This window comes from Triticum aestivum, chromosome 7D, assembly GCF_018294505.1.
Source record: "Triticum aestivum cultivar Chinese Spring chromosome 7D, IWGSC CS RefSeq v2.1, whole genome shotgun sequence".
Taxonomy (NCBI): Eukaryota; Viridiplantae; Streptophyta; class Magnoliopsida; order Poales; family Poaceae; genus Triticum; species Triticum aestivum.
The window spans coordinates 173,270,493-173,331,628 of NC_057814.1; the positions used below are offsets into that span (position 1 = coordinate 173,270,493).

A 61,136-nucleotide genomic window follows, 5' to 3' on the forward strand; every position below is an offset into this window, starting at 1 on the left:
CGCAAGGGATATGCAATGTAGTATCATGTAGAGATGTCTGAAATTAGCCGTGTCAACTTGCAGATAGGGTTACACAACGAAAAAGTACAAGATGTATGTGGCAATTTCATGGAACATCGCAAAAAAAGGAGAGGCAGCGGTGAGCCTATACAGTGTGCTATGGTACGTCACTCCTCCATTGCAATCATCGTGACATGTTATTTGTATGCAGTTCTATTAGCCAATTTTCTTAGGGACAGTTTATACGAGTTATCTAAGAAAATAAAACACATGTGAATATAAGCTCATTGTAATTAAAGCCAACCAGTTCTGTTTCATTGCGTTTTTCAGCTTATCTTTTGGTATGATCCTCTGGGAAAGTCTAGATTGCATTATATATTTTCATTTTTGCTGCCCATAGGGAAATTAGGTTTGACTTGGGCAAACACCACAAATTGAAAACCCAGTGCAGTAATTAATATGATAGGAAGACAGGACCATCACTATTTGCTCGAAAAATGCAAATACAAAGATACCATTTACTTGGCACATACTTTGGTCAATGTTTTTTCCATAGAATAATTGCCATTGCCTAATTTTTAAACGAAGAACGCATGGACCCACATTTTAATGAAGAACAATTATTTATTGAAATTCGAGGGTCTAAGTCGCTGGTTATTATCGGTATGAGCAGCACACCTGAAAGCATTCATATAGCAGCAGCAGCCAGCATCATTAGCAGAGCGTCATCATACAGCAGCAGCAGTCTGCAATTCATCATATACCAGCTGAAGCTCATAGCAATTCATCATATAGCAGCAGCATGAGCAGCTCATAGCAATTCATCATATAGCAGCAGCAGCTCATAGCAATTCATCATATAGCAGCAGCAGGAGCAGCTTGTAGCAACTCATCATATAGCAGCAGCAGCAGCTCATAGCAATTCATCATATAGCAGCAGCAGCAGCTCATAGCAACTCATCATACAGCAGCAGTAGCTCATAGCAATTCATCATATAGCAGCAGCAGGAGCAGCTCATAGCAATGCATCATATAGCAGCAGCAGAAGCAGCTCATAGAAATTCATCGTATAGTGGATCAGAATGAAAATTTGGCAAAAAATCAGAGGAGATCCTCACCTTGTTGGTGAGCTCATCCTTCAACAACACCTCAAGGCCATGGCCTGGGAGGAGGGGAGGGGGAATAAGGTGCCTTCTGCCGCAGTGTGGCATCAGCCGTAGTTGTGGAGCGCCCGCCGGAGTAGTGCGTTGGACGAACCACAGTGGAGCAGTTGCTGGAGACCATGAGAATGAGGGGCGGGGCCAGAGGGAGGAGCGGCCAGGGAGATTTGCCCCTACCCGTCGGCCATGTAGCCTAGCTGGACATAGCATAATCGATGACCAGGCCAGATGGGACCAGTGGCGACGACTCGCTGGAGGAACCCTAGTGCTGCAGGCAGGGGATCGAGGTAGAGGGAAAGGGGAGAGGATATCCAAGCGGGCAGGGCAATGAATGCTTGCGTGTTTGTTTTTACTTGAGGGTCAGGTGTGACACGGGCGTCAGCAGTTGCATTTTGAGTGTAATATAGGCAGACAACAGAGTCATTTCACTATTCCCCTTCCCTTCAATTTTTAGTGAGGTTCTACCCGAAACACCCCCCTCCAAAGCAAAATTAGTTAAGCCCAAGCCCATAACTCAAAAATGACTTCTTTACATCTTTTATGGCTTATTTTGACAATATGCCCTGAAAAGGCGGAATCGAACTGGCCCTTAACCTGCAATTCAATTGTGCGTGCAATGATGAATCACTCCTGCCTGCTATCTGTACATTTAGGCATCATCATACATGGCATAACCTAATACATGTGCATTCCATTGTAGAATTTGGAATATGCAATGTTTATGTTAGTTCATACATTGCACATGATGTTTAAATGCCCCTTAAATCTGGTCAGTCAAGTGATGGTCTTTAAGCCTCCTTCTTTGCTTCTTTTCTTGATATGTAAGATTTGCTCACACATCTGTTCAATTGCTTGTTTGCATCAGCCAGCCATACTAGGACTGTTTGCTTTGATTACTTGTTGTTCTTGACCTAACACTCTAATAGAGCTTGTCAACGATTTAAACACTAAGGGTTGCTGTAGTGGGGCCTTGTCTAACTCATAGGTGACATAAAGGTTTGGCTGTACACTACAGCAGGCTCTCCAAGAGTACCTGGAGATCCAGTTCGAAGGTATGCCTAGTTTTTACATAGTGCAGACAGCCAGACATAGTAAATGCTCATTTCATTGTGTGCAAGTGCAAGAGATGCGGCATGTTTCATTATGTGGTGTTGTTTTGTTATAATCTCATCCTTTTGTGTTCACAGACTGGAAAGTATGCATATTTATCTTCCAAGGAGACGAGTAACTAGTTTGTGTCACCTTGCAGAGGGGGTGCAATGAAGATAAGATTGAGGATTTCCAAGTACAAGATGTTAGGAAGGAGCCTTGCAAGAGAAGTAGGAGCTGCACTGAGCCTCTTCAATCTGCTAAGGTAAGTCACTGTATGCAACTCAACAGTTCAATTCCTTGTTTGTTTCAGGCATAGTTAATTTTCTCTTTTCAATTGCTTTATTTGTCCTCGGTTAATGAGATCCCCAAATAATCATGTGTGATGTTCGGTACTTGTATCACTATTAGTTGACATAATTAAAGGCCTACCATTTAATTACTCTGCCGAAGTGTGCCTGAAGCTTTGAACTCTATTAACCAACTATTATTGCATGAGGCTCACAATCTAGTTTATACTACGCTAATGATTGCATAGTTTTGCCTGTTGTAGTATGTTTGTATGAAACCATCTGTTGTTCATTATGCTCCCTAAGACTTTAATTGAGGCACAGAATGGACAACTGCTTGCTTACTTATACGCAACGTGCTGTCTAAATTTGCAACTTGTCTGTGTTTTCGATTGGGCCCCAACATCATGCTCCTCTCGTGAGCTAAGAGGGATTTCTGTATGCAGGCTGCATAGACTATCTTTTTTATAATTTTTAAAATATCACCTGCTTATGCTTCATGACGTGTAACATTTTTTTTGAAAGTGACGTGTAACATTATTGTTAGTCCTGTTTTGCCATGTAGTACAAAATAGTGTCTTGTTCGCTTCACTGTTGTAACTATATATTTGCCCTAGTCATGTGTACTTACAGAAACATTTCAGGATGAAGTGACATCAACACAAAGATCTGCGAGCAGTGCGGCATGGCCGTTACCGAATGATTATGGATTGGAATTGGAATGTGCTGATGTTCTCGAGCATCAACTAGAGGTGGCAAGACAGCGTGCACATGATTGTCAATGTATAATCAACAAGTTGAGACTGGACATGCAGGTATTAGATGCAGGAGTCAAAAAAATGAAACAAGACATTAAGGTAACCATGAAGGAATTGGAGATTTTGCACACTGAAATTTGTGCTATCTGAATCCGGCCAATCCTATTTTCTGAAGAGATTATAGTTCAAATGGAGTTAAGTTGACGCGCGTCCATGATGTATGAGCTGTATTTGCCCAGTGTATGTAATTTGCTGTTTGTGTATGCTTTATTATCACCTGTGCCGAACCATAATGCCCAGTGGGTATAATCGGCTGTAATTTCTTTATTGTATAGTGTAGGATTATTCTACCTTTCTATGCCTTGATCTCTTTGTTGTATAGAGTATGCTTTTTAGAGGTGATAGTATTGAGTAGGATAATTCTTTGAATATGCTATATCATTCAAACGGGGGCCAACTCGCCCGACCATGGCCCTTCACGGGCCGTCGGATCCATGGGCCTTCTACGTCTCGTAGGATCCATGGGCCTTCTACGTCTCGTAGGATCCATGGGCCTTGTACGTCTCATAGGATCCATGGGCCTTGTACGTCTCGTAGGATCCATGGGCCTTCTACGTCTCGTAGGATCCATGGGCCGCCGACTCATTTATGGGTCTTGTACGGGCCTTTAATGGAAATCATACATTTTATGGGCTAACCATAACGGGCCGTTAATAGGCCGTATTTGGTGATGCTATGAGAATGGCCCAACAGACTAACGGTCCACAAACGGGCCGACTGTAACGACAGGCTGAATTTGGCCCACAAGCAGAAAATGACAGTAACGGGCCGTAAGTAACCGAATGCTGCAAATGAGCCCAAGAATAAATGGGCCCTCAGAAGGCCGAAAGTTAACTTGCGCTGGAAACGGCCCAACGGAATAACGGGTCGTTAATGGGTATAAAGTGATACACTGTTCATTACGGGCCAGTTTCACCATGGGCCGTTAATGGGTGTAAAGTAATACACTGTTCATTACGACCAGTTTCAGCACGGGCCGCTAATGGGCCAAGAGTTACAAAGGGCCTCATATGGGCCGAAAGACGTCATGGGCTATACATGGGCCAGAAGTGAAAACGGGCTGGAATCATATTGGATGGCCCAGATGACGCTACTGGGCCTAATTCGAATAGGGCGTAACGGGCCTTGGGTTAGCGGGCTGTAAATGGGCTATATGCGAACAGGCCGTTAACAGGCTTTCCATGGGCCGGCCCGCCAGCTTTTGACCAAGTCAAACGGGCCGGCCTTTTCACAGGAATGGGCCACTGTTGGGCCGTGCCACGTGTCGACGTATCATAGGCGCCTTCGGTCCAGTGAGTGGATGACATCTGTCCCAACGATGAGCCGACACGTGTTTCCTCTAGCCAATGATGATTTTACACGTGGAAAATCCCCATTGGTTGGGGCTGTTAACGGGTTATCGGATCCAAAACCCGACCCGATAGCTTAACGGCGTTCCGTTACGTGGATGCCTCATGTCGGTCACCCTTGACGAAAGCACTTCTGTGACGCGCGATTTATCGTCATGGAAGTGGACACTTCCGTGATGATAATTTTGGTAATGTCATGGAACACTTCTACGACAGCACAGGTATGACTATCTTGATTTTGTCATAAATTTGTCATGGATGTACATGCATGACAAAAAACGCGACCTGCTCTGACAAACACGTATCATCACGGAAGTGTATTTTTTTTTTGTAGTGACACTGAGGATTGAGAAGGGCTTGGCCACCCTGACTCAAAACCAGGAGAGCTTGGAGAGGATCATAGAAACCAAATTTTATGATCTTGATCTGAAGGTAACTGAGATTCAAATAGCAGTTGAGCAGCTTCAGGAGGAAGCAGAAGAGAAGAGAGGGAAGGCAACTACAGATGCATTTCAGCGAGTGCCAAGGAGTCAGAGGTCTGCTGTAGTGCCAGTGACAGATTCTAGAGCTACATCATCAGCACCAGCAGCTACAGCTCAGTGCCACCTCCAGCAGCCACTCCACCAGCTCCAACTACATCAACTAATGCCTTCGCCCTTGGAGTTATCTCTACACCACCTCTTGAAGACCAAGCCTGAGAGACGCATAGCACTATGCATATTTGAACTTTTTGGTAACTTGTTGCCAAAGGGGAGAAATATGTATAGATCATAGGCTTCGAGAGAGTGTTTTGCTTCTTTGCCTTTGGTTGAACTTTTTATTGTGTGAGATACTCTATGTCCTTGTGTGAGATACTTATTTGATCATGTGTTTTATCATTTGCTACCTTAATGCTTGTTTGGATGATATTATCTTTTATAGCTCATATATTATCATTCACTTGCTTGTTGATGAGTGCATGCTTTTAATTTCTATCATTTTGAGCGCTCCACCAAGATGTATGTGACATGGAAGAGTAACCCATGACCCTAATCGATTGTGCATTTGCATTCAAAAGCAAATTCTAAATAATGCACAAATTTAGGGGGGGAGCTCTTGCTTATCACATACTTCTCAAAGCGACGATGTTTTTCAATCTTATTATCATTTGTTGAAGCTTTGATCTATATGTTGTCATCAATTACCAAAAAGGGGGAGATTGAAAGTGCAACTATCCCTGGGTGGTTTTGGTAATTACTAACAACATATAGCTCATTGAGCTAATGCTATTTCAAGATAAATATTTCAGGAAAGCTCAATGATTGGCATGGCATGAATTAGAAAGTGGACCCCTCAAAATGCTAAGGACACATGTTGGCTCAAGCTCAAGACTCTACATTTTACTTTTAGTGATCCAAGATCACATTGAGTCCATAGGAAAAGCCAATACTATTAAAAGGGGGTGAGGTGTTGCTTAATGAGTTACTTGCTCAAAATTCTTAGTGATATGCTCCAAAACCCTCAACTACTTTCTCATATCCACATATGTCCCAAACCAAAAGTCAAACTCGGCCCCACCGAAATTTCCTATCCGGCACCACCGAGTTCACTTGACATAGCCACTGCCACAAACCCTAGTCACTTCGGTCTCACCGATAGGGATCTCGGTCTCACCGAGATGGGATTGCAACCTCTCTGTTTCCCTTCGTAACATTTCGATCTAACCGAGATGAGCGATCGGTCCCACCGAGATTGCAATGCAGACTCTCTGTTTCCCCTTCGTAACGTTTCGGTCTAACCGAGATGAGCAAATCGGTCCCATCGAGTTTGCCTGACCAACTCTCTGTTTGCTTATTACCAAAATCGGTCCCGCCGAGTTTGTGTAATCGGTCTCACCGAGATTACGTTATGCCCTAACCCTAATGGAATCGGTCCCACCGAGTTGACATGTCGGTCCCACAGAGTTGACATGTCGGTCCCACTGAAAATCCTAACGTTCACATTTTGAACTAAATCGGTCTGACTGAGTTTTCTGATTTGGTCCCACCGAGTTTGGTGATTTGTGTGTAACGGTTAGATTTTGTGTGGAGGCTATATATACCCCTCCACCCACTCTTCATTCGTGGGGTGAGCCATCAGAACATGCCTACACTTCCAACATACATTTTCTGAGAGAGAACCACCTACACTTGTGTTGAGGTCAAGATATTCCATTCCAACCACATAAATCTTGATCTCTAGCCTTCCCCAAGTTGCTTTCCACTCAAACCCTCTTTCCACCAAATCCAATCCTATGAGAGAGAGCTGAGTGTTGGGATACTATCATTTGAAGCACAAGAGCAAGGAGTTCATCATCAACACACCATCTATTACCTTTTGGAGAGTGGTGTCTCCTAGATTTGCTAGGTGTCACTTGGGAGCCTCTGTCAAGATTGTGAAGTTGAACCAAGGATTTTGTACGGGCAAGGAGACCGCCTACTTCGTGAAGATCTACCCTAGTGAGGCAAGTCCTTCGTGGGCGATGGCCATGGTGGGATAGACAAGGTTGCTTCTTCATGGACCCTTCGTGGGTGGAGCCCTCCGTGGACTCGCGCAACCATTACCCTTCGTGGGTTGAAGTCTCCATCAACGTGGATGTACGATAGCACCACCTATCGGAACCACGGATAAAAAATATCCGCGTCTACACTGCGTTTGCTCCCTCCAAACTCCTCCCTTTACCTTCATATGCAATTGTTTTACATTCCGCTGCTATACTCTTAGAATTGCATGTGTAGGTTGATTACTTGACTTGTGCTAAGTTGCTAAAATCTGCCAAGACTTCAAATTGGGAAAAGGCTAGATTTTTATATGGTCAAGTAGTCTAATCACCCCCCCCTTCTAGACATACTTTCGATCCTACAACTACACGCATTTTTTTGTGCATTGCCACTTCACTCTGCAGGTTTGGATGCGTTATAAATCATGGACATGGGCTGATTTCCAAGTGTCATATGATTGTTTCAGCACTATGGAGGATTGATGGCTATAGGCTCGGGCGGCGATCCCAAAGCTGATGAGGCGGTACTTTGACACGATCATTATCTTGTTCCACTGGAGAGTCTGGAAGGAGAGAAACATGATGATATTTGACAATGTGGCCAGCTCTGCCGACAGGGTGTTGGACCCGATCAAAGAAGACATCGGCATGTGGAGGGCCGAGGGGTGTATTTGCGAGCTGCCTGTTTCAGGACTAGTTTCTGCCTTGGGGTTTTAGTTGTAGTTCCCTAGACTATTTCCTTGTTGTACTCTTTCTCCCAATCAAATAAGGTTCGGCCAACGGCCCTCCAAGTATAGTTTGGATGTCGCTGATAAACCTGGAGGGAGGTAAACATGAGACCGTGGCTTTGTTTTACCAGTTTTCAGAAATAAAAATGAGACCGATGCTCCTTAAGTAAAAAACCATTATGTATTTTCTGGCATACTTTGGGCCTTGGGTTGGGCCCAGGCTAGACTTTGCGATGACCAATATGAAAGTGCCAAGCCCGGACCCAAACCTGAGGCCCGGAAAACATTCCATGCGTTCATGTCTGTAACAAAATTTTGTCTAGGAGTGTGCAGTATCTAGGAGTACATAGGCTTTGTCCTCGGAAGCAATACTGGACCAATTGAGTGCCAACAGGGAAGATTGCCCGAAGAAGTGGATTTTTGCAATGAAAAAAGCTCTAGCTACAGATGAGTTTGCGAGATTCGTAGTGTCGCTATGGGCGATATGGGGTGCACGCTGGAAAGCAATCTATGAGGATATCCACAAGAGCCCTTATACTATTCACAGCTTTATCAACATGTTCCTCATAGAGATTGATATGATGGCAAAACCCACCAGCGGCGAGGATCCTACAGGAAGGTTTCCCACTACAACTCAGCCAGCGAGATGGGTAGCACCGCCGGCAAGCTATGCAAAACTTAATGTAGATGCAGCAACATGGCGCGGAGGCCGTTATGGCGCGGTTGGAGCAGTATGCAGGGATCATTCAGGTCTCTTCTTGGGCGCTTCTGCTGTCGTGTTCAGAACAGGAGACCCAACTACTTTGGAGGCTTTGGCAATCAGGGAAGGGCTAGCTCTATGCATGGATTTGAATCTGAATCGAATCCAGGGGGCTTCTGACTACAAGGGAGTTGTGCAAGAAGTTAACTCGGGGAGCGGATCATCGTATGGCGCAATTATCCAAGAAATCAACCAACAAACTACAGCTTTTATTTCATGTAATTTAGTCTATGAGTCTAGGAGATCTAATGTAGATGCTCACAACTTAGCGAGACGCGCACTTTCTTTGCCTGCTGGGCGCCATGTTTGGTTAGGCCAACCGGATGGGATTCCTTTCGTCCATGTAAACGGTGCGACGGTTTAATAAAAAAACTCGCGAGGTTGCCTAAAAAAAAACTTTGTCTAAAAAAAATGTCTGGAACTAATCTGGATCCAAGCTCCCAGTCATTCCATGCCTAGTTCGTTCAAGTCTGAGAGCACGCTTGTAGTTTCTTCCTTGTGTGGGGTCAATCATTTTTCTGTGGTGGGTTTAGCTTTCAGAAGACAATCAATCAAGAAAAGAAACGACGAGCCAGCGAGCAATGGGCAGCAAAGGGAGCTCGCAAAAATCCCGGACGCTGTCTGTCACGCGAGCTTTTTACCCCACCCGTAAAAGTAAAAACGAACCAGGGTGAGGGGCCACCCTCGTCTCATTCTCTCCCCATTGTTTATCATTCCGGTTCCCTATAGCGCACAGAGGCAGGGGGCCTCAGGTCAGGTTGCAGTCACGTCTGCTCCCCCAGTCCCACACCTCCACCCCTTTTGTGCTTTCCGCCCGCTCGCTGCCACAGCGCAAGCATCTTCTTTTGTGTCATCTGTCTCTCTCTCTCTCACACCACATGGGCCCTCACCCAGGCGGTGGCCCCTCCCCCTGCCACTTTGGCTTTGGCGGTGTGGGGTGGCCAAGGCAAGGCCGCAGCCTCCGTGCTTTTCTCGGCCTCTCACGCCTGCTCCGTGTTTGAGCATACGTTACACTCCACGCAGCCAGCCCAGCACCCCGGCAGCAGCCGCACACAGCCTATTCCCCCCTGAACCACCACCCCGCCTTCCCTTGTCACGCCCCTGGCAAGCTTGCCCTGCCCCTGCCTCCCTCCCTTCCTCGGCAATGGAGGCGCCTCCTTCCCCGCGGCGGCTGGTGGCGGTGGTGCTGGCGGCGGTGGCGCTGCTCGTCTCCTCCCCTTGCAGCGCGCTCCTCTCCGCCAAGGGCGTCAACATTGAAGGTTCGTGTCTCCCTCTTCTGTCCAGGAATCGTTCTAGGGGGTGTACTGCTTCTTCTTCTCCGCCCGCCCCTTTCTCTACTCTGTTATTCCCACCGAATCCATGGCTCCGCCTGCCTCTGATGTTGTTTCTTCAGTCGAACCGAGAGCACTCTCTGCGACGATGGCCGTCCGTCTCTGCTCTGTCTGTTTCTTGGATTATTATTATTATCGGTTTTGCGCAAATTTCTGAAACATCTGCCTGCCTGCCTGCCTGCCTGCAGTGCAAGCGCTGATTGGGATCAAGAACCAGCTCAAGGACCCCCACGGCGTGCTCAAGAACTGGGACCAGTACTCCGTCGACCCCTGCAGCTTCACCATGATCACCTGCTCGTCCGACAACTTCGTCACCGGCCTGTAAGCGAATCACCCAATCATATTCCTTGCATGTTTTTACTTTTCGATGACACGCCCTTCTTCTTTCAATCATCCACAGGGAGGCTCCAAGCCAGAATCTCTCCGGCCTGCTCGCCCCAAGCATAGGAAACCTGACCAGCCTTGAGACTATGTGAGTGTGCTCTTCTCACTGACACTTATCTGTTCAGAGTTCCATTTTCCATTTGTGATGGAGATATCTTACCGTTCTCTTGGCTGCAGTCTTCTGCAGAACAACATCATAACCGGGCCAATCCCAGCCGAGATTGGCAACCTGGCAAGTCTCAAGACACTTGACCTCTCTGGCAACAATTTCTATGGTGAAATCCCACCGTCCGTGGGCCACCTTGAAAGCCTCCAGTACCTGTGAGCTCTACTGTACAAACCTCTTAATGCACTTCTTGTGCATATGTGTGCGCGTTGCATAATTGTTGTTCCTTGGGATGTTAACCCGAGGTCTGTTGTAATCTGACCAGGAGGCTCAACAACAATACACTGTCTGGTCCATTCCCTACAGCATCGACTAATCTGTCGCACCTTGTTTTCCTGTGAGTAATTTCCCTGCTGTCACGTGGTCTTTCTTACCCATGAATTATTAGTTTGGGATGTTCTCACTGTGCACTTGTGTCCTGCAGAGATTTGTCATACAATAACCTAAGTGGCCCGATACCGGGATCTTTGGCAAGAACATACAAGTAAGGCTGCAACTCAGATTGTGTTCATCCTTGTTTGAATAAGCTTAATTTTTGTCATGGAAATATGAACCTGTATCAAGTTTAAGCTGTAAGCTTTGTTCTGTTATTGGTTCTCTTGCAGCATAGTTGGAAATCCTCTCATATGCGCTGCAAATACGGAGAAAGATTGTTACGGGACTGCGCCGATGCCAATGACCTACAACCTTTCACAAGGCACTCCGCCGATGAAAGCTAAAAGCCACAAATTCGCAGTTGCATTTGGTGCTGTAACTGGTTGCATGAGCTTCCTCTTTCTTGCTGCCGGATTCTTGTTCTGGTGGAGACAGCGTCGGAACCGGCAGATACTTTTCGATGACGAAGGTAAGTGAAACTTCAAGAATTCCATGCAGTACTTTGTGCATCGATTTGGAACCTGATAATTGATGAAGCACTGCTACTGATGCAGATCAACACATGGATAACGTTAGCCTTGGAAATGTGAGGAGGTTCCAGTTCAGGGAGCTGCAGGTTGCAACAGAAAAATTCAGCAGCAAGAACATACTCGGAAAAGGCGGCTTCGGACACGTTTACAGGGGCCAGCTTCCCGATGGGACTCTTGTGGCTGTCAAACGACTCAAGGACGGTAATGCTGCGGGTGGTGAGTCACAGTTCAAGACTGAAGTTGAAATGATCAGCTTGGCAGTGCACCGGAACCTCCTTAGGATTCTGGGGTTCTGTATGACTGCCACAGAGAGGTTACTAGTTTATCCATACATGTCAAATGGAAGCGTCGCTTCGCGCCTGAAAGGTCAGCACCTCAAAATCCCAGCAAGATTATCTGCCTTTCCTTGACATCCCTTGCTTAACTAGGCTAGATAGAACTAGCTCATTTTGGCGTAGCCAAGAAAAGCAAATTGCTTTGTTGGGTGTGTGGCAGTTGGAGGCTGCAGCAATGTTGTCTTACCTTGCCTGAGTGGGAGTTTTTACTTTGGCTAGCCTCCTCCCCGTTTTGGTTGTGGTTATTAGTGATCTAGCCAAGCAAAGTAAACCTTTGTCATGTTACCAAGTGACCCGCCTTGCCTAACAAGGCTAGGAGAATCTTAGCCTGAGAACCAAACGTAAGTAGGAGAACTGTTTGCCCAATTATAGACCCACTTGTTGTGCAGCATATGTTCGTTCTAGAATTTTCAGATGTCATGCCTGAAAAGAACGATGCAGAATTGAAAGTTGCAATCCGACAAGCCGAACGTGAAAAAGACATAGAATGGGATTCTTCCCTTCATTTATTTTTGTTTCTTTGCACAAAGATTTATCACAGAGCATATGATTCCTATCAAAGGAAATCTCCCCTTTATACCGGTCTAATTATTCCAGGAAAGCCACCTTTGGACTGGATCACTAGGAAGAGGATAGCCCTTGGAGCAGCAAGAGGTCTACTTTACCTTCATGAGCAGTGTGACCCAAAGATCATCCACAGAGACGTCAAGGCAGCCAACGTGTTGCTGGATGATTGCTGTGAGGCCATCGTCGGTGATTTCGGACTTGCAAAGCTCCTTGATCACCAGGATTCACACGTCACCACTGCAGTGCGGGGCACCGTTGGGCATATCGCGCCTGAGTACCTCTCCACTGGGCAGTCATCCGAGAAAACAGACGTCTTCGGGTTTGGCATCCTGCTGCTGGAGCTGATCACCGGCCAGACAGCGCTGGAGTTCGGAAAGGCATCAAATCAGAAGGGAGCCATGCTGGACTGGGTAATGAAGCCTCTGCAATTTACTTGACTAAACTGCTGCAAAAAATACTTGAGAAAAACTAATAAAGTTCATGAAACAACCTGAAATGAAAAGCACTTTTGTCGAAACTGTTCATAACTGCAAACGCCCTGACATCGATGATGCTTAAGTTAGCTCATGACAGCAGTGCTTGATGATCAGGTGAAGAAGATGCACCAGGAGAAGAAACTTGATGTGCTGGTTGACAAGGGCCTGCGGAGCAGCTACGACCGGATCGAGCTCGAGGAGATGGTGCAGGTGGCGCTCCTTTGCACACAGTACCTCCCAGGCCACCGGCCGAGGATGTCGGAGGTGGTTCGCATGCTGGAAGGCGACGGGCTCGCCGAACGGTGGCAAGCGTCGCAGCGAGCCGACTCACACAAGTTCACAGTGCCTGAGTTCACCTTCAGCCGCTGCTACTCTGACCTGACCGATGACTCATCGTTGCTGGTGCAGGCCGTCGAGCTCTCTGGGCCAAGATGACATGATCACCAAGCGCCCACAGACTGAGAACACCAAGCAGCAGTCCTTGTACAGCATGATAATCCTATGTAGATTTGGAAATAATCCAATACTGAGGTAAAGTATAAATAGTGATGTATGTATCTTAGATGAAGTGTACACAGGAGAGTGCCCCAACTCCCTGGAATGGTATTGAACTATTAATATTACAGATTTCTAGCTGAAACAATAAGACTAGTTGTAACTTGTAACAAGGGGCTTCTCTTGAAGTTGTAAAGTTTTGATTTGCCCAGTTTGTATTTTCTCTTTGGCAGTCTTTTTTTTGTGTGTGCTTTTCTTGCTGCATTTTCAGATTGAAACAGGTGCTAAAATCTGATCAGAATCCATTGCTGATGTGTACATAATAATATCAGGTTGCGCAAAACCCTCAAAATACATGATGTGTACATTCTCCATTACTCCATACAGCCAAAATATTTCAATGTAGCCCGACGACGATAATACCTATACCAGTAGAGTATATGCTATGAAAAACGTTCTTATTTGCAGACAATCATCAACCATCAAAGGAGAAGACGCAAACAAAGGTTCCTTCAGCTTATGTGTTCACGAATCTGCAGGTCTTCCTGACCTCGCCACCTGCAGGGTTGGTGATATTGCCCATCTTAACCATGGAGTCCGAGAACTGCTTGAAGAACAGCTCCGGGTCAGCCCAGTACTTGTTGACCGTGTCGGCCGTCGAGTACCCGGCGATGCTGGACCACATCTCCTGGTCGGAGTTGAGGAGGCCCTCACCCTTGATGAGCGTCTCGAAATAGGCGTTGTCGAAGGTCGCGGAAGTGTGGCTGTCCATGGCGCTGATGTTGTCGTCGCCACCATCCAAGGGGCAGATCTCCTTAAGCTTGCTGAGGTAGGTCGCAGACGCAGGGTTGTACTTGGATGTCATCTCGAAGTCGCCGTATATCCTGTCCCGGAAGTTCGCGCACCGCGCGAATCCAATCGTGTGGGATCCTTCAGTGCAAATGTCGTATGTTTAGTAAGGCACTGTTCAGCTTAAGAAGATAACAAGGGTGCGCCCCCTCACACATATCAGAATTCAGAAGGTTCAGGTTACAAAGTTGCATCTCCATATTGGTATTTTTGGAAGATGTAAACGAGTATCTCCTACTTTAAAATTACCAAATTGTTCTTGGATTTTACATGCTTACAGCGCCTGATTGTTTGGTTCTGTTAATATGAGCTGAACTGGTGATTTTTTGAAATATAAACTGCAGCTGTCAAAAGAGAAGATCATACCAACAAGGGCCACCATGTCAGTGGCATCAAGGCCCTTCTCCCAGAACTTGGAAATGAGGGTGACGAGGCCCTGCTCGGCGGTGGGGATGTCCTTGTTTGCTAGGTCAAGACTTGCCTCCTTGGAGTCCAATCTTCCTACCGGAACATCCCAGTAAGGCCCACCAACCTGAAATATATTTTCCCCTTGTTGTCAGATAGATATGGAGTTCGTAGTGTTTCGTTTTCAAGAAATGCATCTGTCATGTTCTTTGTTTGCATACTACTCCCTCCGTTCCTAAATATAAGTCTTTGTAGAGATTCCACTAGGTGGACTACATACGGAGCAAAATGAATGAATCTACACTTAAAATGCATCTATATACATCCGTATGTGTTCATAGTGGAAGCTCTACAAAGACTTATATTTAGGAACGGAGGGAGTAGTAGCTAAACAGCATCCTAATGGCACAGCAGGTTATATCAGGTAGCAGCAGGTTATAATGAAATAGATGTTTGGATTTCTAATGGTATATGACTTATTCCTCAGAAGGCAAGCCTGACATGAAAGTGATGCAAGCAAAAGTAACTAAGACACTGCACGAGAATCAATACTCTGAACATAGGTTTGGTTTTATTTACCAAGACAACTGCGTCCCTGGCTGCGATGGCAAGTAAGTCAGCACAGGAAACTGTTCCAGGACACTCAGCCTCCAGCTTTGCCTTGATTTTGTCAACCACCTCAAATCCCTTCAAGGAGTTCACATTCTGGTCTGCCTGCTTTTCTCCGATCATGGTTGCCGTGTCGTCAAGCAGCACCGATCCATCACAGCCCTGCAGCAAACAAATTTTCAGATGTTCAGAGCAAACTCAATACTACTGCTCCACAGTATAAGCATGCAGGTTAGTGTGTGCAGCCAAAAGAGTGTGCGGGTAGACAACCTGCACGAAACAGTCGTGGAAATGGAGGCGAAGCATCAAAGCGGCATTGCGTGGTTCGTCGCGCACCGCGCACTCCATCTCGGCCCGGACCACATGCTCCGCATTCGGGCATGTCTTGGAGTAGTGCTCCAGGCTCAGGTTCGAAGGGTCCTGTGCCATCAGCAATGGCAAGGCCAGGAGAAAACAGGCCACGGAGAGAGCAGACGCCCTGAAGCACAACGCAGCTGTAGCCATCCTGAAACTAGTTTTAGCTGTTCCTGTGCTTGGATGGTTCGGGTTCAGATGTTTTTGTGGCAAGTTCCTCGTTTTGCATGGGTTTTATAGCAAAGTAAGACAGGCCTACGTGGCGTATGAAGAGAAACTGGTCAAGAGGGAGATGAGCTAACTCTCTTGTGGTTGGTGGAGTAAGCAAGCAGAAAGTATCTCTAGTTCTGTGCTGTAGCACACTAATGGGTCAAAGGCTCTCTCTCTCTCTCTCTCTCTCTCTGTAGCGGTGTTTGGTGGCTTTGGGTTCACCAATATTGGAAAATCACAAGAGCTGCTCAGGTGCATATATAAAACTATAATATGACATGCCTGCTGTTCCCTTGTTTTAATCATTTGGATGCTTCCACTGCTATGTTAGATAAAAGGAACTCAGATCAACAGGTGTTGAATGCCAACTAACAAAATATGCTAGTATTTAATTATTCATATTTGACTTAAGTTGCTGAAAAACCTCAAGTTCCATTGTTAGATCACCTTCCCATGAACACAAGCAGTTGATTTGGAACGTGTTAACTCAGATGTATCCATCACACAGCTGGAAGCAACAGGGACATTTCGTCCTTTCGAACAGATAGAAACCAATTATTCTGGGAAGATATCTATCTATACCAGTGAGGAAAACAAAAACGGGGGCAGCAGCACGCGAAAAGCGATGCGCGGGGACCAGAGGAGAGACTTAAAATAGTACGGTCCTGTGCACTACAATTTGGAATATCTGAGGGACATGAGGATCTTACAAATCCAGACAGCTACAGTACAACAAGTGTCTTGCCAAAGCCAATGAAAGGAAAATACCTGTGTAGCTTTTGCCTCTGAATGCTTCTTAACCCCCTGTCTGCTTAATGCCTAAACCAGCCTTTAACAGTCTGTTCTGCAGGTAAACCGTAACTCCTACCTTTAACTGATCGGCAGAGTTCCTGCTTTTTTTCTTCACAAAACTTGGAAGGAAGCCAAAAAATTGGTGTGTCTGACCGAGTCCTAAACCAATGAGATTTTCTTTATACTTTAGCATTTTTCTCTCGAACATGCCTGGGAGCAGGTCATTTTCATAAGAAGAAAGCACGAGGGACCAAATTTTGGCGAGGCCAGGAAAAGAAAAGAAAGCACGAAGGCATAAGACGGTATACAACCAGGTGTGGAGACAACCCATTCTTCGGAACGTGAAGGCATGGGACTCGCCTTGCCCAGCCTCTAGCCAAGAATGACGAAGAAGCGACGCACAGGGCCTCGAAGGCTTCTTCACGACAGCTGCTGGACACCTCTCTAACACGACCATGACACAAGAGCTGCCCCAGTCAAAGTACCCCCAACATTGCTTTAGTTGTCACCATCTTCTAAATATCTTGTGTCATGGAGCCCATTCTTCAGTTGTTTTGGCAACTCATGAGTCACCACCTACATGAAACTTCTGTATATATACGCACTCATGAAACAGAATAAATATGGATATGAGCAGAAAAATATCTATCTTTATGCTTTTAGCTGCACATACCTGATCGAACTACTGGTGGGAATGAGATTCTTTTCCCCAACATTATCGTCTTATTGTTTTGAATCATACATACCAAGGGGTAATTTGTTTAACGTGGTGCAAGGTTATCTAACCAAGTAACATAAGCTCCTTCAAACCAGTAGCCATGTTGCAGACTTACATGCAAATTTATCTTTTGTTCCAAAATCTTGTGTGAAGACTTGTTCAATCATTGAAAGTATCTAATTCACAGAAGAATTTATCTGATGCAACTTCATGCGCAGTTCGTCGACTATATGTGATACACCTCTATCCATAAAAATAAAGGAAAATACACAAATGAAGTATGTACATAAAGAATATATCTTGTTTAATCTCTAAATTTTGACACACTACTTAACTCAACCAACAAACAAGCAAACTTATTCGCAAAAAAAAAAAAACTCAATACATCAATCCAGAAAGTATCTCCTTTTTTACACTATAAAGAAGGTATCTATGGCTGTCTTGCGCTGAGCACTAGCAGTACTCAAATAACCAAGCTACTCTTTCAAATACTATATAAGAACTCGTGAAAATAAGAACATTAATGTGTGTTCTTTTCTACAAAGCATAGTAACAAATGCATAGTAATTCATGGTCTGACAGGGCTAGTACCAAAGGCATAACTCAGAAAGGTTAGAGACTAGACCACAGATGGATTTGCCTTGAAAAGAAAAACAACAGATTCTAAATAGAACGCGTGAGAAGCAATGGGAATTTCTTGCTGGTTAGCAAATCCTCATAGCTGATAAGCAAGACGCACCGTCAAATTGACTTCTCCACTACACATCATATTAGATATTTTCAGATGAATAGGACGGCAAAGAAACTATCTAGTGACATGGCGGGTGCTTTTGAGCTTTTCTCAATATCTCAACTTGCTACCTCACACTTGAGGTTCCAAAAGGCGGAACGGCTAAGGGAGAGCGCCAATGAATGGCAGGAAACCTCATGCTTTGGAATCTAACAGAAGACAGCTCCCCTTTCTCTTTTGCTAAAGGGTGCAACTGCTCATAAAGAGAGATGCAGCATCTTCCCTCTGTCTCCTTTATACCATAATGGCTTCTAGTTCCCTCTAGTTTCTACCTTTAGGTTTAGTCCAATCCAGGCAAAGACAATTTCATCATCCAGGGCCAATCAATCGTGTGATATATATGAGAGTTCTCTTGATCGATGGAATGCACCTCCGGGTTTGCATCAGCGGCTATTCAAATTAGCTGGCATCTGAGTACAAATGTAAAAAGTGAACACACGGATCATCCTGACAAAAAATGGGAAAGTAATTGTAAAAGATTTAAGTCTTCTACTTGCAAACATGCAAATTTCTTTCACCAGATAGATTTGATATCAAGCTCAAGCAGATTTAGCTGAGCAACACTAGAGCTAACTCGCAGGCATGCCGAGGTGCATTAAATGTTTATCTGAAAACGACTCTGCATCGGAAGACCGGCATTGGCACAGGATAGTGAAGCAGCAACATCCAAAGCTAACCACAAACCAGGCACACTATAATCCTCGCCCCCAAGAATGACGCCAAGTGTCACCCCACTGACACCCTACTATTAGTATACTCTGGACTGGACGTCCTACATTCCTGACATTCCTCCATACTCACATAGGCAGTGCATGAACACATACGAAAGAGCCATGAGAGGTAGAGGAGCAGAAGAAGACATATACACAGAATATGTAGGGAAACAGTAGCTACTACCTTCGCTAATACCCCTTGCATGGTCTTTGTGGTGCAAGTCACAAGGCCACCTTGTTCATGAATTGTGTTTCCAACGGCACCGTTTATGAGGAGGCGGTTGGACGAGAAGGGAGCTGGGCCAGGCTGTGCGACGGATGTTGCACGGTGCCAAGCGTGGTGTACTGCCGCGCCGACTCCGCGTACCTCTGTGCATCTTGTGATGCGCAGATCCACGCTGCAAACCGTGTGGCCTCGCGCCATGAGCGTGTGCTCCTCTCCGAGGCCTACAAGCATGCACCAGTGGTGCTGGAATGTCATGCAGATGCTGCAGCGTTGTGCGCCGCCTATGAAGCACAGGTACACTACGCAAACCTGCTTGCCACGATGCACCAGCGCGTGCCCGTGGTGTCACACCCGGTCGCAGCCATTCCAGCTGCTTCTTTATTTGCCGAGGCAGCAGCCACCGCTCCTGTCCTCGGCAGCAAGGAAGAGGACGCCTCTTGGCTGCTGCTCAGCAAAGATTCTGATAACCATAATCACAGTGGCAACCACAGCAGCAGCAGCAGCAGTAGCAGATACTTTGGTGAAGTGGATCAGTACTTTGACCTTGTCGGGTACAATTCTTACTATGATAGCCACATGAACAACCAAGAGCAGTATGTGATGCAAGAACAACAACATCTGCAGCAGATGCAAAAGGAGTACGCGGAGCAGCAGATGCAAAAGGAGTACGTGGAGAAGGAAGGGAGTGAGTGCATAGTACCTTCGCAGTCTGCAATTGTGAGCAGGCCACATCAGAGTGGTTATGCACCACTTGTAAGGGCAGAGCAGGCTGCCTCCGTGACTGCTGGGGTTAGTGCTTACACAGATTCCGTCAACAACAGCGTGAGTTCTTCTATTACTTATTTATTATGGCATTACAACTTACATATCATGCTATAATTTCCTCAAACTAGAGTTCATGCATACTTCAGGTGGAAGACCATATGAAATAAAATGATAAGATCAGCCAGAGTACTTTTTTTTGGTGCAAGTGAAAGTGTGAAACGTCAGTATTTAGTGTTTCCTCACTTTTTTGGTTCTTTCTTCAACTTTTTCTACTTCTAGGTAGAGAACTTCAGCTGATTATTTCCAAAATGGAACTGCTGACATAGCCACTTCAAAGAAAAGTACACAGCCCATGCCTACGCAGATTAATGGATTAGTTTGTCTCCTTTTACACATAGAACACCCAACTCAGCTCAGTAATTAAAAAGTCAATCCATATGTAAACTCTGAAATTCTCTGCCAACTAGAGAAGTACACAATTCATCTCTAGGAAAGTACACTAATTAAAATGGAACTGCTGTCATAGACACTCCAAAGAAAGTCTAGGCATATAATTGATTATTAGTCCGTGTACTTTCTAAACATAGAATATTCAAGTTTTCTCAGTAACTAAAAGGTCACTCGACTCACTCCATACACACACTCTCAAATTCTCTGTCAACTAGAAACTACGCTCTCTGTTTACCAACTTTTCTATACACACCAATGACTACATGAAAGAATATGATATATCATTAGATATTTCATAACATGTCTAGTGTAGGTTTTATCCCTAAGCAGCGTTTACATAGTTTTATTGTGTAAACAGGGAAAAAGTAATACAAGGTTATGTACGTTGGACTAAATTAAACTCATCTACATATCAATGAAGGATCTCAACTGCAATATCAATATGATTGCACATTTTAAGTGACCATTTTTTGATTCCATCTCAGATATCTTTCTCAATGGAGGCGGGTATAGTACCGGACAATACGGTCCAGTCCAGCATCCTGAGACCAGCTGGAGCCATCGGTCACTTCTCAAGTCCTTCACTTCAGACACCACTTCACTTCAGCTCCAAGGAGAGAGAGGCCAGGGTCCTCAGGTACAAGGAGAAGAAGAAGAGCAGAAAGTTTGAGAAGACCACACGTTATGCAACAAGGAAGGCGTATGCCGAAGCACGGCCAAGGATCAAGGGGCGCTTCGCCAAAAGATCAGATGCAGACATGGAAGTGGACCAGACGTTCTCAACTGCAGCCCTATCTGACAGTAGCTACAGTACAGTCCCATGGTTCTGATGAGGCATCGTATTAGCATATGGACTTACCAGAGTGATAAGGTACAGTACGAGTATTTCAAGCAGATCGATGCTCTGAATAATGGTTGGATATGTGCAACTTAATCATAAGGTACCTTAAAATCTACATTTTGGTTTATAGTTTCAGATAGCACGTATGTGATGTTAGATACTTGCTCAGTCACTTCAGTTACAAGTGAACAAAGAGCGGTATTTAACTATTTAAAGATGTAATGTAACGGCACATAGATAACTATGGGGCGTGTTGGATTTTTTTTTTCCTTTTGACAAGAAGCAGCTACCAGCTGATTTCATTGATGAAGGGGCGGTAATGTTACAAAGCAAATTTAGAGCAAGAAAAAAGGACAATGCTGAAAAGGGTGCGGGGATCCGAAGACACGGCCGGACACCAAAGAACAAGAAGCCTAGCTAATCACGGTGGCTTGAATAGGTCTTCCAGCTAAGAATGAATGGAACCGTAACTCACTCAACTCAAGGCTTGTTTTTGCTAACCCCAATCAGCCGAACGAGGTCCTCACCTTGTTTCTGCTAACTAGCTTAGATTAAATGGAATCAAAGCTTGTTTCCTTATCAGATGGCATATGAAAGATCATGGTTGAGTGTGTCCAGGTATTTAGTTGATTAATAACTATGATCATCCAATCTGATTGGAGTTTCACCGTGGGGGAAGTGATGGCATCCTCACCACTTTTGCTCATCTGCTAGTGTGCTTGTAGTCCCCAAAATCCTTCTAAAACAAGAGTTTTAGGGGGTAGGAGAACTGTCCGATAGAGATACACCATTTTTCTTGCGTCCGCAATGCGCACAAAAGCCTACTTGATATTTCCAGAATGAAATGCACAATGCAAATAAACCGAAAGGCCCTCTCTCTTTCTCAGATAGTTCTACAGTCCCCAAGCCGAGCTCAAGGAAGGGGAGAGAAAACTAGAGTTTGGTTCCAACGCATTGGGCAAAGCCAACCCATCCAGGAATCTCTTGGGCAAACCACCAACAAGTTGGTTTCACTCGTTCCCCGTGCAATCTGTTTTTCTAGTGAACTGTAACAAGTTCAACAGATGCATCCTTTTCCATCTAACAAAATAATTCAAAGAACAGTACTGCAATTGTGGCCACATTAGCTATGAATATATTCTGATAAAGGCGGTAGGGGGCAAACCTTCATCGATATTGTACAGATGGCTCTGAATCTCCGTAAATCATCCTGTTCCTTTCGACCTTCAAAATCTACACAAAGAGGAGCATTGGTTGGTAAGCAACAGGCAACGCTCTGTGAATGGAAGCAAGAAATAGAGCCCCCCGCCTTGCCAGGGCATGTGGTCGTGGAAACCTAGAAACGAAGGAGGTCAGTTGTATGGAACTTCGTCCCTCGTTTCATGAACACGCAATCAGTGCAATGTAAGGCGCGCGCCGGCGGTGAGTACCTCCTAACTTCCTCTGCACGGACGTAGCGGTCGAGGACTCGAGGGGGAACGAACTGGCGGGAGACGTGCGGCGGCGGTCGCAACCCAAGTTGCCGCCGCGGCGCCGCCGCCCGCCGGCGCGGCCTATGCCTGTCCATTCAGTTCTTCCAGAGCGTTGGGATTGGGCCGCACGCCGCCGCCACGGCGCAGTGGGCCCCTCTGTGAGGGAAAACGGGAGGCAGGCCACGGCGGCCGCCATCCTCTACCTGGGCCGACCAAAGATTTTTTCCCCCCGTTTCTTTTCCTTTTATTCTCTTCTAACTCTTTTATTTAAAATAACTAGTATAAACTACTTCCTCCGTTCCTAAATATAAGTCTTTCTAGAGATTCCACTATAGACTACATACGGAGCAAAATAAGTGAACCTATACTCTAAAAAATGTCTATATACATCCGAATGTAGTCTTTATAGTGAAACCTCTAAAAGGACTTATATTTAGGAGTGGAGGGAGTAGATAATACCTCGCGCGTTGCTGCAGGAATCGGTTACAATATATTTAAATTAGATTTTTTGACATACTCAATTAGATTTCATTGGGTGTAATATAATATTTAAATTAATAACATGTGAATCAAAATTTAAAATACATATGGCTTATTATATTTGATTGTGTATAATTGCAAAATATTTATTGAATATAAGTAGAATAATAGAAAGAAAAATGTTCCACATGCATATTTGCATGTGGTGGTGGGTTTCTCCCAATGCATGATTGAATGTTGAGGTCGGCCTTATCCCATCTATAGTTATATGGTGATGTGCTTGCATGTTGAAATAAGTAAGATAATGGTGATGAACTTTTTAGGTATATGAGATATGTACGTGCAACACACGTTGATATTAGACATATATTAATTACACGTACATATTAGGTAGGATATTATTTAAGTAATAATTATGTGATTAGCATTGATGATGATATTTGATATGTAATTAATTGTACACTAAATATGTTGAGCGCTGATCACTGAAGCAATTTAGGTCGTTGGATTGACCTGGTTTAATAATCGAGGTCACTTAGATCTGCCTCTTTTGTTTTTTTAGGTTGACTTAGTTTGATGGTAGAGTGAATATTTTGCACCCTAGTCTTTATGTTGATCAGTTTTCCTAATGGCTTGGTGGATTTAGGGAATCTATTAGAGTTTGCTCTAAATACTGCAACCGACATTCTAATTGCAGTGTGAAATCTATCTATTATTAGTCATTACATTTTTCAACCCGGAGATGATACAAGTACAACACATACAATTGGCTTCATTACAAATTGAACTAGACGATGCCCCGCGCGTTGCTACGGGAATCTTGTTAAAAATATGTATGGATAAGGGTAGAAGACTAAAATTAATGCAAAAAAAACAACATAGAAGTGTCTTGCATGACTTAATTCCCTGGAAAAAAATTCATGCATGAGGTGGTATGCTTTGCATGAAGAGATCAATGGAAAAGTAACTTATGACTACATGCATGACTTGATGATATGGCATTGTTGCATGTAAAGGAAAATTATATAGTGGATTGTAGCTATTTAAGAATAGATGATATGCGTGCACAAGACAAGTACAACACATATTAAGGTAAGCCAAAACCTTTTTCTTCACGAATAGTATAAAATAAACTTTTTCCTGACATATATGTGGTGTGCTGCATCTGCTGATAAAGGTAATTAAGGTTTATACGGGTTCTTAATTACAAATAGTTATTTGCACCTCCATATGTGTTGTAGTGAGCCCATTTTTTTCTCACGAATATAAAACCACTTTTTCTTCCTTTTTAATCACGCGATACATGTGGTAAGCAATCAAAACAATTCAAAGAAACAGTTGTTTTCTACTCTCCCTGTACCTAAATATATGACGTTTTGGTAGGCTATGGAGGGAGTAAGAGCATCTCCAGCCACGCCCCCAACAGCCCTCCCTGGCGATTTTTCAGCGCCGGCGCTCAAAAATCGGCCCAATCGCGCTTCCAGGAGCCTGTTTTTCGCCGGTTTGGGCCGAAACTGGTGCCGGCGGACCCAGGCCGAACCTGGCGCGCTGGGGGCGCCCGGAGGAAGCGATTTTGGCACGAAAGAACTGCGGGCCCTCCAAGTCAGGGACACTCGCCTGGTCGTCCTCACAGCGCCTCGGTTTCCCGCGGGAAATCAATGCCAAGGCTGCCGCCGGTCAGCCTTCCATTGATTCCTCACGAGCGGTGCGGCGACGCCCCCCTCCCGCCACGCGTACACACGGCGCCGACCCCCGGCCGCTATAAAGCAACGCCTCCCCCTCGCCTGTGACCACACACCGCCCACAGCCGCCGAGCTCTGCCTCTCTCTCCCCGTGCATAGCCACCGCCGACGTTCCTCCCCTCTCTCCCCGTGCCCAGCCGTGATGATGGGCGAGCGTTTCCCCGGCGATGGGGCGGCGGCCAATGGCTTCAGCCGCCGCTCGTTGCACGAGTGAGAAGCCCACTTGCTCTTCGAGCCGAACATCTCGGCGCCTCCCGATATGTGCGCGCCGGGGCGGTGGAAGCTCAGCGCCGGTGGCGTCCCCATCCCCCCGCTGCCCGACGTCGACGTGCGCCCTGACTACTTCGCCGACGAGGTCGACCGCGTGCGGGCGTCGCTGACGGAGGAGCAGCGGGCCCTCTCGCAGTACGCCGCCGGCAACCACGAAGCGTGGGCGGCGTACTTCCAGCACCGGCAGGCGCAACGGCTGGGCTCCACCAACAACGCGCCGGTGGTGCGGGAGACCAAGAACAGCGAGGGTCGCCGCCTGTGGTGGGGCGCCCCCGGCCGCACGCTCCACGCCGTTCTCCGGCACCTCGAGGGCAGCAACGACCCGCCGTTGACGTACCCTGCCGCCCTGGTCCGGAGCGGCGGCCAATGGATGCTGAGGAGGACAGCGTCCTCTTCTTCTTCCTCCTCCCGCTCCTCCTCACACTCCTCCGGGTCGCTGGCGCTGTTCAGCGTCAAGGCCGAGCCCGCGGAGACGCTGCTCGGCCGGCGCACCCGCAGCGCCGACATCGTCATCAACGAGGGAGGGCACGCCTCCTCCTCGGCTCCTCCCTGCTTCGTCAAGCCGAAGATAGAGCCAGGACTCGCGCCTCCATGAAGACGGAGCCCGGGCTCGCCTCCGTGAAGACAGAGCCAGGGCTCGCCGCCGTGAAGACGGAGCCGGGGCTCTTCGACGCAACGACCTTGAAGTGGGCGCACGAAAACTGGGCGCGGACGGAGCTGGAGCGCCAGTGCCGCGCCTTTGAGCAGTTCGCCGCTCGGCGTCGTGGCCGCGACGAGGGAGGCGTCGTCGTCCTCGACGACGACAGCAACAACAACGCGCCGCCACTGGTCCGCCAGGGCGACCCCGGGCAGGGGTCCAGCAGGGGCGGCCGCGTGAAGGAGGAGAAGGACAACGATGACAACGGCGACGACTTCGCCGCGCTCATCGCGTTCTTCAGCCCGTAGTTGCGGCCTTTTTTTAAGTATTTCAATTTCATATTAAAAAACTATTTAAGTCGCCTAAGTAATGTCATGTTCGCCGAATTTTAGCCGAATCTTTGTCCCGTTTACCGAATTTTAGCCGAATTCCTTTTCAAAAAATATTAAAGACGCCTTCTGGGGGCGACCCTGGGGCCGGCGGCTGGGAACCCGAAAGCCCCCAGACCAACGGCTGGAGATGCTCTAACATATGTGGTGTGCAACGTCTGCTGGTAAGGCAGTTAAGGTTCATACATTTTCTTAATTACAAATAACGTTTCATGTAGTCCTCCATCCTGGTGCAGCGAACCTCCGGGTAGAGTAGTGAAGCTTCCTCTCCATCCTCCCCTATATCAAAGTTTGTTGAGCAACCCTCATAGAAAATGTGGTGGAAGTGCCCCACCGCCATCTGATTTGTAATGTCCGTACCTTCTTAGTATAAGTAGAATAGTGTCAACCACGAATTTGCTTGTCAATTGGGTAAACTTGTGTTTCAAGTATCCTAATAATTTCTATTTAACAATATAAAATATTTACCATCCTTGATTACGAATCTTAGATAGTAAAAAGTTAAACAATTGTTGAATAGCATAATGTAAAACAAAAATCTTATGTAGAAGGCAGACATACTTAACGTATTTATTTAATTTGTGTTTGTTTATATGAGACCACCTGTATGAGTTTGTAGATCAGTTTTTATCATTGCATGGCTATTAGTCTGAGTTTGAATTTTTGGTCATGACCAATTTAGTTTTGCAATTATCACCTAACTAATTTAGATAGATTTCTTTTATACATATATCAATGGTGAAGTTTGACTACACAATTTTGAAAACAACATCTCTTCTGAATGGAGGTAACATTAAGTAATTTGATATTATAACTTATTAAAGTGGATGAAAATCAGGCATTTAGTAATATTTTGTAATTCCACATTTCCTCAAGATAATTTTCTCTGAGCATCCAATGATCTAAAGATCACAATAAGAACATATTATACAATAGTTTATCTTTTTATGTTATCGCTGGCAATTAATGATTGTGTATATTGAAAGAAAATATGTGGTGATTGAAATAACAAGAAATCGTGTGACTGAAAATGACTTCCTGTGGACAAGAGGATAACATGTGTTCTTAGGTGGTAAAAGAGCATTCCTTCAAGAGAAGTGTAACATAATGTCGTTGTACATAGCCTAAGATAACTTTCTCCTACGATGATTTTTTTGGTAGAACTTTGTACATAGTAAAAACAATTGAACGTTCATAATACCATTGTACCTACTAAGCATGTGTGTTTTACTGTATTTCTCAAAAAATGTAAAAGGATAAAACAAAATTGGAAATGTTTGACCAGAAAATCTGTGGACATTTGATCTTTTTTATGCTACTAAAGTTGGCATCTTTAATAATTTAGCTTTAACCAAACAGACGATTCTCTCTTACCTTCCATTGACGCCAAGAATTCATCAGACGGAATGGGAATTCTCTCAAGGACTTCTCCTGAGAGCTTTTCCCATTTGGCAATCAGCTCATTTTGACTAAGGATGTTTTCCGGCGGCCTTAGGTATATTGTCTTGTTCAAGGCCCTAGGATCATCAATGGACTTGATGGTGTATGTTGCGACGTCATCTTCGTCCATGAATATCACTGCATAGCACAATACAGCTATATACAGTCAGAGGTGGGATTACTGTATCATTATCGTTTGAACACAAATGTTCATGGTTATGACCTTTGACGTTGCCATCTCCGTACACGTGAACTTTCTCTTTGGGCGGGAGAAGGGTGCGCATTTGAGAGAGGTTAGGAACAAAGAAAGCAGCAAAGCAGTTAGCGGAAACATAGGTGTGTGGAATGCTTGCTTCTTCTATTGCCCTTCTTATCTCCATCTTCTCGTCAAATGTGATCCTTCCTGGTTCTAAAGCGTGCCCCATCCTCGCTGGGTCGATGCCGAATTCAGATGGTAGGAACGCTGCATGCAGATTTGTAATATTATATTACCTTCGTCCGAAATTACGACAAATCTAAGACAAAAAGTATTATGTTTGTATGACTGCACCTGCACGGCACTTCATAGTTACTGTCGTTTTCAGCAACTTCAGAAAACAAAGAAAGAATCCAAACTTAATAGTCCTCCTAGCATTTCACTTTCTCTCTTCCATGTCTTGACACCAAATTCAGGTATACAATTCACAAGAATAGCTGACTTTTAAGGTCTCCGAATGAATAACCCTCAAACCTGACAACGAGGCTTGCTTGGGTACATCCCTTGGTAGCCATGATGGTGATTAAAGGTGTGAAATAATTCATTGCATTTTAAATCTACACTGCTGATCTACATCGAAATTCTTTAATTTTTTTTGGTGTACTAAGGGAAGCAACTTGGCAACTTCATTCTTGCATTTTTTACAGCAGGTGGCTTATTTAGTCTGAATCTGCTGAGTACCGGAAACATGTGAAAAATCAGTGCCAGATTTGAAAAGCTAAACCTGAGGGAATTTCTTCCGGAATAATCTTAATAAGGACTGTTGCTTCCGGGAATTTGTTACTGAGGACATGCTGGATGGGGGATCTCCATGGAGTGATACAGAGGTGGCGCCGTTCGACTACGGCAGAGAGGTGGCTTCTTCCCAGTCGACCTTTCCGTGTTCTTAAGATCTCAGAAAAGGGATCTACCAATCTCAAGGAATTTGACTGATCCATATGTCTAAATATAGTAGTTGCGCGAGTTAATTAAGCGACCGACCTTGATATTTCCAGCTTCTTTGATGGCCTCCACTAGCTTGATTTGCAGCAGGAAGTGACGCCCGGAGATGGCCGACACCACCACGTCCACCTGCTTCACGGCGGCGACGAGGCTCCGATGGTCCTCCATCGACGCCTCGACGAGGAGCGCTCCCTGCGCTTTGAACGACAGGAGCAGCTGGAGCTTATCGATGTTGAGGCCGATCTCCGGCCGCATCAGGATAAAGGTCCGGTGGCCATGGGCTAAGCTCGCCCGCACAATCCTCCTGCCGATGTATCCAGTGCCACCAACTACAAGAACCTTACTGTTCTCCATGCCTCAAGCACAGATCAGAATGAGGTGGTTGCGACAGACCTTGGGGTTACGTGGATACTTCCTTATGCAGGTTATCTATAGGTGTACCGGGACTCTTCGTTTATGGTTCTTTCTACAACGTGTGGAGAATCGAGGCCTGTTTATGAAGGTGTGTACACGATTGGAGGATACGGCGAGGATACTTTTACCCAACATGGATGGCAGCATGATCTTAGGATTGGTCCACCTCCGCTTTAGGCGTTATACATACTTTGTTTCTTTATATTTCGCCTTCTTAATTTTCGTTTGTAAGAGAACTTATTTGGCTGTGTGCATCATAGTTATGCAGAGGCCGGGTGTAATGCTTAAACTTTTTAAGTAATAAAGCGTCCCTTTTCAAAAATGTGGGTACAAAAGTTCAATGTTGATGGGTCTGAGTGAACTCTTCGCTGTAGTATTCAGTTACAAGACATATAGAGATGTGCCTCCTAGAAAAAGCAGACATGAAAAAAAAAAATACTTTTCTACAATCACATGTTCCTTGGGTAGTATATATTAAGGCCCATGCCACCCATCAGCCGGGTGATAAATCAATTAGATTGACCGCCACAAGCGTTAGATGACGCGTGAGACAGCCGTCCGCCGCGTCAGCCGTGACCTTTGCAACAAAGACTGTGTTGTGCCCGGGAGCTTTGCAATATGAACCTTGTTGCACGCGTGTCACCAGGTAACACATGAGTCTTTAGTCACCCAATTGCATCATGGACCATGGTGCGATCATATATTGCAACATGGGCCATGTTGCGATCACCTCTAGCTTGCATGATGTGGGGTTTGCCAACCATTTGCAACATGGACCATGTTGCGGTCATCTATTGCGACATGGACCATGTTGCGATCACCTCTAGCAATGACGAATGAGCAGGAAGCTTGTTGCAGCTCCACCTCTTGCAACATGACACATGTTGCAAACAACGGCCATGCTGATTGGCTTTTGTAGAGCCTGATACCGCGATAGTGAGGAAATAATGTCTTGTGGCCGGGCCTCTGCAGCAACACCATGGTCCTTGCGGTGCCACAAGCATTTGTGGATGTGGAAGCCATGAAGAAGAGGGAGAAGAGTTGAGAGAGATGTGAAGTAGTTGGTGGGAAAGAAAAGAATAAGGCATGTGGGAGATGGTGTGGTGCAGACAAATCTGGAAGCAAGGGATGAAGCGGCATGTCAGACCACATAGGCAAGTCTCAGGCAATGGAGGCAGTCTACACAGCTACGTTATGAGTCAGCTGAATATGATCATTTCCCATATGTTAAGGTACATCACAAATAATTGAGCCGTTAGTCGCTTTATTTTTCAAAAAAGGGTTAACCTCCCACCTCTGCATCAATCGAATCAAAAATCACTCAATTAATTATTCAAAGTTTACAAGCATCCATAAAGTCGAAAAAGCAAATAAAAAAGTCAAAGACTAGATGGGATTGGAACCGATCATGAACGGGCTAAACATGTTTGGTGTCATATCGACGATCCAGATTCTCTATGTGCTACTATTCTGAGGGTCAAATACTATTCTCAAGGTAATTTGTTGAACACTAATCTAGAGACCTTTTACAGTACATCAAAACAATATGAGCCGTCCATCTTTATTTATTCAATGATCTAGATCCACCAATACTACTAGACAAAATCACTAGTATTTTTTCGTTAAAGGGTAAAATTGGAAGACGCAAAACAAATACACAAACTCTAAATCCATTGAGAAGCCGAGTGTTTTCTTCTCCTACTCTGACTGGACATGATCTATCCAATGCCGAGACGGGGCCAGATCCAGCCAAGTACTTTCCGACAAAGATGAGATGCAACGAAGATTGCACGTAGTCGACCAATCCTCTTGCCGGCCGGTACTTTTGGCCAAGGAAATCACCGTGTACAAAAGAGGTAAATACATTGCAAGTCTTATAACTTGCACTCGACAGTCAGTTTGGTGCATAAACTTGTAAAATACGTGATTCTAGTTATTGAACTTGCGAGGGCATGCAAATACGGTCACATATCCCTTACGTGGGTGTATCCAGTGCTTGCTTGGCATGCTAGTGTGGACAAGGCCCACTGTCAGCGACAGATGGCACTCAGCACGACATGTATTTGCATAAAACACCCTTGCCATTTACTTTTGCAGATTGCAGCGAAAAACCATCATTGGTAGGAAATAGAAGGCCTCTATGAGGAGAAGTGCACAGCTGCACGCAGCGCATCCACAGCTGGCTGTACGTCGCGATTAGTACCAGCCGGAAGTGCTACTTGGAGTATAGAGGCCATCGGCGAGCGATATGTTTCCTATTTGTTGTATTCGATGTACCACACACTGACTGACGGACTGACGCACCACTTCAGAGTACCGTACATGTGCACGCGAGAGGATGGAATACTACCTTTGCACCGAACACTGTATAACGTAAACACTTTACCCAACTGCATGTATTTAAGGCCCATGCACCAGGTGGACAGTATCGATCGTTTTGCACGTTCTCGGTCAAACACGCACTAGCATCTGGCGCTGTCCTGATCAACCGACGCCGTCGTGCCGCAATGTCCCAGAGCTCATCTTCTGCTCGTCGTCTCCAAACACCCCCGCCACCGCTGCCATTGATCTTGTGCATGAGGTGCGCCGGGACGAGGACTAGGGAAGTGCCGCACAAATTCACCAACTTCTAAAGTTTGATTATACCAAGTATAGCTTTCCTTCTGCATTGTCTGAACATTAAAAAATGTCACCATCCCGACAGAGAATCAACGACCAGAATAACATTGGGCAAAAGAACTTACTCATGCAAGTGTGCTGGTTCTTATTAGTAGCAAATCAAGGCTTATTGTCGATGAAATTTAACCAGGATATATACTGCAGGGGCACGGGTACTTTTGCAACCAACCACGGGGCAGGGCTTAAGAAAAACTACTAAGGACTTTTTGGCCAAGGTTGATTCAGATCTCTATTGTTTTTCCCGGTCTTTATTCAGAGTGCTACAGTTTCGATCAGCTCGTTTTACAGTTTCTGTTAATCATTCAGTCCGGGGAAAAACAAAATACAGAAACTTACAGCACACCCACACACCATCTCCTGCATGCACTTGGTCCCATTGACATTCTGCCTGCTCTTGCCGTAACGAATCCCGAAGCCAACCTCCCATGAATACAGATTGTAGAATTCGTCCGCCTCTGCAAGCGAATCGATGACTGTACCAAGCGCTGGGTTGACAACCACCTCGGTCCCCCTATCAGCAAATCCTCGGATAGCAGCTTCGAGCGCCGGCACACGATCAACTACTCCTGCCTTCTCATCTTGGCTGCGTGGCCCTCTTGGCCTGCATTTACGAACCACAATCACGCGAAATATAAAAACCAACTAAAAGAAACAACAGGATAATTGTTGGAAAAATTCACCACACCCGAAGCAGGAATATACTATGTCTAAATTTCCTGTTTATACAGTTCTCGTACATAATTTTTTTTACATCCACATGGCAAATAAAAACCATCTACAATGCATTAGGCTAAGTTCGTCCTGAGACACTACTCCTGCAAGCCCAGTTCATATGTAGTACTAGCAATTCCACTTGTACTTTTGGTAAAAATTGGCATCGAATACTCCCCCCTAGCAGTACTGCACCCAGAGTGTTTTCGTTCTCATATTTCTATGCACGGAAAGCGTAGCTGTTCATATGATAACCCACACATTTTCTTTTCGATGTCCAGAATGAACTTGCCTTCAGAACAAACTCTACAAGTTTAAGATACAATCACAGCCCCCCGAATAAGCTACAGGAAAGCACAATCAAACAAACGCACAACGAGTTGCGGCTCTGTTCAATCAAAAAGAGATGCATGAGGTACCTGCGTTTCCACCCAACGCGGATGGTGGTGTTTGTCGCAGTCGGGACACCGGGGCGGTAAGACTGAACCGCGCTGCACGAGTCGACGGTGCGCGCTCCGTCGTTGGAGCCTGCCGACGCCACACCTCGGGCACCTGAACTGAAGGTCGTACATGAAGCGCCGGAGGACTCGACATCAGGCACTAGGCAACCCCTGCCCCGCAGCGTCGGCCCCCGATCCAACGGCTGCATCTCCGGCGAGCCCACACCTACGCCCGAAAAGCCGCCCGGATCGGCGTCGCCCAGGCTGTAGGACTGGACAGGACTGTGCAACTCGACGGTGCGCGCGCCGTCGCCGGAGCCTGCCTCCGCCACGCCTCCGCCACCGGAACTTAACGTAGTGCAGGACGCGCCCGAGGACGAGACGCCAGGCAAATCGCAAAGCTGGCCCCGCGACGCCGGGCCCTGGCCCAACGGCTGCATCTCCGGCGAGCCCACGGCTACGACAGAGCCGCCCGCCTGGCCGGCGGCGTCCAAGTCGTACGCCACCTCGCGCACCGCTGAATCGGTTGTCGCCCTCGTCGATTTGCAGTACCAGCGCGCCATAGAAGCTCGTGAGCCGTGGAGCCAACGGAAATACAATGATAGAAGCAGAAATTTACTCACCCAGAGGCCAACGCCGTCGTCGTCGCCCCAGGGATCGCCATCGTCAGATCCAGACGGACCTCTCGAGCGCCCAGTTTCTCGCCGGCACAGCGCGGTGTTTGCCAAAGGAGGTGGAGGGAATTGGGGTGAGACGCAGGACAGGACCTAGAGGTGGGGGTACACGCGCACTTTACAGAAACAGTACCCTGCCCCACGGAGTAAAAAAATGAAGGTACGTCACTGCGCTCTGCGGACAGGGCCTGTTCGAGTCAGAACTGCACCCCACAACACCAACGTATTCCCATGTATCGGCTCATGTATGACCACTTTCCGCATTTCAACTGATTTCAGCGCACGGATCACCTCAACTAGACCACCGGTGGGATAGAGTAAAATGCAAGCGCGGTCCTAATTCTTTTCTGAAAGTGTCACTTGGGTCCTAATTCTTTTAAAATGCATATCTGAGTCCCAAATCTTTTTAAGTTGTTCACGCAAGGTCCTAATCCCGTCTGACCGCCGCTGACCAGCTCGCGTGGCACTTTGACCAGTCCACGTCGACACCAGAGGGCCCGGGGGGATAACGACCGGCCATGAATATTTGCAGAAAAACCCTCTAACCCTAATTCCCTTTCATTCGCGGCCCCCCTTCCTCTTCCCCACCCTCTCCCTCTCCCTGTCTGGAGAAAACAGGGCGATTGACGGCGGCAGCTCTGCTCCAGTGAGAAAAGGGTGGCGGCGGCGGCTGTTGTCCGGTGAGGGCGACGGCGATGCTAGGATGGCGCCACATCTACGGTGACCCGGAGATCCTCCTCCGCGATATGGTAATTTCTCGTAACCCTAATCCCGATCCTACTGTTTAGTTCCCCTTCTTCTTCTCATTAGGCAGAATCAATGACCGAATCCTTTGCAATCTAGGACCACAAGAGGAGCTTTTCAGTGTAGAAATCAATTATGATGGGTTTTTTTGCGGATTCGGCAAGTCGAAGTCATATGTCGATGGCAAAGATGTTGTGTTTGATGGATGTGAAGTAGATACATGGTCTCCTCTCTGGCTCACTGATTTTATGCAACAATTAGGATATAGTGACCAATCGAACTACATTTTGTATTGGTTGCTCCCTGGAAAGAATCTAGCTGATGGTCTCCGGATTGTGGACTGTGACACTGACACATTGCACATGACAGCAGTTGTCCCAAAATTTCAGTATTTTCAGTTGTTTGTCGACCAAAAAGATATGACATTTGACAATGCAATTGATGACATTCATGTTAGTGGTACACCTGATCTTCCTGCTGTACTAAGCCCTAAGTCTCCTCAGTTTAATACTGGAATTAGGGGCAGTCCTAGGTTTAAGGTTAAAGCTCAGAAAGGCAACCTCAACCAGTGTCCTCAAGGCAGCAACAATGTAGGCAGTAGCAGTGTTCCACCAATGGCAGAAAGTGTTGGCCATGAGCTCAGAAGAAGTAGGAGAAAGCTTGTGGTAGAAGAAGAAATTTGCAGTGAAAAAGATAGTGGCAGTGATGACAGTGAGTGGGATTCATACTGGGTTGACTCTGACAATGAAGTAGGTAAAGATGATGATGATCTTTATGAAGAATGGGTGGATGAAAAATTTGAGCAGAAGAAAAAGAAGAAATCCAAATTGGAGCAGGACAGTGACTATGAATCTGATGAGCTGCAAGAGTTGCAAGATTCAGAGCTTGAAGAGAGTGATTCAGCAGAAGAAGTGGAAGTAGTTGATGCTCAAGGAAGGAAAACAAGGAAGAAGAAAGTGAAGCTCAAAAGGTGGAGGCCAGAGAACATGAAAGAAGTGAATTTTCACATAGGCATGGTGTTCTTGACAGTGACTAAACTGAGGGTAGCAATTCAAGAATATATTGTGAAACAAAGAGTGCAAATACAGTACATTAAAAATGATAAGCAGAGGGTTAGGGCAGGCTGTGTTGGTGATTGTCCCTGGTTCTTATTTGCTGCACCTGATAGCAGGACAAAATCTTGGGTTGTGAAGAAGTATGTGGGAGAATATACATGTGAAAGAGAGTGGGCACTGAAGCAATTCACAGCAAAATATCTGGCTGCCAGGTATGTGGAGACATTCAGAGCAGATGAGAAGATGTCCTTGCAGAACTTTGCCAGGCTTGTTCAGTTGGACTACAATATGCTTCCTAGTAGAAGCAAGCTAGCAAGAGCTAGAAGATTTGCACTGAAGCAAATACATGGAGATTAATTGGAACAGTACAATTTACTGTGGGACTTTGCAGCTGAAGTTAGAAGGTCAAATCCTGGAAGTACAATGTTTGTGAATGCAAAAAATGGAGTTTTTGAGAACTGTTACATGTCATTGGATGCATGCAAGAGAGGTTTCTTACTTGCTTGCAGGCCAATTATATGCATTGATGGGTGCCACATTAAGAACAAATATGGTGGAGTGATGTTGACAGCTGTTGGAGTTGATCCAAATGATTATATCTTTCCCATTGCAATTGCCATATTTGAAGTAGAAGATACTATTACATGGAAGTGGTTTCTAAACACATTGAAGGAGGATCTAAACATACAAAACACAGCAGGATGGACACTTATGAGTGACAGGCAGAAGGTATCATGTCATACTGTAGCATTTCATATATCACACTGTACCATTTTTTTGTCAAACTGTAGCATTTCATATATAGCATTTCATTTGTTTCTTTACTCTGTTTATGTAGGGATTGATCAATGCTGTCAATGCACTGTTTCCTGATGCACAACATAGATTTTGTGTGAGGCACCTGCATCAAACTTTGCAAAGAACTGGAAAGGCGATGTTTTCAAGAATAAGTTGTGGCAAATTGCAAGAGCTACACATGAGGCAGATTGGAAGAAATACATGCAAGAGATGAAAGAGATGGACCAGGGGGCATTTGAGTACTTGGATGCAATTGACCCAAGACAGTGGTGCAAGGCCTATTTCCAAGAACTCCCAAAATGTGATTTGCTTCTGAATAATAGTTGTGAAGTGTTTAACAAGTAAGTACTAACTGTAGCATCTCATTTCTTTTGTCAAACTATACCATTTCTTTTGTCAAATTGTAGCATCCCATTTCTCTAAAATGTAGCACCTTTGTTTTCTTAACAGTAGCATTTTATTTGTTGCCACTGTAGATACATACTTGATGCTAGAGAACTGCCCATTGTGACTGCTCTTAAGAAGATCAAGGACCAGTTAATGACTAGGTTTTATAGCAAAAATGTGGAAGCTGAGGATATGTGTGGTTCTATTTGTCCCAAAATTAGAAAGAAATTAAACAAAAACATTGACATGTCCAACAACTGCACAACTTTGCTTGCTGGGCAACATATCTTTCATGTCAAGGGCATGGTTGGGGAATATGAGGTGAACATACAGAAGGAAGAGTGCTCATGTAGGGCCTGGCAGCTCTCTGGAATTCCATGTAGACATGGAGCAGCATGTTTAAGATATGAAAGAATTAAACCAGAGACTGTTGTCAACAAGTGCTACAGCATTGATGCATTCAAAGCAGCTTATGGCAAAGTCATAATGCCATGTAGTGATCCTAGGGTGTGGCCTAAAACTAATGGCCCTCCAATGGCACCACCCAAATATGAGAAGCAAGTTGGGAGGCCTGGGAAAAATAGGAAGAAGAACCCACTAGAGGAAGAGAATGGTACTAGGATGAGCAGACATGGCATTGTGGGGCATTGTAGTGTGTGCCAGCAGCTAGGGCACAACAAAAGAAAATGCCCTGAACTTGGTAGGGGCCCAGCAGCACAAGTTGCACCTGAAGCAGCAGCAGGAGATGCAGCACAAGGAGCAGGAGATGCACCAGTAGGAGATGCGGCACAAGGAGCAGGAGATGCAGCAGCAGGAGATGCACTAGCAGGAGATGCACAACCTGAACCTATTCAGATTATTCTTCCTGAAGAAGCAGCAGCACTGCCAGCACCTAGCCAGAGAAAGAAACTGCAAGTAAAAAGGCCTACTTACAAGGTGTTCATTTTTTCAACATTTATGCATTTGTACATTCTTTCAACATTTATGCATTTTTACAGTGTAATGCCTATTATGCAGAAAAAATCATGCCCACAACTCTTAAGTAGAGCATCCAGTTTGGTTTCACCTTCAATGACTTATGATCTTGCTTCAACTACTGTCATGGAAATTCTGCAAGACCAAGTGAGTGTTAATTAATTTCTTGTACTGTGTATTTTCCTGATAATTACTAAGTGGTGCAAATGCTTCAATTGTAGGTTATAGCTACACAGCAATCACAAACATCATTGCCAGCTCCTCTGCCAGAGAGCCAGTTCCTTGCAGCCTGTAGAGATGCCCTGCCCCCTCCAAGAGTGCAAACTACTGCAACACTTGGCTTGAAGAGAAGGAAGAAAGTGACAAAAACTAAGGAGAATAAAGCCCTGGGAACTCAGAACTGAAGAGCTACAAGATTGGCACATTTTGGACATATTTTGGATAGAAGCAAACTTGGACATATTCTGGAAAGAAGTAGTGTAGGATGTTCTCTTTTTTTGGTTAGGAAACAAGATGGTTTGTAATGAAACCTGATGCTGGGATGTGCCTTTGGGTTTCACACAAACCATGGAAAAGAGTAGTCCCATGGAAATGTAATGCTATTTCCTATTTTGGTTGCACAACTTCAAGACTTTGTAATGTTGAACCCATCTATCTATCTTTCAAACTACTTCTAAGTTCAATTACTGTTTATTTGTGTTGTCAATGCTATTGAAAAAATGCTGCCACAGTACAGAAAAACAAACAAAATGCTGCCAAATTTTACTTCAATTTCATTACCACAGTAGATGATCAAGATCTGGATAAATCAACAGTGGATACATCAACTCTGGATACATCATACTAGCACATCACTTCTTAAAACCTACATACACCACTACTGCAATCAGTACAACAAGTGCACTGAGAATACTCTTACAAAGAAAAATGAGCTCATTCATCTTCTTCACTACATCTGCATTCACCACAGTCTCAACAGTGCTCTGCATTGCTCCTGCACATTCCTCTTGCACCTCTATTTCTTCACTTGCAATGACACCAGCCGAATCAAAACTGCTCAATCCATGGCTGATGTACCCACCTCTCACCAAAAAATCAAAATAGTTGTCTGGTCCATCTTCCCAGTAATAATGTTGGCAAGGATTTGGTGGAATCTGACACAAATTGAGTAACAAAATTCAGCAAAAAAATAACACAGAAACATGAAATCGATTGGGGCACTTGTAGAAAATCTTACATGATGATTGGGGCACTTGTAGAAAATCCTACCAGGATTTGCCTCCGATTTTGACACAAGACGAATTGTAGATCGAATGCGGCAGCTAGGGCAAGGTACCAACGGCAGCATCCCCGCAGGCGGCTGCACTGAATGAGCTACTGTCCTCGGTGGAGATGCCGCCGGTGGAGACGGCGCTGCCAAGGCCATGGATGCCGGCGATGGACCAAGAAACTTCCTCCCGTGCCGCTTCACCGCAGAGGAGCTAGCGGCGGCGGACATGGTGCTGGGCGGCGGTGGAACGAGCAGAGCGGGGTGGAGAAGACCTAGGGACGGGGGAATGGGAAGGACGGATTAATCAGGGGCCAAATTGCATATAAGCCCAACCGCCAGGGGCGGGAAAACTCCCGCCTGGGCCCTCTGGTGTCGACGTGGCACTGGTCATTGGCGGTCAGACGGGATTAGGACCTCGCGTGAACAACTTAAAAAGATTTGGGACTCAGATATGCATTTTGAAAGAATTAGGACCCAAGTGACACTTTCAGGAAAGAATTAGGACCGCGCTTGCATTTTAAATCACTCAATTAATTATTCAAAGTTTACAAGCATCCATAAAGTCGCAAAAGCAAATAAAAAAGTCAAAGACTAGATGGGATTGGAACCGATCATGAACGGGCTAAACATGTTTGGTGTCATATCGACGATCCAGATTCTCTATGTGCTACTATTCTGAGGGTCAAATACTATTCTCAAGGTGATTTGTTGAACACTAATCTAGAGACCTTTTACAGTACATCAAAACAATATGAGCCGTTCATCTTTATTTATTCAATGAACTAGATCCACCAATACTACTAGACAAATCACTAGTATTTTTTGGTTAAAGGGTAAAATTGGAAGACACAAAACAAATACACAAACTCTAAATCCATTGAGAAGCCGAGTGTTTTCTTCTCCTACTCTGACTGGACATGATCTATCCAATGCCGAGACGGGGCCAAATCCAGCCAAGTACTTTCCGACAAAGGTGAGATGCAACGAAGACGATTGCACGTAGTCGACCAATCCTCTTGCCGGCCGGTACTTTTGGCCAAGGAAATCACCGTGTACAAAAGAGGTAAATACATTGCGAGTCTTATAACTTGCACTCGACAGTCAGTTTGGTGCATAAACTTGTAAAATACGTGATTCTAGTTATTGAACTTGCGAGGGCATGCAAATACGGTCACATATCCCTTACGCGGGTGTATCCAGTGCTTGCTTGGCATGCTAGTGTGGACAAGGCCCACTGTCAGCGACATATGGCACTCAGCACGACATGTATTTGCATAAAACACCCTTGCCATTTATTTTTGCAGATTGCAGCGAAAAACCATCATTGGTAGGAAATAGAAGGCCTCTATGAGGAGAAGTGCACAGCTGCACGCAGCGCATCCACAGCTGGCTGTACGTCGCGATTAGTACCAGCCGGAAGTGCTACTTGGAGTATAGAGGCCATCGGCGAGCGATATGTTTCCTATTTGTTGTATTCGATGTACCACACACTGACTGACGGACTGACGCACCACTTCAGAGTACCGTACATGTGCACGCGAGAGGATGGAATACTACCTTTGCACCGAACACTGTATAACGTAAACACTTTACCCAACTGCATGTATTTAAGGCCCATGCACCAGGTGGACAGTACCGATCGTTTTGCACGTTCTCGGTCAAACACGCACTAGCATCTGGCGCTGTCCTGATCAACCGACGCCGTCGTGCCGCAATGTCCCAGAGCTCATCTTCCGCTCGTCGTCTCCAAACACCCCCGCCACCGCTGCCATTGATCTTGTGCATGAGGTGCGCCGGGACGAGGACTAGGGAAGTGCCGCACAAATTCACCAACTTCTAAAGTTTGATTATACCAAGTATAGCTTTCCTTCTGCATTGTCTGAACATTAAAAAATGTCACCATCCCGACAGAGAATCAACGACCAGAATAACATTGGCCAAAAGAACTTACTCATGCAAGTGTGCTAGTTCTTATTAGTAGCAAATCAAGGCTTATTGTCGATGAAATTTAACCAGGATATATACTGCAGGGGCACGGGTACTTTTGCAACCAACCACGGGGCAGGGCTTAAGAAAAACTACTAAGGACTTTTTGGCCAAGGTTGATTCAGATCTCTATTGTTTTTCCCGGTCTTTATTCAGAGTGCTACAGTTTCGATCAGCTCGTTTTACAGTTTCTGTTAATCATTCAGTCCGGGGAAAAACAAAATACAGAAACTTACAGCACACCCACACACCATCTCCTGCATGCACTTGGTCCCATTGACATTCTGCCTGCTCTTGCCGTAACGAATCCCGAAGCCAACCTCCCATGAATACAGATTGTAGAATTCGTCCGCCTCTGCAAGCGAATCGATGACTGTACCAAGCGCTGGGTTGACAACCACCTCGGTCCCCCTATCAGCAAATCCTCGGATAGCAGCTTCGAGCGCCGGCACACGATCAACTACTCCTGCCTTCTCATCTTGGCTGCGTGGCCCTCTTGGCCTGCATTTACGAACCACAATCACGCGAAATATAAAAACCAACTAAAAGAAACAACAGGATAATTGTTGGAAAAATTCACCACACCCGAAGCAGGAATATACTATGTCTAAATTTCCTGTTTATACAGTTCTCGTACATAATTTTTTTTACATCCACATGGCAAATAAAAACCATCTACAATGCATTAGGCTAAGTTCGTCCTGAGACACTACTCCTGCAAGCCCAGTTCATATGTAGTACTAGCAATTCCACTTGTACTTTTGGTAAAAATTGGCATCGAATACTCCCCCCTAGCAGTACTGCACCCAGAGTGTTTTCGTTCTCATATTTCTATGCACGGAAAGCGTAGCTGTTCATATGATAACCCACACATTTTCTTTTCGATGTCCAGAATGAACTTGCCTTCAGAACAAACTCTACAAGTTTAAGATACAATCACAGCCCCCCGAATAAGCTACAGGAAAGCACAATCAAACAAACGCACAACGAGTTGCGGCTCTGTTCAATCAAAAAGAGATGCATGAGGTACCTGCGTTTCCACCCAACGCGGATGGTGGTGTTTGTCGCAGTCGGGACACCGGGGCGGTAAGACTGAACCGCGCTGCACGAGTCGACGGTGCGCGCTCCGTCGTTGGAGCCTGCCGACGCCACACCTCGGGCACCTGAACTGAAGGTCGTACATGAAGCGCCGGAGGACTCGACATCAGGCACTAGGCAACCCCTGCCCCGCAGCGTCGGCCCCCGATCCAACGGCTGCATCTCCGGCGAGCCCACACCTACGCCCGAAAAGCCGCCCGGATCGGCGTCGCCCAGGCTGTAGGACTGGACAGGACTGTGCAACTCGACGGTGCGCGCGCCGTCGCCGGAGCCTGCCTCCGCCACGCCTCCGCCACCGGAACTTAACGTAGTGCAGGACGCGCCCGAGGACGAGACGCCAGGCAAATCGCAAAGCTGGCCCCGCGACGCCGGGCCCTGGCCCAACGGCTGCATCTCCGGCGAGCCCACGGCTACGACAGAGCCGCCCGCCTGGCCGGCGGCGTCCAAGTCGTACGCCACCTCGCGCACCGCTGAATCGGTTGTCGCCCTCGTCGATTTGCAGTACCAGGGCGCCATAGAAGCTCGTGAGCCGTGGAGCCAACGGAAATACAATGATAGAAGCAGAAATTTACTCACCCAGAGGCCAACGCCGTCGTCGTCGCCCCAGGGATCGCCATCGTCAGATCCAGACGGACCTCTCGAGCGCCCAGTTTCTCGCCGGCACAGCGCGGTGTTTGCCAAAGGAGGTGGAGGGAATTGGGGTGAGACGCAGGACAGGACCTAGAGGTGGGGGTACACGCGCACTTTACAGAAACAGTACCCTGCCCCACGGAGTAAAAAAATGAAGGTACGTCACTGCGCTCTGCGGACAGGGCCTGTTCGAGTCAGAACTGCACCCCACAACACCAACGTATTCCCATGTATCGGCTCATGTATGACCACTTTCCGCATTTCAACTGATTTCAGCGCACGGATCACCTCAACTAGACCACCGGTGGGATAGAGTAAAATGCAAGCGCGGTCCTAATTCTTTTCTGAAAGTGTCACTTGGGTCCTAATTCTTTTAAAATGCATATCTGAGTCCCAAATCTTTTTAAGTTGTTCACGCAAGGTCCTAATCCTGTCTGACCGCCGCTGACCAGCTCGTGTGGCACTTTGACCAGTCCACGTCGACACCAGAGGGCCCGGGGGGATAACGACCGGCCATGAATATTTGCAGAAAAACCCTCTAACCCTAATTCCCTTTCATTCGCGGCCCCCCTTCCTCTTCCCCACCCTCTCCCTCTCCCTGTCTGGAGAAAACAGGGCGATTGACGGCGGCAGCTCTGCTCCAGTGAGAAAAGGGTGGCGGCGGCGGCTGTTGTCCGGTGAGGGCGACGGCGATGCTAGGATGGCGCCACATCTACGGTGACCCGGAGATCCTCCTCCGCGATATGGTAATTTCTCGTAACCCTAATCCCGATCCTACTGTTTAGTTCCCCTTCTTCTTCTCATTAGGCAGAATCAATGACCGAATCCTTTGCAATCTAGGACCACAAGAGGAGCTTTTCAGTGTAGAAATCAATTATGATGGGTTTTTTTGCGGATTCGGCAAGTCGAAGTCATATGTCGATGGCAAAGATGTTGTGTTTGATGGATGTGAAGTAGATACATGGTCTCCTCTCTGGCTCACTGATTTTATGCAACAATTAGGATATAGTGACCAATCGAACTACATTTTGTATTGGTTGCTCCCTGGAAAGAATCTAGCTGATGGTCTCCGGATTGTGGACTGCGACACTGACACATTGCACATGACAGCAGTTGTCCCAAAATTTCAGTATTTTCAGTTGTTTGTCGACCAAAAAGATATGACATTTGACAATGCAATTGATGACATTCATGTTAGTGGTACACCTGATCTTCCTGCTGTACTAAGCCCTAAGTCTCCTCAGTTTAATACTGGAATTAGGGGCAGTCCTAGGTTTAAGGTTAAAGCTCAGAAAGGCAACCTCAACCAGTGTCCTCAAGGCAGCAACAATGTAGGCAGTAGCAGTGTTCCACCAATGGCAGAAAGTGTTGGCCATGAGCTCAGAAGAAGTAGGAGAAAGCTTGTGGTAGAAGAAGAAATTTGCAGTGAAAAAGACAGTGGCAGTGATGACAGTGAGTGGGATTCAGACTGGGTTGACTCTGACAATGAAGTAGGTAAAGATGATGATGATCTTTATGAAGAATGGGTGGATGAAAAATTTGAGCAGAAGAAAAAGAAGAAATCCAAATTGGAGCAGGACAGTGACTATGAATCTGATGAGCTGCAAGAGTTGCAAGATTCAGAGCTTGAAGAGAGTGATTCAGCAGAAGAAGTGGAAGTAGTTGATGCTCAAGGAAGGAAAACAAGGAAGAAGAAAGTGAAGCTCAAAAGGTGGAGGCCAGAGAACATGAAAGAAGTGAATTTTCACATAGGCATGGTGTTCTTGACAGTGACTAAACTGAGGGCAGCAATTCAAGAATATATTGTGAAACAAAGAGTGCAAATACAGTACATTAAAAATGATAAGCAGAGGGTTAGGGCAGGCTGTGTTGGTGATTGTCCCTGGTTCTTATTTGCTGCACCTGATAGCAGGACAAAATCTTGGGTTGTGAAGAAGTATGTGGGAGAATATACATGTGAAAGAGAGTGGGCACTGAAGCAATTCACAGCAAAATATCTGGCTGCCAGGTATGTGGAGACATTCAGAGCAGATGAGAAGATGTCCTTGCAGAACTTTGCCAGGCTTGTTCAGTTGGACTACAATATGCTTCCTAGTAGAAGCAAGCTAGCAAGAGCTAGAAGATTTGCACTGAAGCAAATACATGGAGATTAATTGGAACAGTACAATTTACTGTGGGACTTTGCAGCTGAAGTTAGAAGGTCAAATCCTGGAAGTACAATGTTTGTGAATGCAAAAAATGGAGTTTTTGAGAACTGTTACATGTCATTGGATGCATGCAAGAGAGGTTTCTTACTTGCTTGCAGGCCAATTATATGCATTGATGGGTGCCACATTAAGAACAAATATGGTGGAGTGATGTTGACAGCTGTTGGAGTTGATCCAAATGATTGTATCTTTCCCATTGCAATTGCCATATTTGAAGTAGAAGATACTATTACATGGAAGTGGTTTCTAAACACATTGAAGGAGGATCTAAACATACAAAACACAGCAGGATGGACACTTATGAGTGACAGGCAGAAGGTATCATGTCATACTGTAGCATTTCATATATCACACTGTACCATTTTTTTGTCAAACTGTAGCATTTCATATATAGCATTTCATTTGTTTCTTTACTCTGTTTATGTAGGGATTGATCAATGCTGTCAATGCACTGTTTCCTGATGCACAACATAGATTTTGTGTGAGGCACCTGCATCAAACTTTGCAAAGAACTGGAAAGGCGATGTTTTCAAGAATAAGTTGTGGCAAATTGCAAGAGCTACACATGAGGCAGATTGGAAGAAATACATGCAAGAGATGAAAGAGATGGACCAGGGGGCATTTGAGTACTTGGATGCAATTGACCCAAGACAGTGGTGCAAGGCCTATTTCCAAGAACTCCCAAAATGTGATTTGCTTCTGAATAATAGTTGTGAAGTGTTTAACAAGTAAGTACTAACTGTAGCATCTCATTTCTTTTGTCAAACTATACCATTTCTTTTGTCAAATTGTAGCATCCCATTTCTCTAAAATGTAGCACCTTTGTTTTCTTAACAGTAGCATTTTATTTGTTGCCACTGTAGATACATACTTGATGCTAGAGAACTGCCCATTGTGACTGCTCTTAAGAAGATCAAGGACCAGTTAATGACTAGGTTTTATAGCAAAAATGTGGAAGCTGAGGATATGTGTGGTTCTATTTGTCCCAAAATTAGAAAGAAATTAAACAAAAACATTGACATGTCCAACAACTGCACAACTTTGCTTGCTGGGCAACATATCTTTCATGTCAAGGGCATGGTTGGGGAATATGAGGTGAACATACAGAAGGAAGAGTGCTCATGTAGGGCCTGGCAGCTCTCTGGAATTCCATGTAGACATGGAGCAGCATGTTTAAGATATGAAAGAATTAAACCAGAGACTGTTGTCAACAAGTGCTACAGCATTGATGCATTCAAAGCAGCTTATGGCAAAGTCATAATGCCATGTAGTGATCCTAGGGTGTGGCCTAAAACTAATGGCCCTCCAATGGCACCACCCAAATATGAGAAGCAAGTTGGGAGGCCTGGGAAAAACAGGAAGAAGAACCCACTAGAGGAAGAGAATGGTACTAGGATGAGCAGACATGGCATTGTGGGGCATTGTAGTGTGTGCCAGCAGCTAGGGCACAACAAAAGAAAATGCCCTGAACTTGGTAGGGGCCCAGCAGCACAAGTTGCACCTGAAGCAGCAGCAGGAGATGCAGCACAAGGAGCAGGAGATGCACCAGTAGGAGATGCGGCACAAGGAGCAGGAGATGCAGCAGCAGGAGATGCACTAGCAGGAGATGCACAACCTGAACCTATTCAGATTATTCTTCCTGAAGAAGCAGCAGCACTGCCAGCACCTAGCCAGAGAAAGAAACTGCAAGTAAAAAGGCCTACTTACAAGGTGTTCATTTTTTCAACATTTATGCATTTGTACATTCTTTCAACATTTATGCATTTTTACAGTGTAATGCCTATTATGCAGAAAAAATCATGCCCACAACTCTTAAGTAGAGCATCCAGTTTGGTTTCACCTTCAATGACTTATGATCTTGCTTCAACTACTGTCATGGAAATTCTGCAAGACCAAGTGAGTGTTAATTAATTTCTTGTACTGTGTATTTTCCTGATAATTACTAAGTGGTGCAAATGCTTCAATTGTAGGTTATAGCTACACAGCAATCACAAACATCATTGCCAGCTCCTCTGCCAGAGAGCCAGTTCCTTGCAGCCTGTAGAGATGCCCTGCCCCCTCCAAGAGTGCAAACTACTGCAACACTTGGCTTGAAGAGAAGGAAGAAAGTGACAAAAACTAAGGAGAATAAAGCCCTGGGAACTCAGAACTGAAGAGCTACAAGATTGGCACATTTTGGACATATTTTGGATAGAAGCAAACTTGGACATATTCTGGAAAGAAGTAGTGTAGGATGTTCTCTTTTTTTGGTTAGGAAACAAGATGGTTTGTAATGAAACCTGATGCTGGGATGTGCCTTTGGGTTTCACACAAACCATGGAAAAGAGTAGTCCCATGGAAATGTAATGCTATTTCCTATTTTGGTTGCACAACTTCAAGACTTTGTAATGTTGAACCCATCTATCTATCTTTCAAACTACTTCTAAGTTCAATTACTGTTTATTTGTGTTGTCAATGCTATTGAAAAAATGCTGCCACAGTACAGAAAAACAAACAAAATGCTGCCAAATTTTACTTCAATTTCATTACCACAGTAGATGATCAAGATCTGGATAAATCAACAGTGGATACATCAACTCTGGATACATCATACTAGCACATCACTTCTTAAAACCTACATACACCACTACTGCAATCAGTACAACAAGTGCACTGAGAATACTCTTACAAAGAAAAATGAGCTCATTCATCTTCTTCACTACATCTGCATTCACCACAGTCTCAACAGTGCTCTGCATTGCTCCTGCACATTCCTCTTGCACCTCTATTTCTTCACTTGCAATGACACCAGCCGAATCAAAACTGCTCAATCCATGGCTGATGTACCCACCTCTCACCAAAAAATCAAAATAGTTGTCTGGTCCATCTTCCCAGTAATAATGTTGGCAAGGATTTGGTGGAATCTGACACAAATTGAGTAACAAAATTCAGCAAAAAAATAACACAGAAACATGAAATCGATTGGGGCACTTGTAGAAAATCTTACATGATGATTGGGGCACTTGTAGAAAATCCTACCAGGATTTGCCTCCGATTTTGACACAAGACGAATTGTAGATCGAATGCGGCAGCTAGGGCAAGGTACCAACGGCAGCATCCCCGCAGGCGGCTGCACTGAATGAGCTACTGTCCTCGGTGGAGATGCCGCCGGTGGAGACGGCGCTGCCAAGGCCATGGATGCCGGCGATGGACCAAGAAACTTCCTCCCGTGCCGCTTCACCGCAGAGGAGCTAGCGGCGGCGGACATGGTGCTGGGCGGCGGTGGAACGAGCAGAGCGGGGTGGAGAAGACCTAGGGACGGGGGAATGGGAAGGACGGATTAATCAGGGGCCAAATTGCATATAAGCCCAACCGCCAGGGGCGGGAAAACTCCCGCCTGGGCCCTCTGGTGTCGACGTGGCACTGGTCATTGGCGGTCAGACGGGATTAGGACCTCGCGTGAACAACTTAAAAAGATTTGGGACTCAGATATGCATTTTGAAAGAATTAGGACCCAAGTGACACTTTCAGGAAAGAATTAGGACCGCGCTTGCATTTTAAATCACTCAATTAATTATTCAAAGTTTACAAGCATCCATAAAGTCGCAAAAGCAAATAAAAAAGTCAAAGACTAGATGGGATTGGAACCGATCATGAACGGGCTAAACATGTTTGGTGTCATATCGACGATCCAGATTCTCCATGTGCTACTATTCTGAGGGTCAAATACTATTCTCAAGGTGATTTGTTGAACACTAATCTAGAGACCTTTTACAGTACATCAAAACAATATGAGCCGTCCATCTTTATTTATTCAATGAACTAGATCCACCAATACTACTAGACAAATCACTAGTATTTTTTGGTTAAAGGGTAAAATTGGAAGACACAAAACAAATACACAAACTCTAAATCCATTGAGAAGCCGAGTGTTTTCTTCTCCTACTCTGACTGGACATGATCTATCCAATGCCGAGACGGGGCCAAATCCAGCCAAGTACTTTCCGACAAAGGTGAGATGCAACGAAGACGATTGCACGTAGTCGACCAATCCTCTTGCCGGCCGGTACTTTTGGCCAAGGAAATCACCGTGTACAAAAGAGGTAAATACATTGCGAGTCTTATAACTTGCACTCGACAGTCAGTTTGGTGCATAAACTTGTAAAATACGTGATTCTAGTTATTGAACTTGCGAGGGCATGCAAATACGGTCACATATCCCTTACGCGGGTGTATCCAGTGCTTGCTTGGCATGCTAGTGTGGACAAGGCCCACTGTCAGCGACATATGGCACTCAGCACGACATGTATTTGCATAAAACACCCTTGCCATTTATTTTTGCAGATTGCAGCGAAAAACCATCATTGGTAGGAAATAGAAGGCCTCTGTGAGGAGAAGTGCACAGCTGCACGCAGCGCATCCACAGCTGGCTGTACGTCGCGATTAGTACCAGCCGGAAGTGCTACTTGGAGTATAGAGGCCATCGGCGAGCGATATGTTTCCTATTTGTTGTATTCGATGTACCACACACTGACTGACGGACTGACGCACCACTTCAGAGTACCGTACATGTGCACGCGAGAGGATGGAATACTACCTTTGCACCGAACACTGTATAACGTAAACACTTTACCCAACTGCATGTATTTAAGGCCCATGCACCAGGTGGACAGTACCGATCGTTTTGCACGTTCTCGGTCAAACACGCACTAGCATCTGGCGCTGTCCTGATCAACCGACGCCGTCGTGCCGCAATGTCCCAGAGCTCATCTTCCGCTCGTCGTCTCCAAACACCCCCGCCACCGCTGCCATTGATCTTGTGCATGAGGTGCGCCGGGACGAGGACTAGGGAAGTGCCGCACAAATTCACCAACTTCTAAAGTTTGATTATACCAAGTATAGCTTTCCTTCTGCATTGTCTGAACATTAAAAAATGTCACCATCCCGACAGAGAATCAACGACCAGAATAACATTGGCCAAAAGAACTTACTCATGCAAGTGTGCTAGTTCTTATTAGTAGCAAATCAAGGCTTATTGTCGATGAAATTTAACCAGGATATATACTGCAGGGGCACGGGTACTTTTGCAACCAACCACGGGGCAGGGCTTAAGAAAAACTACTAAGGACTTTTTGGCCAAGGTTGATTCAGATCTCTATTGTTTTTCCCGGTCTTTATTCAGAGTGCTACAGTTTCGATCAGCTCGTTTTACAGTTTCTGTTAATCATTCAGTCCGGGGAAAAAAAAAATACAGAAACTTACAGCACACCCACACACCATCTCCTGCATGCACTTGGTCCCATTGACATTCTGCCTGCTCTTGCCGTAACGAATCCCGAAGCCAACCTCCCATGAATACAGATTGTAGAATTCGTCCGCCTCTGCAAGCGAATCGATGACTGTACCAAGCGCTGGGTTGACAACCACCTCGGTCCCCCTATCAGCAAATCCTCGGATAGCAGCTTCGAGCGTCGGCACACGATCAACTACTCCTGCCTTCTCATCTTGGCTGCGTGGCCCTCTTGGCCTGCATTTACGAACCACAATCACGCGAAATATAAAAACCAACTAAAAGAAACAACAGGATAATTGTTGGAAAAATTCACCACACCCGAAGCAGGAATATACTATGTCTAAATTTCCTGTTTATACAGTTCTCGTACATAATTTTTTTTACATCCACATGGCAAATAAAAACCATCTACAATGCATTAGGCTAAGTTCGTCCTGAGACACTACTCCTGCAAGCCCAGTTCATATGTAGTACTAGCAATTCCACTTGTACTTTTGGGAAAAATTGGCATCGAATACTCCCCCCTAGCAGTACTGCACCCAGAGTGTTTTCGTTCTCATATTTCTATGCACGGAAAGCGTAGCTGTTCATATGATAACCCACACATTTTCTTTTTGATGTCCAGAATGAACTTGCCTTCAGAACAAACTCTACAAGTTTAAGATACAATCACAGCCCCCCGAATAAGCTACAGGAAAGCACAATCAAACAAACGCACAACGAGTTGCGGCTCTGTTCAATGAAAAAGATATGCATGAGGTACCTGCGTTTCCACCCAACGCGGATGGTGGTGTTTGTCGCAGTCGGGACACCGGGGCGGTAAGACTGAACCGCGCTGCACGAGTCGACGGTGCGCGCTCCGTCGCTGGAGCCTGCCGACGCCACACCTCGGGCACCTGAACTGAAGGTCGTACAGGAAGCGCCGGAGGACTCGATATCAGGCACTAGGCAACCCCTGCCCCGCAGCGTCGGCCCCCGATCCAACGGCTGCATCTCCGGCGAGCCCACACCTACGCCCGAAAAGCCGCCCGGATCGGCGTCGCCCAGGCTGTAGGACTGGACAGGATTGTGCAACTCGACGGTGCGCGCGCCGTCGCCGGAGCCTGCCTCCGCCACGCCTCCGCCACCGGAACTTAACGTAGTGCAGGACGCGCCCGAGAACGAGACGCCAGGCAAATCGCAAAGCTGGCCCCGCGACGCCGGGCCCTGGCCCAACGGCTGCATCTCCGGCGAGCCCACGGCTACGACAGAGCCGCCCGCCTGGCCGGCGGCGTCCAAGTCGTACGCCACCTCGCGCGCCGCTGAATCGGTTGTCGCCCTCGTCGATTTGCAGTACCAGCGCGCCATAGAAGCTCGTGAGCCGTGGAGCCAACGGAAATACAATGATAGAAGCAGAAATTTACTCACCCAGAGGCCAACGCCGTCGTCATCGCCCCAGGGATCGCCATCGTCAGATCCAGACGGACCCCTCTCGAGCGCCTAGTTTCTCGCCGGCACAGCGCGGTGTTTGCCAGAGGAGGTGGAGGGAATTGGGGTGAGACGCAGGACAGGACCCAGAGGTGGGGGTACACGCGCACTTTACAGAAACAGTACTCTGCCCCACGGAGTAAAAAAATGAAGGTACGTCACTGCACTCTGCGGACAGGGCCTGTTCGAGTCAGAACTGCACCCCACAACACCAACGTATTCCCATGTATCGGCTCATGTATGACCACTTTCTGCATTTCAACTGATTTCAGCGCACGGATCACCTCAACTAGACCACCGGTGGGATATCTGCGATCATCTACCGCTGCGTGCAGGAAGGCCACTCTCGTCCTGTGAGGGCCAAATACAGAAGCGGGATTGGGGATCGAACTCGCTAGTCCAGGTAGGCACAAAAAGGAGCCGACCATTGCAAGAGGAACATTTACGTGTCAATAAGAAGAGATATAATTTTAGTTATACTGAAAACGTCCGGGTTATCAACTAAATATCTGCCGTGCACATGATATGACTTTTTTTGCGAGGGACGTGACTTAATACAAGTAAAATGTAGAGTCAACAGTCTATTAAATATACACTTGTTTATTACATAAAAATATTTAGTTATTATACACTCGTGGCTTATATTTAAAATATACAAAATGATTAATACACCATTTACTAAATATTTATGAATATTCACTTGTTTATAATTTTTACTCATGACTTATTGATGCGGCTTGAACTACGTGGGTATTTTCCCAAAAAGGAAGGGATGATGCAGCACAACTGCGGTAGGTATTTCCATCAGTGATGAAACCAAGGTTATCGAACCAGTAGGAGAACCAAGCAACACTATGTAAACGGTACCTGCACACAAAGAACAAATACTTGCAGCCCGACGCTTATGAGGGGTTGTCAATCCCTTTTAGGTAACGGCGTCGGAAATTGGCGAGTTGTCGAGAGACTTGACTTGATTCTCCCTGGCAAAAAGATAGATAAAATTATGGTAGATTGGATAAATAGATCTCACAATAAAACAAAATAAAATAAAGAAAGAAAATGTGCAACAAGGTATTTTTGGGTTTTTGGAATAATAGACCTGAAAGTAAAAGCAAATAAAAATAGATCTCGAAGGCAAATATGATAAAGAATAGACCCGGGGGCCGTAGATATCACCAGTGACTTCTCTAAAGGAAAATAGCATACGCTGGGTAAACAAATTACTGTTGGGCAATTGATAGAACTTCAAATAATTATGATGATATCCAGGCAATGATCATTATATAAGCATCACGTCCAAGTGTAGGATCGAAAGTATGTCTAGAGGGGGGGGGGGTGATTAGACTACTTGACCAAATAAAAATCTAGCCTTTTCCCAATTTTAGTTATTGGCAGATTTTAGCAACTTAGCACAAGTCAAGCAATCAACCTACACATGCAATTCTAAGAGTATAGCAGCGGAATGTAAAACAATTGCATATGAAGGTAAAGGGGGGAGTTTGAGGGAGCAAACGCAATGTTGACACGGAGATTTTTTATCCGTGGTTCCGATAGGTGGTGCTATCGTACATCCACGTTGATGGAGACTTCAACCCACGAAGGGTAACGGTTGCGCGAGTCCACGGAGGGCTCCACCCACGAAGGGTCCACGAAGAAGCAACCTTGTCTATCCCACCATGGTCGTCGCCCACGAAGGACTTGCCTCACTAGGGTAGATCTTCACGAAGTAGGCGATCTCCTTGCCCTTACAAACTCCTTGGTTCAACTCCACAATCTTGACGGAGGCTCCCAAGTGACAGCTAGCCAATCTAGGAGACACCACTCTCCAAGAAGTAACAAATGGTGTGTTGATGATGAACTCCTTGCTCCTGTGCTTCAAATGATAGTCTCCCCAACACTCAACTCTCTCTCACAGGATTTGGATTTGGTGGAAAGAAGATTTGAGTGGAAAGCAACTTGGGGAAGGCTAGAGATCAAGATTTATGTGGTTGGAATGGAATATCTTGACCTCAACACAAGTGTAGGTGGTTCTTTCTCAGAATGTGTTGGAAGTGTAGGCATGTTCTGATGGCTCTCTCCATGAATGAAGAGTGGGTGGAGGGGTATATATAGCCTCCACACAAAATCTAACCGTTACACACAAATCACCAAACTCGGTGGGACCGATTCAGAGAACTCGGTCAGACCGATTTGGTTCATAATGTGACCGTTAGGTATTTCGGTGGGACCGACATGTCAACTCGGTGGGACCGATATCATTAGGGTTAGGGCATAACGTAATCTCGGTGAGACCGATTACACAAACTCGGTGATACCGATTTTGGTAATAGACTAACAGAGAGTTGGTCAGGCAAACTCGATGGGACCGATTCGCTCATCTCGGTTGGACCGAAACGTTACGAAAAGGAAACAGAGTGTTTGCATTGCAATCTCGGTGGGACCGATCGCTCATCTCGGTTTGACCAAAATGTTACGAAGGGAAACAGAGAGATTACAATCCCATCTCGGTGAGACCGAGATCCCTATCGGTGAGACCGAAAAGACTAGGGTTTCTGGCAGTGGCTATGTCAACTGAACTCGGTGGCTCCGGATATGAAATTTCGGTGGGGCTGAGTTGGACTTTTTGGTTTGGGACATATGTGGATGTGAGAAAGTAGTGGAGGGTTTTGGAGCATATCACTAAGCACTTTGAGCAAGAACCTCATTAAGCAACACCTCATCCCTTCTTAATAGTATTGGCTTTTCCTATAGACTCAGTGTGATCTTGGATCACTAAAATAGAAAATGTAGAGTCTTGTGCTTTGAGCTTGAGCCAATCTTTTGTCCTTAGCATTTTGAAGGGTCCACTTTCTAATCCATGCCATGCCAATCATTGAGCTTTCTTGAAATATTTATTTTGGAATAGCATTAGCTCATTGAGCTATATGTTGTTAGGAATTACCAAAACCATCCAGGGATAGTTGCAATTTCACCAAGACTAGTAGACCGACTCCTGCCTGCATCTACTACTATTACTCCACATATCGACCGCTTACTAGTATAAAACGGCTCATTTGTCCCGGTTCCAGAGGGCCTTTAGTCCCGGTTCTGGAACCGGGACAAAAGGGTCGGGACTAAAGCCCAAACCCTTTAGTCCCGGTTCGCTTACAGACCGGGACAGAAGGAGCTCCACATGGCCACTGCGGGGCGCCCAGGCAGGAGCACCTTTAGTCCCGGTTGGTAACACCAACCAGGACCAAAAGGCATCCACGCGTCAGCAGCTGGCAGGAGCTGAGGTTTTTGTTTTTTAAAGGGGGTGGGTTTAGGGGGTTTTGGGGGGAGAGAGAAGTGCCCTCTCTTATCTCCGTGCTTGGTCGACGCTAGCTACTATACGTATAGAGAGAACTCGACACGCTAGCTAGTAAGCAAACGAAGGAACCATTAATTACAAGATCGTCATGAGCATATACAGAGAGGAGTGACCTCTCTTTCTTCGAGAGATTGGTCGAACAACAAGTTTTCGTATATCTATCCGGCGCTACTAGGTACATATATACAATATAAGATCTCTTACAATCCCTAACATCTCATGTCTATCTCAATTTCCACATGGTATTCTCCGGCTTTATTGATGACGTGGTCCAGAAAGAATCCCGCCAATTCCTCTTGAATTGCGTTTATGCGATCATGTGGTAGGAGTACATCCTGCATCTGCCAGACCTAATTTGAAGAAGGGGGTCAATACATGTATATGAATGAAACTCAACACAAATGATGGTAATAAAATAAAATTGTGAATATTTTTTGCTTACGCACATCATATTGTTTTTTAGAGTAGCCCCGTTTATTAGAGATCGTCGCGTTGTAGATGTACTCGCAAACGTAGTATCCGCAAAAATCATTCCCGGCTTCCCGCCACAACCACTTTATGAGAAATAGATTTCAATCAAACTGATAATCAAGCATTATAAATGGTATTGATGAAACTAGAATCAATGGGAGATGCGCGGAACTAGGTAGTAGTACTTACTTTCGGGTGTGTAAATCGCAGCTCGCTCGGCAGTCCCGGATTCATTGGGGTGAACTCTTTCCAAACCCTGCCAGACAAAGAAAATAATCATTTGATATCAGGATCAATTGAACAAAATTGCCGATATGGTGCAATAATGATCGATTGAACTTACATCTGGAGCATTGTAGTCATGTTTGCATAGTCCTGGGGATCTTTTCGTCTCGAGTCTATGACGGTTACTACTCCCTTCTCAAGCTGGATCTCTAGCAGAATAAAGTGGAAGCTGCGCACGCATGCATAACTCATCAATTACAGTACTATAACCTCGAGTAATAATAAGGGAAACCGAATATGCATAAGACATTAACACTCACTTGAAGTTGTAAGGAAAGAGTATTTTATCTTTGTGTTGATTTTTAAGCAACGATTGTAGCAAGTTGTCCTCGGTTTCTGTGACATTGTGTTTAATCGTCCATTCATGTATGATATCTGGGTTAATGAACCCAATGTCCCAGATTTGTGCCTTCCTGCATTCGACGATCTTCAATCTGCATAATAGTGAGGATAATTATATATACATGCAATGAAAGAGCTGATCTATATATATATATATATATAGAGACTTAATTACAGAAGTAGTACTTATAGACAGTAGCAAGTCACGTCGAGGGCCTTTTTATTGTATAAGTGCAATAACTCCTCAAATGCAACAGAAAATAGACCAGTTTCAATGAGGTCATGCTCCTCTTTAATTCTCATCGTCAAAACATCCTTCCCAGACTCCCTGCAGGTTTTCATGTACCATTCATGGAATCTTCACATCATCGTTGTTAGAGGAGGATGATCAGGTTTGATGAGAGGCTGCCCGTACTGGTATCTGAATTCATCCACCTCCATTGTATCAAAGTGTACATCATCGCTCAGGTAATCAGCAGGATTGGTACCGGGCACCATCCCCGGCAGATTAGCGACGATATCGCTAGACACCTTGAGCAGGGGGCACGATTGGTTCGCCTGTTCACCGAGCTGGGGATTTTTTTCCACTTCTTCGTTCTTCTAACCTTTTATCACTGGAAGTAGTTCCCGACCGGTGCGCTTCTTGTAGTGTCTTTTTAAGAGCGCGGACATGGTTGTCATCCGGCGGAGGCGGTGGTGGTCGCTTCAGGGCATCGATAGTGCGCTTCAATTTCACCGGATCTATCATCTCCTTCGAAGATGGAGGTTTCTTTGCAAAAAAGTCCTTCACATAGGCTTCACAGATCTCCGTGTTTTCCTCCACAGTCCTCTCATATGGTCACTTCTCTAGAGGCTTGAGAGATGGACCATATCTGTATTGCCTCCCGCCTCTGACTGTACTGCTAGATGCCGGAGCAGCGGCGTCTCTCTTCCGTCGTTGCTTACGAGGCGGAGAAGGAGGCGGAGTGCTCCGACGCGCCGGAGCAGACAGAGTGGCGGCGTCTGTCTTCCGCCGTTGCTGACGAGGCGGAGGAGGAGGCGGACTGCTCGGACGCGCCAGAGGAGGCGAAGGAGGAGGCGGAGTGCCGGCCTCACGCGCCGGAGCAGCCGGAGAAGGAGGCGGAGTGCCCTGATCACTCGTCGGAGGAGGAGGAGGCGGAGTGCCTTGACTCGCCAGAGGAGGAGGAGGAGGAGGCGGAGGCGTCCAGTTCGGAAGCTTGATGTGCTCCTTCCGCCATAGACATGGAGTCTTCAGAGCAAGACGCAGCTGAGTCTCCCCTTCACCTGTAGGGTGGTCAAGCTCGAGCTCCTCAAATCCCTCCGTTACTTCATCCACCATCACAACAGCATGCCATGTGGAATCGGACGGAAGTGAAAAGTTCCGTTGGGTTGAGGAGGTGCAACAGAGCCGACAGTCGCCTTGACTTTGAGGTTCTGCCATTGCGTCATAAGCTGGCAATGTTGAGCCTCCGTGATAGAATCCACGGGGTAGCTAGGAGCCGTGAAGTCAGGCTGCTGAACGAGCTTGGTGGAAGCCACGCTGCTTCTCCACTGAGATGTCGGGGTAGCTTATGGGGTAGCTCCGGCAGCTTGCTGGCTCTCAACTTGTTCCTCTAGCTTTTGTACTCTTGCATTCAGCTTGTGCATTTTGCTCTGCTCCAGTTTCCTCTTCCTCTCCCGGGTTTTGTAACCGCCTGCGCCGGGAAACCCAACCTTCCACGCAACGGAGCCTGGCGTGCCTCGTGTTCGTCCAGGGTGCTCAGGTTTTCCGAGGGCCTCGGTTAGCTCGCCGTTCTCTATGTCGGGAACGAACGTCCCTTGCTGCGCTGCGGTGATACACTTCTGAAGCTTCTTGACGGGTGTTTCAAGTTGCTCGTCCGTCCAAACGCACTTCCCTATTTCAGGGTCCAAGGTTCTCCCAACCCCAAAGAACCAAGTCCTTGAACGGTCTGGCCAATTCAATGTCTCTGGTTCGACCCCTTTAGCAATCAGGTCATTCTCAGCTTTGTCCCACAACGGCCGGGCTTTGAGGTAGCCACCTGACCCCGTGCGATGGTGAAACTTCTTCTTTGCAGCATTGTTCTTGTTTGCCTATGACATCTTCTTACTCCTCTCTGATGTCTTGTAGGCCACAAATGCGGGCGAGTGATCTCTTATCTTCTCAAACCGGCCGATGAATTCTGGAGTCTTCCCTTTGTCAACATACGTTGATTTCAACTCATTCTTCCACCTCCTGAATAGATCTGCCATTATATAGGCATCACATCCAAGATTAGTAGACCGACTCCTGCCTGCATCTACTACTATTACTCCACACATCGACCGCTATCCGTCATGCATCTAGTGTATTAAGTTCATGGAGAAACGGAGTAATGCAATAAGAACGATGACATGATGTAGACAAGATCTATTCATGTAGGAATAGACCCCATCTCATTATCCTTAATGGCAACGATCAATACGTGTCTTGCTGCCCCTTCTGTTACTGGGAAAGAACACCACACGACCGAACCCATCACAAAGCACCTCTTCCCATGACAAAAGATTCAAAGAAGAAATACGAGGCTATAAGTAATCATGCATATAAGAGATCAAAAGAAGACTCAAATAACTTTCATGGATAAAATAGATCTCATCATAAACTCAAAGTTCATCGGATCCCAACAAACACACCGCAAAAAGAGTTACATCAAATAGATCTCCAAGAGACCATTGTATTGAGAATCAAAAGAGAGAGAGGAATCCATCTAGCTACTAACTACGGACCCAAAGGTCTACAATGAACTACTCACGCATCATCAGAGAGGCACCAATGAGGATGATGAACCCCTCCGTAATGGTGTCTAGATTGGATCTGGCGGTTCTAGAACTTGCGGCGGCTGGAATTGTGTTTCGTCGGCTCCCCTAGTGTTTTTTGATTTTCTGGGTATTTATAGAGCAAAGAGGCGGTGCGGGAGGCGGCTGAGGTGGGCACAACCCACCAGAGCGTGCTTGGGCACCCAGGCGCGCCCAGGTGGGTTGTGCTCCCCTCGGAACCCCCTTTGGTACTTCTTTGGCCCAACAGGTGTCTTTTGGTCCACAAAAAATCTCCAAAAGCATTTGGACTTCGTTTGGTATTGATTTTCTGCGAAGTAAAAAACAAGCAAAAAAACAGCAACTGGCACTGGACACTATGTCAATAGGTTAGTCCCAAAAAATGATATAAAGTTGTTATAAAATGATTGTAAAACATACAAAAATGATAATATAACAACATGGAACAATAAAAAATTATAGATACGTTAGAGACGTATCACTTATATTAAGAAATAATATATAAATTACATATTAGACACGATTAAATATTCATATCAACAATTTAGAATTTAAATTATGAATATTTTTAATTATACAGCCATTGAATTATAAAAATTTGCATATAATTATTGAAATGATTTATAATTAAAATAATATTTACAAATAGTAATTTTTAAAACATTTGTACTATTATACAAACATTTTTGATAAAACATAAATATTATTTTAAAATAATACATGAACAAAGTTTTTGCTCCAAGAATTTCTACAAAACAAACAGGTAAAATTATACAAACATTTTTTATTATGGATATTTTTGAAAATATTCTACGAATTTCAGAAAAACTAACATTTTTATAATTATGAATATTTTAAAAAATATTTGTATTATAATTATACGAAGATTTTTACAATTCATAGATATTTTTTTAAACTAATACATGAACAATATTTGCAAAAAAATTTTTTGCTGAGATTATAATTGAAATAGTGTGTATCTATTAATTTGTAAAAAATAAACAGATGCAAATTAGGCTGCACAAAGTGGAGCCCATTTCTGCTACACAAGCTCCTTTGTTATGGTACATCAACACGCAGTTATCCTATGTAATAATGTAAACATGTATAGTGGTTGGTTGAAGGGAACTGGATCCTCTAACATTGAGGAAGAAAGTTAGAGAAGCTACATTACCCTAATTTTTCTTTTCTATCCATATGATTAAGGCTAGACTTAAATTAATTTGCAAATTGGTATCTATCGTGTACATTTATAGTAATTACATACAAACAAAATAATGGTGAATAATTTTTTTTAAATTATTTACATTTATAGTAAATACCCAGTACACAACCTGCTAACTACCTACTAACAGGCTCTAACTTTCCTTCTTTATTTTACACTAGGCTAGCACTATAGAACCGTGACTTTCCTTCTCTATGCTAGAAGATCCTGTTCCAGGTTGAAGTGGCTTGGACGACTTGTGTGCTAGCCTTAGCGCTGGTACGAGACTTGCAGACACATTTTTCATGTTAAATTCTCTCTATACTGACAAGCAGGACCCATCAGTTATTTAATTTTTTTCGCAAATAAAAAAGGCAATGGGACTTTGTGCAAAAAAGCCGAGCACCATCTATCGCTGATGGTGGGCCCTGTCCACCATGGCGTGCCAACCAAGCACCGGATACGTCCGTGTATGGGATATGTAACCGTATTTGCACGCCCGCGCAAGTTCGATGACCAGAATCACGTAGTTTACAAGTTTGTGCACCAAACTGACCGTCACATGCAAGTTCTAAGACCTCTAGTGTATTTACCTCTGTACAAAATACAAAACTAGCCTAGCTAGTCTCCCTGATTGATTGATAATGTCCGGACACAGTAGTACATACGTGAACAGCCGATTGCTTTCTAACGATAACATGTACATACACAAGCAGGCGGCCACAACCGCTCCACACAAGCAACACAGACACACGACACTGATTGATTCTCGCCGGAACATGTCAGCTGGTCAGCATGATCTCGTCGACATAGTTAGGAGTCCACACGGCCTATGTCGAAGCAGCCATGGCACCGACTGAAGGAAATATGCCCTAGAGGTAATAATAAAGTTATTATTTATTTTCTTATTTCATGATGAATGTTTATTATTCATGCTAGAATTGTATTAACTGGAAACTTAGTACATGTGTGAATACATAGACAAACAAAGTGTCACTAGTATGCCTCTACTTGACTAGCTCGTTGATCAAAGATGGTTAAGTTTCCTAACCATTGACATGAGTTATCATTTGATGAACGGGATCACATCATTAGAGAATGATGTGATTGACATGACCCATCCGTTAGCTTAGCACTATGATC

General features: G+C 45.5%; 6 protein-coding genes across 11 annotated transcripts; 2 read left to right on the forward strand and 4 right to left on the reverse strand.

Annotated features, from left to right (window-relative positions):
- Positions 1-9,700: 9,700 nt before the first annotated feature.
- LOC123170560 (LRR receptor kinase SERL2) lies at positions 9,701-13,607 on the forward strand. The gene is made up of 10 exons (XM_044588416.1): positions 9,701-9,971; positions 10,232-10,364; positions 10,444-10,515; positions 10,605-10,748; positions 10,859-10,930; positions 11,018-11,077; positions 11,199-11,437; positions 11,523-11,864; positions 12,431-12,810; positions 12,991-13,607. Exons 1-10 carry the CDS (start codon positions 9,857-9,859, stop codon positions 13,309-13,311), a joined length of 1,878 nt encoding a protein of 625 aa, XP_044444351.1. The 5' UTR covers positions 9,701-9,856; the 3' UTR covers positions 13,312-13,607.
- Positions 13,608-13,656: 49 nt separating this feature from the next.
- Positions 13,657-22,807, reverse strand: LOC123170561 (peroxidase 11). 2 transcript variants are annotated; one of them, XM_044588419.1, is made up of 5 exons: positions 22,524-22,807; positions 22,259-22,326; positions 15,205-15,396; positions 14,587-14,752; positions 13,657-14,301 (listed from the first exon to the last, which is right to left on the reverse strand). In XM_044588419.1, exons 1-5 carry the CDS (start codon positions 22,759-22,761, stop codon positions 13,889-13,891), a joined length of 1,077 nt encoding a protein of 358 aa, XP_044444354.1. In that variant the 5' UTR covers positions 22,762-22,807; the 3' UTR covers positions 13,657-13,888. The 2 variants fall into 2 exon arrangements, with proteins under 2 accessions (XP_044444354.1, XP_044444355.1); XM_044588420.1 differs by lacking the exons at positions 22,259-22,326; positions 22,524-22,807 and adding an exon at positions 15,505-18,805.
- LOC100146086 (zinc finger protein HD1) lies at positions 18,681-21,372 on the forward strand. Of its 2 annotated transcripts, XM_044588418.1 has the most exons (3): positions 18,681-18,749; positions 19,041-19,859; positions 20,738-21,372. In XM_044588418.1, the coding sequence occupies exons 1-3, from the start codon at positions 18,681-18,683 to the stop codon at positions 21,080-21,082; spliced, it is 1,233 nt and encodes a 410-aa protein (XP_044444353.1). In that variant the 3' UTR covers positions 21,083-21,372. The 2 variants fall into 2 exon arrangements, with proteins under 2 accessions (XP_044444353.1, XP_044444352.1); XM_044588417.1 differs by lacking the exon at positions 18,681-18,749 and having other exon boundaries at positions 18,813-19,859.
- A 3,188-nt stretch (positions 22,808-25,995) lies between the features above and the next one.
- Positions 25,996-29,132, reverse strand: LOC123170562 (isoflavone reductase homolog). 4 transcript variants are annotated; one of them, XM_044588424.1, is made up of 5 exons: positions 28,761-29,132; positions 28,074-28,110; positions 27,747-27,986; positions 27,458-27,661; positions 25,996-26,423 (listed from the first exon to the last, which is right to left on the reverse strand). In XM_044588424.1, exons 1-5 carry the CDS (start codon positions 29,073-29,075, stop codon positions 26,389-26,391), a joined length of 831 nt encoding a protein of 276 aa, XP_044444359.1. In that variant the 5' UTR covers positions 29,076-29,132; the 3' UTR covers positions 25,996-26,388. The 4 variants fall into 4 exon arrangements, with proteins under 4 accessions (XP_044444359.1, XP_044444356.1, XP_044444358.1 ...); XM_044588421.1 differs by having other exon boundaries at positions 26,008-26,446; XM_044588423.1 differs by having other exon boundaries at positions 26,011-26,362.
- Positions 29,133-32,017: 2,885 nt separating this feature from the next.
- Positions 32,018-33,528, reverse strand: LOC123171016 (uncharacterized). The gene is made up of 2 exons (XM_044588693.1): positions 32,945-33,528; positions 32,018-32,415 (listed from the first exon to the last, which is right to left on the reverse strand). The coding sequence occupies exons 1-2, from the start codon at positions 33,526-33,528 to the stop codon at positions 32,109-32,111; spliced, it is 891 nt and encodes a 296-aa protein (XP_044444628.1). The 3' UTR covers positions 32,018-32,108.
- A 7,429-nt stretch (positions 33,529-40,957) lies between these two features.
- On the reverse strand, positions 40,958-42,468 carry LOC123171017 (uncharacterized). The gene is made up of 2 exons (XM_044588694.1): positions 41,885-42,468; positions 40,958-41,355 (listed from the first exon to the last, which is right to left on the reverse strand). The coding sequence occupies exons 1-2, from the start codon at positions 42,466-42,468 to the stop codon at positions 41,049-41,051; spliced, it is 891 nt and encodes a 296-aa protein (XP_044444629.1). The 3' UTR covers positions 40,958-41,048.
- Between the last annotated feature and the right edge of the window lie 18,668 nt (positions 42,469-61,136).

Excerpts from the sequence above, each read along its gene's own strand:
- LOC123170560 (XM_044588416.1), top strand. The coding sequence starts at position 9,857 with ATGGAGGCGCCTCCTTCCCCGCGGCGGCTGGTGGCGGTGGTGCTGGCG. Across the intron at positions 11,865-12,430 it reads CGTCGCTTCGCGCCTGAAAG|GAAAGCCACCTTTGGACTGG; the intron begins GTCAGCACCTCA and ends TAATTATTCCAG. Across the intron at positions 12,811-12,990 it reads AGGGAGCCATGCTGGACTGG|GTGAAGAAGATGCACCAGGA; the intron begins GTAATGAAGCCT and ends CTTGATGATCAG.
- LOC100146086 (XM_044588418.1), top strand. The coding sequence starts at position 18,681 with ATGCCGAGGTGCATTAAATGTTTATCTGAAAACGACTCTGCATCGGAA. Across the intron at positions 18,750-19,040 it reads ACCGGCATTGGCACAGGATA|GCCACCTTGTTCATGAATTG; the intron begins GTGAAGCAGCAA and ends GCAAGTCACAAG. Across the intron at positions 19,860-20,737 it reads CAGATTCCGTCAACAACAGC|ATATCTTTCTCAATGGAGGC; the intron begins GTGAGTTCTTCT and ends ATTCCATCTCAG.
- LOC123170561 (XM_044588419.1), bottom strand. The coding sequence starts at position 22,761 with ATGGCGGCCGCCGTGGCCTGCCTCCCGTTTTCCCTCACAGAGGGGCCC. Across the intron at positions 22,327-22,523 it reads CGTGCAGAGGAAGTTAGGAG|ATTTTGAAGGTCGAAAGGAA; the intron begins GTACTCACCGCC and ends CTCTTTGTGTAG. Across the intron at positions 15,397-22,258 it reads TCTGTACAATATCGATGAAG|GGCTGTGATGGATCGGTGCT; the intron begins GTTTGCCCCCTA and ends TGTTTGCTGCAG.
- LOC123170562 (XM_044588421.1), bottom strand. The coding sequence starts at position 29,075 with ATGGAGAACAGTAAGGTTCTTGTAGTTGGTGGCACTGGATACATCGGC. Across the intron at positions 27,662-27,746 it reads CGGAGATGGCAACGTCAAAG|TGATATTCATGGACGAAGAT; the intron begins GTCATAACCATG and ends TGTGCTATGCAG. Across the intron at positions 26,447-27,457 it reads ATTCTTGGCGTCAATGGAAG|AAGGTACGGACATTACAAAT; the intron begins GTAAGAGAGAAT and ends ACTTATACTAAG.
- LOC123171016 (XM_044588693.1), bottom strand. The coding sequence starts at position 33,528 with ATGGCGCGCTGGTACTGCAAATCGACGAGGGCGACAACCGATTCAGCG. Across the intron at positions 32,416-32,944 it reads CGCGTTGGGTGGAAACGCAG|GCCAAGAGGGCCACGCAGCC; the intron begins GTACCTCATGCA and ends TCGTAAATGCAG.
- LOC123171017 (XM_044588694.1), bottom strand. The coding sequence starts at position 42,468 with ATGGCGCCCTGGTACTGCAAATCGACGAGGGCGACAACCGATTCAGCG. Across the intron at positions 41,356-41,884 it reads CGCGTTGGGTGGAAACGCAG|GCCAAGAGGGCCACGCAGCC; the intron begins GTACCTCATGCA and ends TCGTAAATGCAG.